Source organism: Gymnoscopelus microlampas (genome assembly GCF_963454915.1).
Source record: "Gymnoscopelus microlampas genome assembly, chromosome: 10".
Taxonomy (NCBI): Eukaryota; Metazoa; Chordata; class Actinopteri; order Myctophiformes; family Myctophidae; genus Gymnoscopelus; species Gymnoscopelus microlampas.
Window position 1 is genome coordinate 53,091,030 of NC_139947.1, and position 72,089 is coordinate 53,163,118.

The following is a 72,089-nucleotide window of genomic DNA, read 5'->3' on the forward strand; positions in this document are numbered from 1 at the left end:
CAAATGGGTTGTCAATTCCCTATGTGGGCTATGTTATGGCAGATGTGCAAGTGGGAGATATTGCACTGAAAGATTTGGGGATTGTGATATCTGAAACTGACCTAAATGACCCGTCTTCCCTGCCCATTCTAGGCATGAATATTATTGGCCCATGCTGGGATGTCCTTTTTGCGCAGCCACCCGGCCAGATCCAGACATGGCCACCTGAAGCCGATGTGGCCACTCGGCGAGTGTGGGCAGCTGCATTCGACGACTGCCAGAGAATCCGAGCTGCTTGTCCCCCACCACAAAAGGGGACTCTCCGACCCGCCTATCGCCACCCAGTGACTGTACCCAGAAACAGTGAAGTGGTGATTTGGGCAAGAACTCCACCTTCTATAAATAGGAATCAATGTGTCCTTATCGAGCCCCTCGACGCCTCAAGCACAGTCAATGCAGCACGGTCACTAGGGACTGCAAAAAGGGGAAGAATTCCTGTTAGGGTGCGCAATCTAAACCCCTTTCCTGTCACTTTACCACGCTACCAACCCATTGCCACCTTTTCCACAGAGCCTGTCCAGGTCAGAGAACCTGAGGAGTTGACGTTTGAAGAAACGAGTCCAGGGGTGATAGAGGTGGGGGTCCGTAAGGTGAGCCACGAGGTCGAGACTGAGTTCCTCACCGCAGAGACCTTAATCCACCAGAATGGCGACTTGGTCTTAGACGAACAGGAGAGACTGAAGGATCTGCTGACCAAGTGGGATGACGTTTTTGCTGCACATGAGGAGGATTTTGGCCGGACCGGGGTAATTAAACATCCCATTCCCACAGGTATGGCACCCCCTATTAGAGAGCGCTATAGACCTATTCCCCCTAATTTGTACCAAAAAGTGCGTGAGCTCTTAAATGGCATGATACAGACTGGAGTAGTCAGAGAGAGTGCAAGCCCATGGGCAGCGCCAATTGTCTTAGTCCGTAAAAAGAATGGGAAACTGAGATTTTGTGTAGACTATAGGAAGTTGAATGCAGTCACACATAAAGATGCTCACCCTCTGCCTAGGATTGAGGAAACTCTCACAACACTGACTAAGGCCAGCTACTATTCCACACTTGATCTAGCTAGTGGTTACTGGCAAGTAGAAGTGGCTGAAGATGACAGGGAGAAAACTGCATTCTGCACACCTTTTGGCCTGTACGAGTTTGAACGCATGCCTTTTGGTCTATGTAATGCTCCTGCTACTTTTCAAAGATTGATGCAGCGTTGTCTTGGAAGTCTGATAACTGAATCTGCCTTGGTGTACTTAGATGATGTCATAGTATATTCACCTGACTTTGATACTCATGTACGCCATTTAGAGGCAGTATTTGAGCGGCTAAGGAGCTATGGTCTGAAACTGCGCCCTGACAAATGTGTTCTATTCCAAAAGCAGGTCAAATTCCTGGGCCACATTGTGAGCAGTGATGGCGTGGCACCCGATCCAGACAAGATTGCCAGTGTACAGAGTTGGCCAGTTCCGCAGACCATTTCCCACGTGCGCGCCTATCTGGGTTTCACTGGATATTATAGAAGGTACATCGATGGCTACGCACGAATCGCCAGGCCACTTAATTCTTTGTTAGTTGGGGTTCCCAAAAACAAGAAACAAAATGTTGCTGTGAAATGGGATGAACACTGCCAGCAATCTTTTGATCTGCTCAAACAGAGACTGTTGGAGGCACCCATCCTAGCCTTCGCAGACTTCAAATTCCCGTTCAGGCTGTATACCGATGCCAGTAATGTAGGCCTTGGAGCAGTCCTCGCCCAGATGCAGGATGGTAAGGAACGGGTCATAGCTTATGCAAGCAGAAGTCTATCCCCAACTGAACGCAATGACATAAACTACAGCTCCTTTAAATTAGAACTGCTGGCCTTGAAATGGGCAGTCACAGAAAAATGTAAGGATTATTTGTGGGGGTCCCAGTTTACTGTCTATACTGACAATAATCCTCTAGTCTACTTGTCCACAGCTAAACTTGGAGCAGTTGAGCAACGCTGGGCAGCACAGCTGGCCAACTACAATTTTGAATTGAAGTACAGGCCTGGTAAAGACAATGTAAATGCTGATGTGCTTTCTAGGATGCCTCCCCAGGACCAACCTACTACAAGCGTGCCATCACCATACCCAACACCTGAGCAAGTTGACGTGAGAGCCATACAAGTAGGATGGGACCCCGACCATTGGCGACAGAAACAACAGGGAGATCTGACCCTACAACGGTTAGCAGAGTATGTGATCCGAGGAACCAGGCCTACCAAAGAAGAAAGGCGGCAGGAGTCAGCGGCCGTACTCCTCCTCGTGCAACAATGGCCAAGGTTGCAACACCTGGATGGTGTGCTCATAAGGAGGGTGTTGGACGCCAGCACTCACGAGGTATATAACCAAATACTTATCCCTCTGCAGGAGCGCCGGCCAACATGGGAGGCCTTCCATGAAAAGAATGGTCATCTTGGGGTTGCAAAAACCTTGTCAGTGCTCCGGCGGAGCGTGTATTGGCCCCAGATGGAAAAGGACTTGCTGGCCTGGACTGCTACATGTGAGCGATGCATCAGACGCAAAGGTCGCCTTGAAGGTAAAGCCCCTCTTGTACCTTTTAATGCTCATGCGCCACTACAAACAGTTGCTATAGACTTTTTGACCCTGAGCAGGCCAACCGATCCCTATCAGTATATTCTAGTTGCCACAGATGTCTTCACCAAGTATGCTTGGGCTATGCCCACCAAGGATCAGACAGCCACTACTACAGCTAAACAACTACTGAAGCACATCATCCAGCCTATGGGGTGCCCAGAACAGTTACACTCAGATCAAGCTGCTAATTTTGAATCTGCTCTTCTGAAGGAATTATGCCTGTATTACAGTTGTCGGAAAACTAGGACCACAGCGTACCACCCTCAAGGCAATGGCACTTGTGACTTGTTTAATCAAACTTTATTGAACATGCTGGGAACACTGCAAGAGGAGCAACAGTCGAGGTGGGTGCAGCATCTACCTGAGCTTATGCAGGCCTATAATAACTCTGTCCATGCATCCACAGGCTATACTCCGCATTTCCTAATGTTCGGGTGGAACGCCCGCCTGCCTGTGGAGGTAACCATGGGCACAACGAGGATGACAGAGACTACCACCACAGACGAATGGGTACTGAAGCACCATGAAAGGCTGTCCAGGGCTTTTCGTATGGCTGAGGAAAACATCCAGAAGTCTGGCACCAGGGCAAAGGAGAGGTACGATACTAAGGCCAAGGCTACTCCACTACTCCCAGGAGAGAGGGTATTAGTGCACACCACCCGACGACATGACCATGGCAAGCTGGCACCACACTGGGAGGACCAGATCCAGGTGGTCGTTGGCCAACCACATCCTGAAATACCGACCTACCAAATCCGCCCAGAGGGTAAGGATGGACCTATCCGAATAGTCCATCGCAATAGACTAAGGGTTTGCACTTTCCCATCTTCGGTGAGATGTTTTTCAGATGACGATCTGCCAGTGGCACGTCCTTTAGAGGACGCCCTGCCGAGGGAAAACTGTGTGACAGCTGCGCAGCAATGGCTAATGCTGTGGAGTCACACATCAAACACTCACCTGATGCCTAACCAACCTGTCCCGGAGGAGGACGACGGGGGCCCTCGAAGATCCAGCCGTGGGAACTTTGGGAAACGCCCTGAGCGATTCGCTCCGTAAAGCGCCCGGGACGGGCACCGAAAAGTGGGAGAGAGTGTCATGCCGACAGGTAAAGTGCCCGGGACGGGCACTGAAAAGTGGGAGAGAGTGTCATGCTGACAGACTATTTATTTAGCTGGCTTGTATTATTGTTGATGTTGTGTGCATGTTTTCTTGACTTTAATATGTTATTTTGAGTTGCAGTGATTTGAAAGCCAGTCTAATGCTGTAATAGCTCAGCATGCAGGACTCCTCCCCAATTGGAAAGGTGCAGGGCAGGAGCTAATCACTGTTGCAGGCTGCAATTGGTGCCAGGCTGGTCGGCTCTGCTATAAAAAGGCCACTGCTGCAGAGGAAGCCAGATTTTGTTGAGACCACGGACGTGCACAGACCCCCAGCAAGGACAGAGGAGGGAGGACAGGCCTCAGGCAGGAACCAACTGAACCCCAATGGAAAGGGAAGTACAAACCCATGTATTGCCACTTGCACTACTGTAGTTGGATATTCCTGGCACAAGACACTTTACTGCTACCATTGGATGTTACTGGCAACGGACATTTGAATGTTTGAATGGGATGTTATCCTGGAACCAGTGGCACTAATTGACTCTGTATCTTACAGTGCTTTATGGAACTAAGTGGACGACTCTGAAGACACTTCCCCCCCTTTTGAAAAGTTTGGCCATTCAACTATTTGCATTCCCCTCAAAAGTCACTGCCCTGTCTTTTTATTAGATTTTAGGTTGAATAAACAAACATTGACTTTTTGTACTCCTGCCTATTGTGTGGTTTTGTGTGGTGTTTCCCCATTTCTGGTCACTGTTTAGAACCAAAGCCTTTGGCTATTTTATTGTTCACACTACTGTGTAACAAACGCACCATTTACAGTACTGATGTTGGTCTACAAGCAGTTGTGTAGATTGACTGTATTTGCTGTGAGTTTTTGTATCAAAAGGGCCCCTGATACAGTATGAATGTATATTGCAAGCAACTTTACTGGTTAAAACAACATTTACTTCTGTGTGGAGTTTGCATGTTCTCCCCGTGTCTCCTAGGGTAGTACTAGTAATCCTGGTCACTATACTGCCTCCCTCTGGTCAGCCGGGGCGCCTGATGGAGGGGAAGGGAACTGGTTGGAATAACGTGTTCCTTCCACGCGCTACAGTACGTCCACCAGGGAAACTCCCTCCTGTCAGGTGACAAGAAGGTCAGTTGGCTCTCATGCATTGAAGGAGGCATGAGCTCGGCCCTTGCCTCCCTAGGCTGGTGGGGGGAGTGTAGTGCCCAGGATCACTTAGCAAATTGGCACCGGGTGAAAAAAAGGGTTGCAAAATCGAGGGATTAATATTGTTTAAAAAAACCAAAACATTTACTGTACCATCAGCAGAGAGAGAGAGAGAGAGAGAGAGAGAGAGAGAGAGAGAGAGAGAGAGAGAGAGAGACAGAGACAGAGACAGAGAGGGATCGAGGCCTAATAGTGGAGTTGTGTTCCTGTAGAAAAAAGCCTTTGCTCTGTAACTCACATGCCTTGTGTGTGTTGTGTGGGCAGTATGTGCATGTGTCTGTGTCTGTATCATGTTTATGAACAAGGTGTCAGTCACATTGCAATAGATTAAATGCATGTAATCAGTAAACTCATTTATGAGGTTCAACTGAAGCAGCATGACTAAAATATTCCCATAGTGCACAGACTGGAACTCATACAAGCTGCTGGAATGCAGAATTCATGTTTTGTTATTGAATGAATGTTAATAAGCATGGTCCTAATGCCAGCTCAGCATCACAAAGCTACATTATAATTCTCCCTCCTGTCAGAGGAGTCATTCATTCACACACACACACACACACGCGCACACGCACGCACGCACACACACACACACACACACACACACACACACACACACACACACACACACACACACACACACACACACACACACACACACAGTGTGTTTTTATCACACTATGCCCAATTATGGATTACTGATGTCATAGTATTGACACAATTCAGATCATAGATTTAGATAAAAATAGACATTCAGGTTGAGTAATGTCATTAACTATTCCATATAATAATGTCATCACGTAGTGATATCACAACATCATTATTACATCAGATGTAATTGTCCTTTTAAATGTTGTTATTGTATTTTCCAACACAACGCCATTCAGCAACTTCAGGATACAGATTGCCCTGCCTTCTAACAACCTCTTCTGTAAATTAGTTGCACTGATTCACAGGGTGCTGGTGTGTGAAATGTTTCACTGGACGATACATCTGAAAGGAGGACCTAAGAATTCCTGCCCATCTGCTGTGGTGGTCGGACACAAGCTGTACTCATTTGGAGGAGACGGTAACAAGAACAACAGTGATCAAAATGATGTCCACATCTTCAACACAGTGTCTCTACGCTGGAGGAAGTTGCCCCCATGGACAAATGGAAGAGGAGAACATGACCTTGAGGTTCCCTTTATGCACGGGGGCCACACAGCTGTTCTGGTAGAAGATATTGTCTACATCTGGGGGGGATATCCTTACTGTAACGTGCTTTATTCATTTGATGTTGACAACCACAGATGGTCCAAGCCCAATATTGCCGGTACTGTTCCAAAGCCGAGGTGCCACCACTCAGCCTGTGTCTTGAGGAAGGTCATGTATATTTATGGAGGAGACACTCAGCTGACTGGACGCACTAATGACATCTACAATTTGGACACCAGCACAATGGTCTGGACTTTAATTAACACCAGAGGAACTCCACCACCTGTTTCATCATGTCACTCTGCCACCATCATCGGGACAAAGATGTTTGTATTTGGGGGCTATGGGGGCCAGGGGGTCTACTACAACAACATCACAGTGTTTGACACAGAGACCAACAGCTGGCTGAGCACACCTTCTGCACAGCTTCTTCCAGAAAGAAGCTCTGGTCATTCAGCCTTTGCCTACAATGGAGAGCTGTACATATTTGGTGGCTACAACTCAAACCAGCACTTCAATGATCTGTGGAACTTCAATCCACAGACCTGCTCATGGAAGAAGGTTGAGCCCAAAGGGAAAGCCCCGTGTAAGATGTATTGCATTCGGATGAGGTGTTGCATGGTGGGAGATCGTATCATCATCTTTGGATCATACAACACACCTGATGACCTGTATATCTTAGATTTAAGTCCTAATCTGAAGATGTTATGTAAGCTAGCAGTTATTCAGTACGGTGTGGAGCAGTCTGAACTCCCACATGACATCAGGTGGGAACTGGCTGTCATGACTGCCAACAATAACTGAAAACAACATAGCCCCGGTACATTTCTTTGTTCCACTGCATTTGATACAGATTTTTTTTTGTCTTTATTTAAAAAAAAAAGGAAAATGTGACAGCAATAACAATATGGGGGGAGGGATGGGAAAAGGGAGAAAATGGAAAAATACAAATGTTTTACCTGATTTCATGTCAAAACTGTGAAACTAATAAAAATATTTGTTAAAAAAAAAAAAAACATAGCCCTATAATAAAAAGAGAAAGATAACTTTGATCCCACTATAAATAAATAAACAACTAAACACTAAACAAATACATAAATAAACTAGAAAAAGTGCTCCTCTGATTTTTTTTGTGGGCCAGCAATGTTTGGAATTCGGCAGTCAGGATGGAATATGAAAATCGGACGGATACGTCTGGATCACTTGACTATAGAGATAATGTGTACCGATTTGCGTGATGTTTGGACAAGATTTGTGGGAAAACTATAAAAGAAAATGTTTCGCAAAAATCTGCCTCCTGGTGGTGCTATGATAGGGCAATGTTAAAAGGGTGGCATTTGTTCTGCAACGTAGTGTGAATGTGCGTGCAAATCTTCATGATTTGCGCACTTTAGATGCAAATCTTAGCCAATTAGGATTGAATATGAAAAATCAAACAGATCCGTCTTGATCACATGACTATAGAGATCATGTGTACCGATTCGCGTGAAATTTTAATAAGATCTGAAGGAGTAATAATTATCCTTTATTTTTTTTTATTTTTTACATAAGTCGCCCTCCTGGTGGCGCTCTAAAAGGCAGATCTAAAAAATGCAGGGCTTTTCCTTGGCCTGGATCAGTGCACATACAAAGTTTTACAAAGATTGTGCAGTTATAGTTTAAAATACGAATCGGCCTGATAGCGCCACCGTGAGGCTGATTTGAAAAATTGCATGCTGTGTCATGATTTGAGGCCATCCTGCAAACTTTGGAAACAATTCTTAGCCAATCAGGAGGGGGGGGGGCTACGTGTATGGGCTCTGATAACACAGCAACCCTGAGCAAATGACGCCTCTGTCCACAAGACAACCGAAGGCATGGAACCCCCATATCTTCAAAGCCTGATCCAACCAACCGCTCCCATTCACTTAGATCAGCTAACATAGGGAGGCTGCCTAACCCTAACCTACAACACCCTGGACTCTGCTCTGCTCAATCATGCCCCCCCCCCTCCCCTCAGACAGAGGATCCAGAAGAAGGAAGGAAGTAGCTTGTTTTTCCACCATCATGTGGGATTACTTCCTCTCCTCGCGGTTGGGTGCTTCTCATCCAGACGTCCCAAGATGAGCCCTGAATTCTGATTGGATTTCAACCAGCATCCTCTCCTGGCCCAACTCAAAAAACACTATTTCACCACCTTTCAAACGCTCATTGACAGGGGGGGAGGGGGCCCTATTTTATACATAGGCTATTTGAAAATAGCCGATCTACAAGCTCACAACGCGTCGCGTCGCGTTGTGAGCTTGTAGATCTGCTATTTTCAAACATTTAGTACTTTTACTTTTGGTACTTTAAGTATACTTTAATGCCAACACTTTTGTACTTTTACTTAAGTAACGTTTTGAACACAGGCCTTTTACTTATAACAGATTATTTTTACATTGCAGTATTGATACTTTTACCCAAGTAGAAAATGGGTACTTTTTCCACCACTGCTCCATAATCTCCATAATAAACTTCTTTCTTTTTTTATCCATCTGAAAAATTCAGTGTAACGATAGTTCATGTAGACACGGAAGGCAGAATGTTTATATTCTTCATTCACACTCCCCGGACCCCTCCCCATTCGCTTATACAGTTGTACTCCTTTAAGTCAGTACGTTCAACCTCTTGTCATTCTCATTCGCTTCAAGCCAACTCACTCACGCCCTCATACCCACAGTGCAACACTGGCGGGTCATTTAAGCAGCTTCTGCTCTCTGTTCATTCTACATGCTTAGCTGTCATTGCAGGTTGTACAGCTGTAGGTTTTCAAATGCCACATTTGGTTCGGGTGGTCTCAGCTGTTTTCAAACTTTCATCAACTTTGTTTGCTACAACTCACCAGTAATCTCGGATTGTGCAGGTTGTCATGATTGAAAGCAGCTCCAGGAGACAGGAGTTGTCCTTATAGTCACAAGTAGCAGTCGTGTTGGTTGAAAGATCAGGTGCGGTACAAAGACACTAAACAGCGTGGTTCATCGGTTAATGTCAATGATTTCAATGTTGCTGCTTAAGTCTGTAAGGTATCCTGAAATTAATATCATCATGGTCGTCATCAAAGTGGATTGCGGCCGTCTCCGTGTGTGATAAGTATGGAGATGAAGGTTCTTGTGCATGTGATTTCTTGTCGTGTTGAACGACGTCAGCGTCTCAGCCAGGCAGGCGGAGTTGGGTTAAACTGTATGTTTGTAATAATCAAAATCTACAAGTAACTATAAGTTTAAATAATCATAGTGGTGTAGATGTTCAATATCGTCTCTGAGATGCAGTGGAGTAGAAGTAAAAGTATTTAATTGGAAAATACTCCAATAAAGTAAATGTACTTCAAAATCGTACTTAAGTTCAGTACTTGAGTAAATGTACTCATACTTTCCACCGCTACTGCGCTGCGTGGTGGTGTTGTCACGTGACTAGCAGCAGCTGCTGGCTAGGAGGCTAGCCATAGATGGAGTTAAAAATAAAGGCTAGCATAGCACTCAGGCGAGACATGCCTCATCATGGTCTAGGGTGAAATCCACTGCGCAAATGTTCACTGTTGTAATTTTATGGGGTCTGTGAGCCAGAGCTGGTCGGTCCCTAGCCCCTACGGAACCTCTCCCTCCGCTGTACGCTGTATAGCTCCGAGATGAGGTCCCTCGTTAGTTACTGCCGTCTGTTTTCGAAATGGTCGCACGTCGTCCACTTTACATGTTTCTTACCCCTTTCTGCACATCGTATCCAAAAAGTAAAGCATTTCCGCCACTCTCTCAGATGTTTGAAGTTTTAACGCGCCATAAAAGCTATCCAACGGGTTGAAGAAAGTATTTAATTTGCCTCGGTTTTCATCCGGTTCCATAATATTTTGCATTAGAAGATGCAATTCAACATTTGACCAGTAGGGTAAGCAGTAATGTTATCTCTACGGGCGCAACTCTTGCGCAATGTCTTAAAAACCATGTAACCGGATGAAAACCGAGGCAAATTAAATACTTTCTTCAACCCGTTGGATGGCTTTTATGGCGCGTTAAAACTTCAAACATCTGAGAGAGTGGCGGAAATGCTTTACTTTTTGGATACGATGTGCAGAAAGGGGTAAGAAACATGTAAAGTGGACGACGTGCGACCATTTCGAAAACAGACGGCAGTAACTAACGAGGAACCTCATCTCGGAGCTATACAGCGGAGGGAGAGGTTCCGTCGGAGCTAGTCGGTCCCGTCAAATGCTCTCACACACAGGGTTGTTGTTGTCAACGTGGAGGAACCAGGAAGTTGCTTACAGCAAGGTATCATGGGTATTGTAGTCTATGCAACTGTTTATTCTACTGTGTTAGAGTAACGTGAAGGCCAGGGGGAAGGGTGTTTGGTTGGAGTCGTACTTCCAAGGTTAGAGCAATAAGTTTAAATACTAGGAAGTAATGTTTCTGAAGAAAATGGGTGATCGCTGAGACCGTTTATAGTATTAAGTAAGTATTGATGGTTATAAGTGTTAAAGGTATTAAAGTAGTATATATATATATATATATATATATATATATATATTTTTTTAAGGTATTAAAGTATTAGTAGTGTTAAAGCCATTAAAGTATTAGTAGTGTTAAAGGTAATAGAGTTAAAGTATTAGTAGTGTTTAAGGTTCTAAAGGTTTTAAGGTTAAAGGTGTTTATGGCACTGTCATGTCTATAACTGAACCTTTATGTTTGTAGTTTGGTTTCTGTTTGTGCCCTTAGTGGACACTCTAATTGTTCTAGTAGCTTCAGTTCAATCTGTGACTACATACCATGTGGTCTCAGTGCATCTGCATTGCAGTAATCCTCCACACTTCCTTTATGTGCTTCGAAAGTATTTTTTGTGAGTACCTTGTTTGCAATCATATGATGATATGATTGTGCTTGTAGTCATGTGGTGTTGGTTATCTTGATTTCCCCATGCAGAGTTGTGTTTGGTGCTGTGCTGGGCTAATGCTAGCATCCAGGTTGTTTGCTTTATGCTAGCTAAGGCTAGTTTCCATTCCTTGTAGCTTTATGCTTCATGTCTTATTTCATTGGTTGTATGTCGTGAGCATTATTTAATTGGTGCTACCATTTTTGTATTGTTTACAAAAAATGGTTGGAATCTTGGTCGGAGAAGTAAAATCATTCAAACTTTACTATGATCGATGGTCTCTTCAAGTTATTGTTATCTGTCTGTCTATTGTGTACCTCCACACTTATTGAGGACAGAACAGGCTCTAATTGATACATTAGGTATAATTGGTTGTGTTTTATATTAATGAAGCATTGATGTTATGCTATTTGAAAGTCAAAGGTTTATCAGATAATGTAAAGTCATCGTACATTAAAAGGATTGTGGAAGTATTTGTAAGATTGGATGATGCTATGGCACATACTTTCATCCGGCGTATTCCATCATGATGATATCATTCTTATGAACGGTCTGTATCATATTTCTGTATGTTTGTGGTCTCTTGGAGGAATAGTCCAGTAGGGCCAAAATATCTAAGTGGGGGTTAAAGTAAAAGGTTTATCTGTTAATACTGCCTAGCTGCTCAAGTTAAAGGTAGCTATAATTGGTTGAATCATTCGGTCCAAAAAATGAAATGATAATAATAATAAAATTAAAATAATAATAATAATACGGATAGTTTGCAGAGGCTTAGCTTGATTATGCTCTGGTTGCCAACAAGTTTCAATTAGAGCCATATTTCAAGGTCATTGTTCTTAAATCGTGATATCTATTTGGGCTGTTGTATATCATTATGTAGCATTGACACGTACTGCTAGTCAAAAGCTTAACAGGTAATGTGAGGTAAGGATCGTAGTATTTGTAAGAAGGGTTAATGATAGTAGTTGGAAGGGGAGCAGACTATGGTAGCTATTTCTATTAATTGTGGATTGAAGCTTGTGAAATGGGGTGATTTTTAACTGTAATTATCTCTAGGGGGTGCCATTTAGAGGGCATATAAAGGTTTATCTGATTCTCTGCTGCTTCAATTCTTATCAGCATTATGGCTTAGTTGCAGGGATTGGATTCATAAGTTGCTGAGCTAACTTGCATGTTACCTTCACTTTTAGCTTAACCATGTCTTTGTAAAGGGATATTCATTCATTGTTTAAACTCATTCTGCTTCTGTGTTATGTTTCTTGAGCAACTGCCCATTATGGTGATCCAATTCTGACGATGGCATGAACTTCTGTCCATCATGGATGCTGGGAAGGTTCAGGTTGTGGGTTGCTGCCGGTCTTCATAACTACTGCAGCGATATGGTCATTGCCGAGCAGTTCTCAAGATCATCTTGGTGGTATAACTGGATCTACTTCTGCTGAAGTCATGAGAGGCAGGTCATCATTCATCAAATCTAAACTTATTCTGGTTCAAGCTTACTGAAAGCCATGTTGGTTGCTCACTGCTTGATCTGTGTAACCCACTCACATGTTCTAAAGGAAACGGCGTCTATAAAATCCAGGTGTATGTCAAATGGTATGGATTGTTTAATCATCTCAGACATTTAAGTATTCTGGGGTGGTTGCTTTATATTGAACTTATTACATGGGTGTTTAAATCACTCCATTCCATGTTGGGATTGTGATGGTGAATTTAGTGAAAAGTTAATGCATGATTTGACTCAAAAGTAGCTTTGGATCACTCGGCTCATGCGTTGATGAACGCAGCTAGCTGCGAGAAGTTATGTAATTATTAAGCGGAGGAAAGAATCTTAACTAATGTAGATATTATTTGGAAGCAGTTTCTATCAGTATCTTATGGCTTTCTTAGATGTGGGGAATACATTTCTTGCACTGAAAGCTTTAACCCCTTGCATGACCTTTCCATTCCTGTCTTCTCTTTCAGCTCACATGTTTTAATTTATTTTAAGCACTTAAAATCAGTTAATTATTCTAATGGTATATCAATTATTGTAAGAACTGATACCGCTTTTGTCCGTTCTCTTCTATGTCTTGCTACCTTCAACGGCGGTTAAATCCTGGGGGAGATGAACCTTATTCGGATGTTGGGAGGGCCACGTCAAGGCTTGGTTCGCTGCCAGGAAGCAGGATGCCTTCAGATGTGGACTTGCCCCAAGTTGTTCACTCTTTCGGATTGGTGTTGCAACTCAGCAGCATCTTTGTTCCATCATTCACACTGAAAGCCATGGGTCGTTGGTCATCTGCTGCTTATGAACGTTATATCCGTTAAATACGGATGAAATTCTTTCAGCTCAAAAGCATGAGTGTAAATGTGTAATCAATTATGGAATTAAGTCAGGAGTTGCATAATTGATGTCGTATGGTTAAGTAATTGCTCCTGCCAGAGCGCAGGTTGGGGGTTCGGTAAAACACTTAAGCATCGGCTGTTTTACGGTATCACATAGGCTTAATTTTGGTATTAGTATGGTAAACCACTAGTAGCTTGGTTGTGTTTGGTTTCATGTATTACAGTCATATTAGAATGGTAGGCATGGTAAATCAGTTAAGCATTGGTCGTGTTGGTCTGCATTGGTCGTGTTTGGTCTCACGGATGCGTAATGGTGGTTTTAGATGGTAGATATGGTAAGCATTGGTCGTGTTTGGTCTCACGGATGCATAATGGTGGTATTAGATGGTAGGCATGGTAAATCACTTAAGCGTTGGTCTGCATTGGTCGTGTTTGGTCTCACGGATGCATAATGGTGGTATTAGATGGTAGGCATGGTAAATCACTTAAGCGTTGGTCTGCATTGGTCGTGTTTGGTCTCACGGATGCGTTATGGTGGTATTGGATGGTAGGTATGGTAAACCATTAAGCTTTGGTCTCATAGATGTGAAGGGCATATATGGCTATGCATTTAAAGGAAATATGTCATGCTTGACACTCGCATAGTTAATTCATGTAGCTATTTCATTTATATTAAGTGGATTTAAATGAAATTGTGTCACGCTTGATGCTTTAAATGATAAACATTCTCATATAGTTTAAGGTGTGGCTCTGTATTGGCTCACTGCAAGTGAGCGCGTGTTGGGGGTTTTGTGATTGAAGATCTGTGACATTTTTGCACAGGGAATCTTTAATATCACAAGAGCAGAGTCACACCGCCAAACTTGAATGCAATATCATTGCATATATGGTAAATGGTTAATAAATGATAAATGGATAATTAATGGTCTGGTTATTCTGAGCTGAAGTGTCTAAATGAAATTCAGTGTAACGATAGTTCATGTAGACACGGAAGGCAGAATGTTTATATTCTTCATTCACACTCCCCGGACCCCTCCCCATTCGCTTATACAGTTGTACTCCTTTAAGTCAGTACGTTCAACCTCTTGTCATTCTCATTCGCTTCAAGCCAACTCACTCACGCCCTCATACCCACAGTGCAACACTGGCGGGTCATTTAAGCAGCTTCTGCTCTCTGTTCATTCTACATGCTTAGCTGTCATTGCAGGTTGTACAGCTGTAGGTTTTCAAATGCCCTCCACCTCCCCGGCCTCCTCCCTGTGGCATTTAGTTCATATTGTTATAGGTTGATTCTGTGTTTTGTACTGTGGTTCTCTGGATTATACTATGATTCTGTGTATTGTACTGTGGTTCTATGGATTGTACTATGATTCTGTGTTTGTACTGTGGTTCTATGGATTGTACTATGATGCGTGGTAGTTTAATTAGGCATTGAAGGTTCAATGTTTATGTAAAACTGTATTTATGCTATGCTCTGGGGGTTTTGTGATTGAAGATCTGTGACATTTTTGCACAGGGAATCTTTAATATCACAAGAGCAGAGTCACACCGCCAAACTTGAATGCAATATCATTGCATATATGGTAAATGGTTAATAAATGGTAAATGGATAATTAATGGTCTGGTTATTCTGAGCTGGAGTGTCTAAATGAAGTAACAGTTTTGGCGATATGAGGTTTCCACCCGTAAAAAGGCTTGTATTCAAAATGCCACTTAAGTAAAAGTACAAAGTACAGTATTGGTGCCAAAAGTAAAAATGTCTCGTTTCAAGATTGTTTTTTTAAATTGTCATAGATTTCCAAAAATAGCCGATCTACAAGCATCACAACGTGTTGCATCGTGGCGCGTTGTGAGCTTGAATGTTGCCTACTTTCAATGTTCAAGTTTTGTAATAATAATTTAAATCTACAAAGTATATTTTCAAATAATAGTTTTTGCCTCTGAGATGTAGTGGAGTAGAAGTATAAAACATTGAACATTTTAAACACTCAACCAAAGTAAAAGTACCTGAACTTGTACTTAAAGGTAGGGTAAGTGTTGTGATATTCTTTTAGAGTGTTTGTTCAGTAACAGCAGTCTCCATGTCTCTCCAGCTCTTTATTAAACAGAAAATACATTTTCAGGTGGGTGACAAAATTTCAGCCAATCAGGAGAAAGTACCTATTTATCAGCTTCATTTTTATATTGTTCCAGTTCCAATTTTTTCAGCTCATTTCTTTGTGTCATCACTTCCCATTTCATTGAGTTCTCTGTCTTGATAGGATAAAAATGGTATCCCGACCTGAAAATGTATTTTCTGTTTATTAAAGAGCTGGACAGGCATGGTAGAGTGCTCTATTGCTATAGAGTGTTTGGCTACTGAACATACACTCTATAGCAATGATTGCTATCACACTATAGCGCTATTTAAAGGGATATTTCACTATCAAATTAAAATAAACAATATAAATATATTACAAAATATTATTTTTTTTTAATGAAAAAAGTAATGGAAAAATCACGGCCTTCTCACACATTAGAATATCCTACTAATGCGTGCGGGGGCCGTGATTTTTCAATTACTTTTTTAATATTTGTATACATATTTGTTATGTTTATTTTATTTGAACATCACTCACCCTACCATTCAGTACTGTACTGGGGGTAAATGTATTTAATTACTTTCCACCCCTGCCTGACAGAGGGAGCGCATGCCTCATCCACATTAGCGTTCTCATGGCAGATCCCTGAACAGTGTTTGCGACGCATTTGGTGCGGATCAGAGCAACAGTACGCCTCAGAAACCATAGATATATAAACAGTAGATGACTCACCCGCGCTGCTGGCCAATGGAGTACGACGTTGCCACATGGCGGCCATCTTGCTACAGTCAGCTCGCTCATTCATAACATTATGTCTATGGTACATGTACTATTGAAATAACCATAGCGTGCTCAATTTACATCCGATTTTCAAACGGTTTGGTGTGTTGTAAACATCAAAGATGTAGTTATGATACTGCATACTTAATGGTTTTTCATATAACATCCATGATTATGATTATAAGTATGCAGTATCATAACTAAATCTTTGGTGTTTACAACACACCAAACCGTTTGAAAATCGGATGAAAATTGAGCACGCTATGGTTATTTCAATAGTACATGCACCATAGACATAATGGTAAATGGTGCATTTACTGTATATAGCACTTCTATCCAAAGCGCTGTACATTGATTGTGCCATTAACCCATTCACACACATTCATACACCGATGGCGGAGGAAACCATGCAAGGCACCAACCTGCTCATCGGGAGCAATTTGGGGTTCAGCGTCTTGCTCAAGGCCACTTCGACACTAACTCAAGGGGAGCGCCCCAGCCCGGGATCGAACTGGGAACCTTGCGGTTTTCCAGTTCACTCTACCCGGCCACTCTACCCCTGAGCCACTGCCGCCCCGTTAATGTTAATGTTATGAATGACTGTCGCAAGATGGCCGCGGTTGAGCTACGCTTGCGACGCCCCCTTGAGCCATCTAGCCTTTCTTATATCTATGTCAGAAACCCTTCATTGGCTCCTGGTTGCTGCCCACACAGAGTACACAACACTAGGGGCAGCAATGGCAGGGGGGTAGAGGGGCCGGTAGAGCGGCCGGATGGGAACTCGATCCCGGGCTCCCCCAGAGTTAAGTGTCAAAGTGTCCTTGAGCAAGACAATGAACCCCTAATAGCTCCCGATGAACAGGTTGGTGCCTTGCATGGTTTCCTCCTCCATCGGTGTGTGAATGTGTGTGTGTGAATGTGTGTGTGTGTGTGTGTGTGTGTGTGTGTGTGTGTGTGTGTGTGTGTGTGTGTGTGTGTGTGTGTGTGTGTGTGTGTGTGTGTGTGTGTGAATGTGTGTGTGTGAATGTGTGTGTGTGTGTGTGTGTGTGTGTGTGTGTGTGTGTGTGTGTGTGTGTGTGTGTGTGTGAATGTGTGTGTGTGTGAATGTGTGTGTGTGAATGTGTGTGTGAATGTGTGTGTGTGAATGGGTGAATGTAATACACAATCTATGTATAGCGCTTTGGATAAAAGCGCTATATAAATGCACCATTTACGACACTGATGTTGGTCTACAAGCAGTGGCGTAGATTGACTGTATTTGCCGTGAGTTTTTGTATCAAAAGGGCCCCTGATATGAATGTATTATGCAAGCAACTTCACTGGTTTAAACAACATTTACAGTATGTACTGTACCATCAGCTTCCAGTAGGCTACTTGCCTTGAAACAGTGCCTGGGATTGAACCCAGAACCATGTGATTCAAAGGCGAACGCTCTACTGACTTAGCTACCCGGGCACACATCTGTACAGCCATACATATAGATACATTGATAGATGAATATTAATATGGATCATCACTCAGTGGCAGGACTCAAGCTGATAACTTCACACAGAGTGAGAGAGAGAGAGAGAGAGAGAGAGAGAGAGAGAGAGAGAGAGAGAGAGAGAGAGAGAGAGAGAGAGAGAGAGAGAGAGAGGATCGAGGCCTAATAGTGGAGTTGTGTTCCTGTAGAAAAAAGCCTTTGCTCTGTAACTCACATGCCTTGTATGTGTTGTGTGCGCAGTAAGTGCGTGTGTGTGTGTGTGTGTGTGTGTGTGTGTGTGTGTGTGTGTGTGTGTGTGTGTGTGTGTGTGTGTGTGTGTGTGTGTGTGTGTGTGTGTGTGTGTGTGTCTGTATATGTTTATGAACAAAGTGTCAGTCACATTGCAATAGATTAAATGCATGTAATCAGTAAACTCATTTATGAGGTTCAACTGAAGCAGCATGACTAAAATATTAAAATTCATGTTTTGTTATTGAATGCATGTTAATAAGCATGGTCCTAATGCCAGCTCAGCATCACAAAGCTACATTATAATTCTCCCTCCTGTCAGAGGAGTCATTCATTCACACACACAGATAGTGTATTTATCACACTATGCCCAAATATGGATTACTGATGTCATAGTATTGACACAATTCAGATCATAGATTTAGATAAAATAGACATTCAGGTTGAGTAATGTCATTAACTATTCCATATAATGATGTCATCATGTAGTGATATCACAACATCATTATTACATCAGATGTAATTGTCCTTTTAAATGTCGTTATTGTAATTTCCAACACAACGCCATTCAGCAACTTCAGGAAACAGATCTCCCTACCTTCTAACAACCTGTTACGAACATTCAGGGCATACTTAGGAAACATTCAGGGCATAGTTGCCAGCAATAGCCTATATATGGAGATCCCCATAGATGGAGATAATAGACCTGCAAAGTCGTCATAGAGACCCAAACGTGCCATATGTACGGAGTCTGACCTCAGCCAACCCTTCCCCGAAACTCCATATATAGACATAGCCATCACGTCCAGGGCTGAAGTCTTGATCCCATATTTGGCCATAACTAACATCGGCAGCTCCATATATGGAGACGTCTGACACTATCTGACATCATCATAGTGATGTCAGGACCGCAAGCCAGCATTATAAGAAGAGGCTCGAAACCTCTCAGATAGGCACATTCCAGAGCGATTCCGAGAGACATCTTAACTCTCTCCCGAGTACCAGGATATTGGCTGGCCTTACAACCCAGTTAATCACAGATTGCAAATTCAGGACGACTAGCTGGCCTTACAACCCAGTTAGGCCTTCAGAGTGGCTCTTGAGTCTGGTTCTAAAGAACCAGTCGATTATCATTGGGATACAACCTCTTCTGTAAATTAGTTGCACTGATTCACAGGGTGCTGGTGTGTGAAATGTTTCACTGGACGATACATCTGAAAGGAGGACCTAAGAATTACTACCCAGCTCCTGTGGTGGTCGGACACAAGCTGTACTCATTTGGAGGATACGGTAACAATAACAACAGTGATCAGATTGATGTCTACATCTTCAACACAGTGTCTCTACGCTGGAGGAAGTTGCCCCCATGGACAAATGGAAGAGGAGAACATGACCTAGAGGTTCCCTGTGTGCGCAGGTTCGACACAGCTGTTCTGGTAGAAGATATTGTTTACATCTGGGGGGGATATCCTTACTGTAACGTGCTTTATTCATTTGATGTTGACAACCACAGATGGTCCAAGCCCAATATTGCCGGTACTGTTCCAAAGCCGAGGCAATACCACTCAGCCGGTGTCTTGAGGAAGGTCATGTATATTTATGGAGGAGACACCCAGCTGACTGGACGCACTAATGACATCTACAAGTTGGATACCACCACAATGGTCTGGGCTTTAATTAACACCAGAGGAACTCAACCACCTGTTCCATCATGTCACTCTGCCACCATCATCGGGACACAGATGTTTGTATTTGGGGGCTATGGGGGCCAGGGGGTCTACTACAACAACATCACAGTGTTTGACACAGAGACCAACAGCTGGCTGAGCACACCTTCTGCACAGCTTCTTCCAAAAAGACGCTTTGGTCAATTAGCCTTTGCCTACAATGGAGAGCTGTACATATTTGGTGGCTACAACTCAAACCAGCGCTTCAATGATCTATGGAACTTCAATCCACAGACCTGCTCATGGAAGAAGGTTGAGCCCAAAGGGAAAGCCCCATGTAAGATGTATTGCATTTGGAGGAGGTGTTGCATGGTGGGAGATCGTATCATCATCTTTGGAGGATACAACACACCTGATGACCTGTGTATCTTAGATTTAAGTCCTACTCTGAAGATGTTATGCAAGCTAGCAGTTATTCAGTACGGTGTGGAGCAGTCTGAACTCCCACATGACATCAGATGGGAACTGGCTGTCATGACTGCCAACAGTAACTGAAAACAACACAGCCCTATAATAAAAAGAGAAAAATAACTGTGATCCCACTAAAAATAACTAAACAACTAAAATACATAAATAAACTAGAAAAAGTGCTCCTCGGAGCACAGGTCTCCACCAGGTCAGGTAGGTTATTGTGGGCCAGCAATGTTTGGAATTCGCCAGTCAGGATGGAATATGAAAAATCGGACGGATACGTCTTGATCACTGTTTTTTTTTTAAATGTTATCCCTCGATTTTGCAACCCTTTTTTCACCTGGTGCCAATTTGCTAAGTGATCCTGGGCGCTACACTCCCCCCACCAGCCTAGGGAGGCCAGGGCCGAGCTGCATGCCTCCTTCAATGCATGAGAGCCAACTGACCTTCTTGTCACCTGACAGGGGGGAGTTTCCCTGGTTGGACGTAGCGCGTGGAAGGAACACGTTATTCCAACCAGTTCCCTTCCCCTCCATCATGCGCCCCGACTGACCAGGGGGAGGCAGTATAGTGACCATCACTCTTTATCCATTGACTATAGAGATAATGTGTACCGATTTGCGTGATGTTTGGACAAGATTTGTGGGAAAACCATAAAAGAAAATGTTTCGCAATAATCGGCCTCCTGGTGGTGCTATGATAGAGCAATGTTAAAAGGGTGGCATTCGTTCCGCAACGTAGTGCGAATGTGCGTTCAAATCTTTACCGCAATCGGACGCTGCCTTCATGATTTGCGGCATTTAGTTCAAAAGGAGCCACTCCTGCAAACTTTAGATGCCAATCTTAGCCAATTAGGATTGAATATGAAAAATTGAACAGATCCGTCTTGGTTACATGACTATAGAGATCATGTTCACCTTTTTGCGTGAAATTTTGATAAAATCTGAAGGAGTAATATCCCCCCCAAAAAATTGACAAGTCGCCCTCCTGGTGGCGCTCTAAAAGGCAGATGTGAAAAATGCAGGACAAAGGCTTTCCCTTGGCCTGGAGTGCACATTCAAAGTTTTACAAAGATTGTGCAGTTAGAGGTAAAAACACAAATCGGCCTGATAGCGTGTGTGTGTGCGTGCACGTGCAGTCACGCACACACTTGTATAACTATACTTATGAGGATTGTTTTATGGTAAAAAAAAATCACACCCAGTGTGAAGTGGGCGGTGTGTGGTCATCACAACATGACTCACTTTAAAAAAAAGGATAAATGACTTTTTTTAAAGTCCATACTGCTATTCATAGGGCTGCACTTGTGTCATGTGTTTCGCTAGCCAATCACAGTCCTGAATTTTTGCAAAGTCAGCCAATCACATTACAGTTAGTGGTGATGACACTAGCTGTAATGTGATTGGCTGACTTTGCAAAAGTATCGATTTGCATTAACAATGGAAGGGTTAGGGGGTATACAAATGTTTTGGTCTGTGTCCAAAACTCACTTATAGGGGGCGGCTACACCGCCCCAAAAATGCATTTAGTGTTAGGATTACTATTAGGAAAACATTGGGGTTGGGGTTAGGATTAGACATTCAGAGGTTTGGGTTAGGGGCTGGACTCTGGAGTTTAGAGTTTTCTCTATACTTGTGCTACGATGTCACACACTGAAAATAGCTGATCTACAAGCTCACAATAAGGATGCTGCATGGGGTTTTAACGTGTGGCCCTCAGGGGCCCTCTGGCCAGCAGTAAGCTGGGTTGTACATCGTGGCCCCTGGTGGTGAGCGTTCTCATGGCAGACCCCTGAACAGTGTTTGTGACACGTTTGGTGCGGATCAGAGCAACAGTACGCCTCAGAAACCCTTCATTGGCTCCTGGTTGCTGCCCACACAGAGTACACAACATTAGGGGCAGCAGTGGCAGGGGGGTAGAGGGGCCGGTAGAGCGGCCGGATGGGAACCGCAAGGTTCCCAGTTCGATCCCGCGGGCTCCCCCAGAGTTAAGTGTCAAAGTGTCCTTGAACAAGACACTGAACCCCTAATTGCTCCCGATGAGCTGGTTGGTGCCTTGCATGGTTTCCCCCGCAATCGGTGTGTGAATGTGTGTGTGAATGTGTGAATGTGTGTGTGTGTGTGTGTGAATGTATACACAATCTATGTAAAGCGCTTTGGATAAAAGCGCTATATAAATGCACCATTTACAACACTGATGTTGGTCTACAAGCAGTGCCGTAGATTGACTGTATTTGCTGTGAGTTTTTGTATCAAAAGGGTCCCTGATATGAATGTATTATGCAAGCAACTTCACTGGTTTAAACAACATTTACAGTATGTATTGTACCATCAGCTTCCAGTAGGCTACTTGCCTTGAAACAGTTCCTGGGATTGAACCCAGAACCATGTGATTCAAAGGCGAACGCTCTACTGACTTAGCTACCCGGGCACACATCTGTACAGCTATACATATAGATAGATTGATAGATGGATATTAATATGGATCATCACTCAGTGGCAGGACTCAAGCTGATAACTTCACACAGAGTGAGAGAGAGAGAGAGAGAGAGAGAGAGAGAGAGAGAGAGAGAGAGAGAGAGAGAGAGAGGGATCGAGGCGTAATAGTGGAGTTGTGTTCCTGTAGAAAAAAGCGTTTGCTCTGTAACTCACATGCTTTGTGTGTGTTGTGTGCGCAGTATGTGCGTGTGTGTGTGTGTGTGTGTGTGTGTGTGTGTGTGTGTGTGTGTGTGTGTGTGTGTGTGTGTGTGTGTGTGTGTGTGTGTGTGTGTGTGTGTGTGTGTCTGTGTGTATACGTTTATGAACAAAGTGTCAGTCACATTGCAATAGATTAAATGCATGTAATCAGTAAACTAATTTATGAGGTTCAACTGAAGCAGCATGACTAAAATATTCCCATAGTGCACAGACTGGAACTCATACAAGCTGCTGGAATCCAGAATTCATATTTTGTTATTGAATGAATGTTAATAAGCATGGTCCTAATGCCAGCTCAGCATCACAAAGCTACATTATAATTCTCCCTTCTGTCAGAGGAGTCATTCATTCACAGATAGTGTGTCTTTATCACACTATGCCCAAATATGGATTACTGATGTCGTAGTATTGACACAATTCAGATCATAGATTTAAATAAAATAGACATTCAGGTTGAGTAACGTCATTAGCTATTCCATATAATGATGTCATCATGTAGTGATATCACAACATCATTATTACATCAGATGTAATTGTCCTTTTAAATGTCGTTATTGTATTTTCCAACACAACGCCATTCAGCAACTTCGGGAAACTGCCCCTCCTTCTAACAACCTCTGTAAATTAGTTCCACTGATTCACAGTGGTGCTGGTTTGTGGAATGTTTCACTGGACGATACATCTGAAAGGAGGACCTAAGAATTCCTACCCAGCTGCTGTGGTAGTCGGACACAAGCTGTACTCATTTGGAGGATACGGTAACAAGAACAACAGTGATCAGATTGATGTCCACATCTTCAACACAGTGTCTCTACGCTGGAGGAAATTGCCCCCATGGACAAATGGAAGAGGAGAACATGACCTAGAGGTTCCCTGTGTGCGCAGGTTCGACACAGCTGTTCTGGTAGAAGATATTGTTTACATCTGGGGGGGATATCCTTACTGTAACGTGCTTTATTCATTTGACGTTGACAACCACAGATGGTCCAAGCCCAATATTGCCGGTACTGTTCCAAAGCCGAGGCAATACCACTCAGCCTGTGTCTTGAGGAAGGTCATGTATATTTATGGAGGAAACACCCTGCTGACTGGACGCACTAATGACATCTACAAGTTGGACACCACCACAATGGTCTGGACTTTAATTAACACCAGAGGAACTCTGCCACCTGCTTCAGATTGTCACTCTGCCACCATCATCGGGACAAATATGTTTGTATTTGGGGGCCATGGGGACCAGGGGGTCTACTACAACAACATCACAGTGTTTGACACAGAGACCAACAGCTGGCTGAGCACACCATCTGTACAGCTTCTTCCAGAAAGACGCTCTGGTCATTCAGCCTTTGCCTACAATGGAGAGCTGTACATATTTGGTGGCTACAACTCAAACCAGCACTTCAATGATCTGTGGAACTTCAATCCACAGACCTGCTCATGGAAGAAGGTTGAGCCCAAAGGGAAAGCCCCATGTAAGATGTATTGCTCTTGGATGAGTTGCATGGTGGGAGATCGTATCATCATCTTTGGAGGAGGATACAACACACCTGATGACCTGTATATCTTAGATTTAAGTCCTAATCTGAAGATGTTATGTAAGCTAGCAGTTATTCAGTACGGTGTGGAGCAGTCTGAACTCCGACATGACATCAGATGGGAACTGGCTGTCATGACTGCCAACAATAACTGAAAACAACACAGCCCTATAATAAAAAGAGAAAACAGCTGTGATCCCACTATAAATACATAAACAACTGAACAACTAAACAAATACATAAATAAACTAGAAAAAGTGCTCCCAGGTCAGGTAGGTTATTGTGGGCCAGCAATGTTTGGAATTCGCCAGTCAGGATGGAATATGAAAAATCGGACGGATACGTCTTGATCACTTGACTATAGACATAATATGTGTACCGATTTGCGTGATGTTTTGACAAGATTCGTGGGAAAACTATAAAAGAAAATGTTTCGCAAAAATCTGCCTCCTGGTGGTGCTATGATAGGGCAATGTTAAAAGGGTGGCATTTGTTCCGCAACATAGTGCGAATATGCGTGGAAATTGTACCGCAATCGGACGCTGCCTTCATGATTTGTGGCATTTAGTTCAAAAGGAGCCACTCCTGCAAACTTTAGATGCCAATCTTAGCCAATTGGGATTGAATATGAAAAATCAGATCCGCCTTGATCACATGACTATAGAGATCATGTGTACCGATTTGCGTGAAACTTTGATAACATCTGAAGGAGTAATATCCCCCAAAAAAATGACAAGTCGCCCTCCTGGTGGCGCTCTAAAAGGCAGATGTGAAAAATGCAGGGCAAAGGCTTTCCCTTGGCCTGGAGTGCACATTCAAAGTTTTACAAAGATTGTGCAGTTATACTGTAGGTAAAAACACAAATCGGCCTGATAGCGTGCATGTTTGCGTGTGTATGTGCGTAAACGTGTAGTCACGCACACACTTGTATAACTATAGGCTACTTGTGAGGATTGTTTTATGGTAAAAAAAATATGCGTTTAGTGTTAGGATTAGGAAAACATTGGGGTTGGGGTTAGGATTAGACATTCAGAGGTTTGGGTTAGGGGCTGGACTCTGGAGTTTAGAGTTTTCTCTATACTTGTGCTACGATGTCATACACTGAAAATAGCTGATCTACAAGCTCACAATAAGGATGCTGCATGGGGTTTTAACGTGTGGCCCTCAGGGGCCTCCTGGCCAGCAGTAAGCTGGGTTGTACATCTTGGCCCCTGGTGGTGAGTGTTCTCATGGCAGACCCCTGAACAGTGTTTGTGACACGTTTGGTGCGGATCAGAGCAACAGTACGCCTCAGAAACCCTTCATTGGCTCCTGGTTGCTGCCCACACAGAGTACACAACATTAGGGGCAGCAGTGGCAGGGGGGTAGAGGGGCCGTTAAAGCGGCCGGATGGGAACCGCAAGGTTCCCAGTTCGATCCCGCGGGCTCCCCCAGAGTTAAGTGTCAAATTTTCCTTGAGCAAGACACTGAACCCCTAATTGCTCCCGATGAGTAGGTTGGTGCCTTGCATGGTTTCCTCCTCCATCGGTGTGTTAATGTGTGTGTGAATGTGTGTGTGAATGTGTGTGAATGTGTGTGTGAATGGGTGAATGTAATACACGATATATGTAAAGTGCTTTGGATAAAAGCGCTATATAAATGCACCATTTACAACACTGATGTTGGTCTACAAGCAGTGGCGTAGATTGACTGTATTTGCCGTGAGTTTTTGTATCAAAAGGGCCCCTGATATGAATGTATTATGCAAGCAACTTCACTGGTTTAAACAACATTTACAGTATGTACTGTACCATCAGCTTCCAGTAGGCTACTTGCCTTGAAACAGTTCCTGGGATTGAACCCAGAACCATGTGATTCAAAGGCGAACGCTCTACTGACTTAGCTACCCGGGCACACATCTGTACAGCTATACATATAGATACATTGATAGATGGATATTAATATGGATCATCACTCAGTGGCACGACTCAATCTGATAACTTCACACAGAGTGAGAGAGAGAGAGAGAGAGAGAGAGAGAGAGAGACAGACGGAGGCCTAATAGTGGAGTTGTGTTCCTGTGAGTTACAGATTCTTTGCTCTGTAACTCACATGCCTTGTGTGTGTTGTGTGCGCAGTATGTGCATGTGTGTGTGTCTGTATATGTTTATGAACAAAGTGTCAGTCACATTGCAATAGATTAAATGCATGTAATCAGTAAACTCATTTATGAGGTTCAACTGAAGCAGCATGACTAAAATATTCCCATAGTGCACAGACTGGAACTCATACAAGCTGCTGGAATCCAGAATTCATATTTTGTTATTGAATGAATGTTAATAAGCATGGTCCTAATGCCAGCTCAGCATCACAAAGCTACATTATAATTCTCCCTTCTGTCAGAGGAGTCATTCATTCACAGATAGTGTGTCTTTATCACACTATGCCCAAATATGGATTACTGATGTCGTAGTATTGACACAATTCAGATCATAGATTTAGGTAAAATAGACATTCAGGTTGAGTAACGTCATTAGCTATTCCATATAATGATGTCATCATGTAGTGATATCACAACATCATTATTACATCAGATGTAATTGTCCTTTTAAATGTCGTTATTGTATTTTCCAACACAACGCCATTCAGGAACTTCGGGAAACTGCCCCTCCTTCTAACAACCTCTGTAAATTAGTTCCACTGATTCACAGTGGTGCTGGTTTGTGAAATGTTTCACTGGACGATACACCTGAAAGGAGGACCTAAGAATTCCTACCCAGCTGCTGTGGTAGTCGGACACAAGCTGTACTCATTTGGAGGATACGGTAACAAGAACAACAGTGATCAGATTGATGTCCACATCTTCAACACAGTGTCTCTACGCTGGAGGAAGTTGCCCCCATGGACAAATGGAAGAGGAGAACATGACCTAGAGGTTCCCTGTGTGCGCAGGTTCGACACAGCTGTTCTGGTAGAAGATATTGTTTACATCTGGGGGGGATATCCTTACTGTAACGTGCTTTATTCATTTGATGTTGACAACCACAGATGGTCCAAGCCCAATATTGCCGGTACTGTTCCAAAGCCGAGGCAATACCACTCAGCCTGTGTCTTGAGGAAGGTCATGTATATTTATGGAGGAAACACCCTGCTGACTGGACGCACTAATGACATCTACAAGTTGGACACCACCACAATGGTCTGGTCTTTAATTAACACCAGAGGAACTCTGCCACCTGCTTCAGATTGTCACTCTGCCACCATCATCGGGACAAAGATGTTTGTATTTGGGGGCCATGGGGACCAGGGGGTCTACTACAACAAAATCACAGTGTTTGACACAGAGACCAACAGCTGGCTGAGCACACCTTCTGTACAGCTTCTTCCAGAAAGACGCTCTGGTCATTCAGCCTTTGCCTACAATGGAGAGCTGTACATATTTGGTGGCTACAACACAAACCAGCGCTTCAATGATCTGTGGAACTTCAATCCACAGACCTGCTCATGGAAGAAGGTTGAGCCCAAAGGGAAAGCCCCATGTAAGATGTATTGCTCTTGGATGAGTTGCATGGTGGGAGATCGTATCATCATCTTTGGAGGATACAACACACCTGATGACCTGTATATCTTAGATTTAAGTCCTAATCTGAAGATGTTATGCAAGCTAGCAGTTATTCAGTACGGTGTGGAGCAGTCTGAACTCCGACATGACATCAGATGGGAACTGGCTGTCATGACTGCCAACAATAACTGAAAACAACACAGCCCTATAATAAAAAGAGAAAACATCTGTGATCCCACTATAAATACATAAACAACTAAACAAATACATAAATAAACTAGAAAAAGTGCTCCTCGGAGCACAGGTCTCCGCCAGGTCAGGTAGGTTATTGTGGGCCAGCAATGTTTGGAATTCGCCAGTCAGGATGGAATAGAAAAATCGGACGGATACGTCTTGATCACTTGACTATAGACATAATATGTGTACCGATTTGCGTGATGTTTGGACAAGATTCGTGGGAAAACTATAAAAGAAAATGTTTCGCAAAAATCTGCCTCCTGGTGGTGCTATGATAGGGCAATGTTAAAAGGGTGGCATTTGTTCCGCAACATAGTGCGAATATGCGTGCAAATTGTACCGCAATCGGACGCTGCCTTCATGATTTGCGGCATTTAGTTCAAAAGGAGCCACTCCTGCAAACTTTAGATGCCAATCTTAGCCAATTGGGATTGAATATGAAAAATCAGATCCGCCTTGATCACATGACTATAGAGATCATATGTACCGATTTGCGTGAAACTTTGATAACATCTGAAGGAGTAATATCCCCCAAAAAAATGACAAGTCTTCCTCCTGGTGGCACTCTAAAAGGCAGATGTGAAAAATGCAGGAAAAAGGCTTTCCCTTGGCCTGGAGTGCACATTCAAAGTTTTACAAAGATTGTGCAGTTATACTGTAGGTAAAAACACAAATCGGCCTGATAGCGTGCATGTTTGCGTGTGTATGTGCATAAACGTGCAGTCACGCACACACTTGTATAACTATAGGCTACTTGTGAGGATTGTTTTATGGTAAAAAAAATATGCGTTTAGTGTTAGGATTACTATTAGGAAAACATTGTGGTTGGGGTTAGAATTAGACATTCAGAGGTTTGGGTTAGGGGCTGGACTCTGGAGTTTAGAGTTTTCTCTATACTTTTGCTACGATGCCACATACTGAAAATAGCTGATCTACAAGCTCACAATAAGGATGCTGCATGGGGTTTTAACGTGTGGCCCTCAGGGGCCCCCTGGCCAGCAGTAAGCTGGGTTGTACATCGTGGCCCCTGGTGGTGAGCGTTCTCATGGCAGACCCCTGAACAGTGTCTGTGACACGTTTGGTGCGGATCAGAGCAACAGTACGCCTCAGAAACCCTTCATTGGCTCCTGGTTGCTGCCCACACAGAGTACACAACACTAGGGGCAGCAGTGGCAGGGGGGTAGAGGGGCCGTTAGAGCGGCCGGATGGGAACCGCAAGGTTCCCAGTTCGATCCCGGACTCCGCCAGAGTTAAGTGTGGAAGTGTCCTTGAACAAGACACTGATCCCCTAATTGCTCCCGATGAGCAGGTTGGTGCCTTATGGTTTCCTCCTCCATCGGTGTGTGTGTGTGTGTGTGTGTGTGTGTGTGTGTGTGTGTGTGTGTGTGTGTGTGTGTGTGTGTGTGTGTGTGTGTGTGTGTGTGTGAATGTAATGCACAATCTATGTAAAGCGCTTTGGATGAAAGCGCTATATAAATGCACCATTTACAACACTGATGTTGGTCTACAAGCAGTGGCGTAGATTGACTGTATTTGCCGTGAGTTTTTGTATCAAAACGGCCCCTGATATGAATGTATTATGCAAGCAACTTCACTGGTTTAAACAACATTTACAGTATGTACTGTACCATCAGCTTCCAGTAGGCTACTTGCCTTGAAACAGTGCCTGGGATTGAACCCAGAACCATGTGATTCAAAGGCGAACGCTCTACTGACTTAGCTACCCGGGCACACATCTGTACGGCTATACATATAGATACATTGATAGATAGATATTAATATGGATCATCACTCAGTGGCAGGACTCAAGCTGATAACTTCACACAGAGTGAGAGAGAGAGAGAGAGAGAGAGAGAGAGAGAGAGAGAGAGAGAGAGAGAAAGGGAGTAGGAGGCCTAATAGTGGAGTTGTGTTCCTGTGAGTTACAGAGCCTTTGCTCTGTAACTCAGACTCTGTGTTGTGTGCGCAGTATGTGCACGTGTGTGTGTGTGTGTGTGTGTGTGTGTGTGTGTGTGTGTGTGTGTGTGTGTGTGTGTGTGTGTGTGTGTGTGTGTGTGTGTGTGTGTGTGTGTGTGTGTGTGTGTGTATATGAACAAAGTGTCAGTCACATTGCAATAGATTAAATGCATGTAATCAGTAAACTCATTTATGAGGTTCAACTGAAGCAGCATGACTAAAATATTCCCATAGTGCACAGACTGGAACTCATACAGGCTGCTGAAATGCAGAATTCATATTTTGTTATTGAATGAATGTTAATAAGCATGGTCCTAATGCCAGCTCAGCATCACAAAGCTACATTATATTTGGTGTTCACTCTCCATTCCGACATCTCACCACTCCGACTAGTGGCTTCCGCGTGCGGTTAGGGTTAGGGTTAGGGTTAGGTATGGGGTTCGTCAACGTCGGAAAGGCGACATGTCGGAAAGGAGAAATGCACCCATTATATTTCTCCCTCCTGTCAGAGGAGTCATTCATTCACACACACACACACACACACACACACACACACACACACACACACACACACACACACACACACACACACACACACACACACACACACACACACACACACACAGTGTGTTTTTATCACACTATGCCCAAATATGGATTACTGATGTCATAGTATTGACACAATTCAGATCATAGATTTAGTAAAATAGACATTCAGGTTGAGTAACGTCATTAGCTATTCCATATAATGATGTCATCACGTAGTGATATCACAACATCATTTTTACATCAGATGTAATTGTCCTTTTAAATGTCGTTATTGTATTTTCCAACACAACGCCATTCAGGAACTTCAGGAAACAGATTGCCCTGCCTTCTAACAACCTCTTCTCTAAATTAGTTGCACTGATTCACAGTGGTGCTGGTGTGTGAAATGTTTCACTGGACGATACATCTGAAAGTAGGACCTAAGAATTCCTACCCAGCTGCTGTGGTGGTCGGACACAAGCTGTACTCATTTGGAGGATACGGTAACAATAACAACAGTGATCAGATTGATGTCCACATCTTCAACACAGTGTCTCTAAGCTGGAGGAAGTTGCCCCCATGGACAAATGGAAGAGGAGAACATGACCTAGAGGTTCCCTGTGTGCGCAGGTTCGACACAGCTGTTCTGGTAGAAGATATTGTTTACATCCGGGGGGGATATCCTTACTGTCACGTGCTTTATTCATTTGATGTTGACAACCACAGATGGTCCAAGCCCAATATTGCCGGTACTGTTCCAAAGCCGAGGCGCCACCACTCAGCCTGTGTCTTGAGGAAGGTCATGTATATTTATGGAGGAAACACCCTGCTGACTGGACGCACTAATGACATCTACAAGTTGGACACCACCACAATGGTCTGGTCTTTAATTAACACCAGAGGAACTCTGCCACCTGCTTCAGATTGTCACTCTGCCACCATCATCGGGACAAAGATGTTTGTATTTGGGGGCCATGGGGACCAGGGGGTCTACTACAACAACATCACAGTGTTTGACACAGAGACCAACAGTTGGCTGAGCACACCTTCTGCACAGCTTCTTCCAGAAAGACGCTTTTGTCATTCAGCCTTTGCCTACAATGGAGAGCTGTACATATTTGGTGGCTACAACACAAACCAGCGCTTCAATGATCTGTGGAACTTCAATCCACAGACCTGCTCATGGAAGAAGGTTGAGCCCAAAGGGAAAGCCCCGTGTAAGAAGTATCGCATTTGGAGGAGTTGTTGCATGGTGGGAGATCATATCATCATCTTTGGAGGAGGATACAACACACCTGATGACCTGTGTATCTTAGATTTAAGCCCTAATCTGAAGATGTTATGCAAGCTAGCAGTTATTCAGTACGGTGTGGAGCAGTCTGAACTCCCACATGACATCAGATGGGAACTGGCTGTCATGACTGCCAACAATAACTGAAAACAACACAGCCCTATAATAAAAAGAGAAAAATAACTGTGATCCCACTATAAATAAACAACTAAACAACTAAAATATATAAATAAACTAGAAAAAGTGCTCCTCGGAGCACAGGTATCCGCCAGGTCAGGTAGGTTATTGTGGGCCAGAAATGTTTGGAATTTGCCAGTCAGGATGGAATATGAAAAATCGGACGGATACGTCTTGATCCCTTTTTTTTTAAATGTTATCCCTCGATTTTGTAACCCTTTTTTCACCCGGTGCCAATTTGCTAAGTGATCCTGGGCACTACACTCCCCCCAACAGCCTAGGGAGGCCAGGGCCGAGCTCATGCCTCCTTCAATGCATGAGAGCCAACTGACCTTCTTGTCACCTGACAGGGGGGAGTTTCCCTGGTTGGACGTAGCGCGTGGAAGGAACACGTTATTCCAGCCAGTTCCCTTCCCCTCCATCAGGCGCCCCGGCTGACCAGGGGGAGGCAGTATAGTGACCATCACTCTTGATCACTTGACTATAGAGATAATAGTGTAGAAGCTTAACCCCATTTTTTTACATTATTGAAACGAAGCGGATAAAAGCGCCAATTTTTTTATGAGGCTTCTTTAGGACCTACTGATGGATTCTAGCCTTGGGTACCAAACTTTATTTTGAAAAGTATCCATACAATTATCCATATCAATATCCATTAAAAGACAGGCCGATTCACGTTTTGGCCTATAACTCTTGAACCGTAGGTCATAGCATCAAAAGTCTTTTTCCCTGGACTCCTTTGATCATGACGCAACTTCCCATATAGGTCCCGCCCATTTCCGATTTCAAGATTTTCAGCCATTTTGCGTTATCTTCAAAACACATATTTTGCTATTACTCCTACAAATTTGGTCCAAAACTCACACAAATCGGCACATACTCTTTGTCTTTGGTCATGTGATCAAGATTTATCAGTCAGATTTTTCATATTCCCTTCGGATTGGCTACGATTGGCTTCTGCAATTTGTGGGAGGGTCCGTTTGGCAAAAATGGCACAAATCATGAACACAGCATCTTATCTGTCCCAAATGTTGATCATTGAGGGGCCACTAATAAACGCAGAGCCAATGCGATTTCACTTCCACCCATAGGGGGCGCATAAAATTCTACAAATGTCACTGTTTTTGCACCAACTTAAGTACAAATGATCTTGTGAGTCATGAGACAATGACCGTGCAACAGGCTTTTGATATTCCATACTGTTTTCCTGTAATTGGCCTCAAAGAAAAAGCATTTGATCGTTACTGGCAGAGCTGTGTAACATTTTATTTGCCTCTTCTCATGGCCAGTGCACACTTGTAAAAGAGACACTAGTCTCAATGTGATTTTCTCTGGTTAAATAAAGGTTAAAAAAAAAAAAAGTATGCAGATGACGTTTTCATCCCTTATATCTGCTGAAGCAGCTGCAGGAAACCAAGCGGTTGGATGTTGCATGGGACTCAGATTCAGATTCAGATTCCTTTATTTGCCATTGTGTAATACACATAGGAATTTGCTTTGACAATGCATGATTGTGTTTCAATCTTTTTTCACATATATAACATAAATACCAACAACACCAACAACATTGTGCAAGAAATAGATAATATAAAGTGCCATAGTGTTCAGTAGTGCAATGTCATTGCCAATGTCAGGTTTCAGTGGCCCTTGGGGGCGGGGGAGGAGGGAAGCCAGACTCATTGAGCAGCCTGGCAGCTGAGGGGAAGAAGCTGAGTCTGTGGCGTGCTGTGGTGGCCTTCAGCAACCGCATCCTTCTTCCAGAGGGGAGCAGGGTGAGGAGGCCGTGGCCAGGGTGGGAGGGGTCAGCCATGATCTTTCTTGCCCTCCTCAGTGCCCTGGAGTCGTGCAGGGACTTGAGGGAGGGCAGGGGACGGCCGATCACCCTCTCTGCGGACCGAATCACCCGCTGCAGCTTGACGAGATCTTTTGCAGCTGCAGCGGGGAACCAGGTGATGATGGAGTGGGTGAGGATGGACTCAATGATGGCCGAGTAAAAACGGGTCATCATAGCCCTTGACAGTCTGTACTTCCTCAGTTGCCGCAGGAAGAACAGTCTCTGCTGTGCCTTTTTCAGGAGGGTCATGATGTTCAGTTCCCACTTCAGGTCCTGGGAGATGGTAATGCCCAGGAACTTAAAGGACTCCACAGAGTTCACCAGAGTGCCTCCCAGCATGATGGGAGGGGGAGGGGCTGCTTTCTTCCGGAAATCCACCACCATCTCCACTGTCTTTTGGGCATTTAGCTCCAGATTGTTGCTGCTGCACCACCTGCGCAGCCGCTCGATCTCCCTCCTGTAGGCTGACTCGTCCTCCTTGGAGATCAGGCCCACCAAGGTGGTGTCGTCGGCGAACTTGAGGAGCTTGACCGGCGGCGGGTGGAGGGAAACACAGCTGTTGGTGTACAGGGAGAACAGTAGAGGGGACAGGACACAGCCCTGCGGGGAACCGGTGCTGGTGGACCTGGAGCTGGAAATGCTCTTCCCCAGCTTCACACGCTGAGACCTGTTGGTAAGAAAGTCCGTAATCCACCTGCAGGTGGAGGCAGGCACTTGCAGCAGGGACAGCTGGTGCTCCAGGATAGATGGTTGGATAGTGTTGAAGGCCGAACTGAAGTCGACAAACAGGATCCTGGCATAGTTGCCGGCGGTGTCCAGATGGTGTAGGGCGTAATGCAGAGCCATGTTCACGGCGTCCTCCGTGGATCGATTTGCTCTATACGCGAACTGCAGCGGGTCCAGCACAGGATCGGTGATGCGCTTCAGATGAGCCAGGACAAGGCGCTCCAGTACCTTCATGACCACAGAGGTCAGGGCGACGGGTCTGTAGCCATTTAGGCCTGTGACCTTGGCCTTCTTGGGGACGGGGATGATGGTTGAGGCCTTGAAGCATGCTGGGACATGACACAGCTCCAGTGAGGCGTTGAAGATGTTGGTGAACACCGGGGCGAGCTGGTCAGCACAGTGCTTCAGGACGGAGGGGGAGACAGAATCCGGGCCGGGCGCCTTCCGGGGATTCTGGCTCTCGAGCAGCAGTTTCACCTCTCTCTCCGTGACAGAAAGAGGGGGTGGGGGGGGGGGAGGAGGGGGGCCCACTAGGGTACGGGGGTAGTGGTTGTGGCTGGGGGGGTGTAGGGAGAGGGCGGGAGGGAACCTCTCTCTCAAATCTGCAATAGAACTCATTGAGCTCGTTGGCCAGGGGGAGATTGTCGGACGCTTGTGGCGACTTTGGTTTATAGTTTGTGATGGTCTTGAGGCCTTTCCAGACCGAGGAGGAGTTCCCCTCAGAGAGCTGCTGCTGCAGCTTCTCTGAAAAGCGATGTTTCGCCTCCCTCACTGCTTTGGCAAACCTGTACTTGGCTTGCCTGAACAAAGCCACGTCACCGCTGCGCCCGGCCACCTCCTTTTCTGACCTCAGCCTCCTGAGATGGGCTGAAAACCAGGGCTTGTCGTTGTTGTAGATCTTCCTGAAGCGGAGAGGAACGCACACTTCCTCACCGAGGCTGATGAATGATGTCACAGTGTCAGTGTATTCATCCAGATTGTTTCCAGCCTCAGGCCCCGCCCACTCAACAAGGTCCTGGTCACAGCCCGCATTCTCCAACCAGGCACAGAGTCTCTCCTTTGCCTCACTGGACCACACTCTGAAACTCCTCACTACAGGTTTTGATATTTTTAATCTCTGCCTGTAGCGAGGGATCAGATGGATGAGATGGTGATCTCCTTTGCCCAGCGCAGCCCTGGGGACAGAATGGTATGCCTGCCGAATAGTGCAATAACAGTGATCAAGAATGTTCATGTCCCTGGTAGCGCATGTTACTTGCTGTCTGTATTTGGGGAGAGCCCGGCTAAGATGAGCCTGGTTAAAGTCCCCAAGCACCACAGCCAAACTGTCCGGGTATTTGCGCTCCACCTCCGACAGCTGTTCTGTCAGTGTGTCTACTGCTGTGGTGACGTCAGCATCTGGTGGAATGTAAACACACACGAGGATGAACGCATTAAACTCACGGGGGGAATAGAATGGGCGACAGAGTATGAAGAGAGACTCAATGTCAATAGAACAGTATTGTTGCAACACTGTCACGTCGGAACACCAGCGATTGTTTACAAAGAACATTAATCCACCTCCACGCGACTTCCCTACCGCCTCGAAGTCTCTGTCAGCGCGAAACGCGGAGAAACCCTCTAGCTGTACAGCCCCGTCTGGGACTATCGGCTTCAGATGCGTCTCCACAAACGCGAAAACAGCTGTGGATTGGAAGTCATTGTCCTTCGAAACTAGCAGCCGGAGTTCATCCATTTTATTTGGTAGGGAGTTCACGTTGCCAAGGAATATACCTGGTAGTGGTGGACGCGATCCTCTCCGCCGTAGGCGAACCAAACAACCTCCTCTCTTCCCCCGTTGTCTTCTGGTCCAACGCACTGCAGCGGTAAAGAACGCTGTCCCCCTCACCAGAATATCCAATATGTCCGTGGAGCGGGTGAGTAATGTCGGTAAAATGTCCAGTGGGGTAGAAGACCCAATGTGCAGCAACTCTTCTTTAGTGTAAGAAGGTTCACAGGACACGTAAACAAAACGTAACAAACTTAACAGACAGAACACAACACACGTCATTGCCATTGCAGCCCTGGGCGGCGCCATCTTGCTCAGGGCCGTGCTTTGCTGTAGCAAAGCACGGCCACACACATCCCAGATAGACGGGACACACACATCCCAGATAGTTTGAAGGAGTCCACCCACGAAAAGAGAGGACAAGGTGTTCGCATGAAAGTGTCAGGTCAGACAAAGCTACCAGGCAATTGGATGGATTTTTTCGTGACCCAGCAAATAAGAGGGAGCTGTTTGCCTTTTTGACTTCCAGAACTGAAAAGTTCAACTGGCCACCATCCAAAGCTGTGTATGTCACATCAGGGCAAGCTGTGTCATGTTTTGGTTCCAGTAGTACCATGACCTGTTGCAATCATGAAGAGGCAGACACCAGGATTCTAGTTCATGTACGGCATGCACTGGAGCAAGGAACAAAAACGATCCTAGTGCGTACTGTGGACACTGATGTCATAGTGATCCTTGCAGGCTTGTTCCATGATTTAGTTTCGATTCAATCTTTGGCTGACATCTGGGTAGCTTTTGGTATGGGCAAAAAATACAGATTTTACCACATCAACATCATGTGTAAATCTCTGGGGGAGCCAAAATCTTGTGCTCTGCCTATGTTCCATGCATTGTCAGGTTGTGACACAACATCTGCTTTCCACAGTAAGGGCAAAAAGTCAGCTTGGCATGCCTGGCAAGCCTATGGTGATGTCACAGAGATACTTGTCAGTCTGGCCAAACATCCCAAAATTCAAACCAAAACTACAAACATCTGCATTATTTCAAGTGGCGTGCTCATTACTGACAAGCAAGCGGTAGCGAACTGTTTTAACAGCTTTTTTACCACAATTGCAACCCAGTTGGTAAACAAACTTCCTCAGCATTCAGGTTTGTACGGCTCTGACCACATCCATGCTTACTATGACAAACTAGGGGCTAAAAAAGACTCATTCTCATTCAAACCAGTAAATGCTGATGATGTGCAGAAAAAACTTTTAGCCCTCCAGCCGAACAAGGCCACCGGCCTTGACAATATCCCCACCAGATTCCTCAGAGACGCAGCTACTGCTATTGCCCCCATAGTAGCCCAAATCACAAACCTATCCATCAGCCAGTGTCACGTCCCACAGGATTTCAAATTGGCAAGAGTTATCCCTCTGCATAAAAAAGGAAGCAAACTAGAACCTGGCAACTATAGGCCTGTTTCCATCCTTTGTTCCATCTCAAAGGTTGTAGAGCGAATAATTCAAGAACAAATCAACAGCTACCTCAGCGAGCATAAACTGTTGTTTGAATTCCAATCGGGCTTCAGAACCTCCCATTCCACTGACACATGTCTGCTGTATTTGACCGACTACATCAAACGTGAGGTAGACGCGGGCAAATACTGCGGCATGGTCATGTTGGACCTCCAAAAAGCGTTCGACACTGTAAACCATTCAATTTTACTTGATAAGCTGAGGGCGATTGGTTTTGACTGCACATCACTAAACTGGATAAGATCCTGCCTGGAGGGAAGAGAACAAGTGGTTGACATCAACGTCCTCTTCCCTCCCGGTGAGCTGTGGGGTTCCTCAGGGCAGCATTCTAGGGCCGTTACTGTTCCTTTTATACATTAACGACATGAATGCTGCCTGTAACTGCAAATTGTTCCTGTTCGCTGATGACTCGGCACTCCTGATCTCGGGAGAGGACAAGCTGCAAGTTGAGGAGGCGCTCAGCTCCGAACTCTCAAAAATCCGTACTTGGCTTACTGATAACAAACTGTCACTACACCTTGGGAAAACTGAATCCATTCTCTTTGGGACCAAACATTCCCTCAGACAGATGGATGTAAATGATTTCAAGGTCAAAGTCGATGGCACAATTATCTCTAGCAAAGAAGAGATTACCTATTTGGGTTGTATTCTCGACAAATACCTGTCAGGTGAAAGCATGGGGACAAAGGTGGTCAAAATAGTAAACCAGAGAACCAAATTTATGGGCAGAGTTTCCTCTTTTGTCAACCCTCAGGCCCTCAGGACCCTCTCAGGGGCCCTGATTCAACCACATTTTGACTATGCTAGCACCTCCTGGTACTCCAACACCTCAGTGTCACTGAAGACTAAACTTCAAACCTCCCAAAACAAACTGATTCGGCTACTCCTCGGATTGGGGCCCATGACCCACCTTTCTCCCACCCATTTTGCCAGCCTAGGCTGGCTCAGGGTGGAAGACAGGGTTAAACAACGAAAAATGGGACTGGCCTTCAAAATTGTAAATGAAAATTTGCCCGATATGCCCCCTATTCCCGCATATCTGAGTAAATACCTCCAAAAGGTTAGTGACACCCACAGTCACAATACCAGAGGGAGTGCAAACAACAATTTGGTACCACCCACCCATAAAACAAACATGGGCAAATTCTCCTTCTACAGCACTGCCACCCAGGTTTGGAATGGTCTAACCCCATCCCTCAAAAAAAGCAGTTCGCTGGGCTCATTTAAAAGAGCCTTAAAAAAATCACTTTTCAGGAGGCCAAAAGAGGAGGTAGTACCATTTTCCCGTTAGACAGCCGACCCCCCCCCCCCTGTTCTTGTACATATCTTTCCCCCCTTTTTTATTCCATTGGCTGTACATAGTGTTATATATATATATATATATATATATATATATATATATATATATATATGTATATATATATATATATATATATATATATATATAATTTTTTTGCTGTTTTATTTTTTATTTCTTTGTGTAATGATATTCAAACTGTGGTGCCACTATATATGTCTATGAATTGAATACCAAGGCCCTCATTGGAAACAAGTCCGCAAGGACTTTTATGAACGGACCTGTTAGACAAAGTATTTTTAAATGTAAATGTGTTGTTTTACATTCTTTTGCCTAATAAAATATTCAATCAATCAAAAAAAATCCCTTCCAGCTGCTGAATGTTGACAGTCAGCAGTTCCAGAAGCTTGAGAGACTGACAATTATCCTGTATGACAAATCCAGTCCTTTGATCTCCATCAACCAGACTAGAAAAGATCTCTTGGTAGCACTTTACAATAATGACCCGTTATAAAGCATTTATAAACGTTTATAAGCAGTTTGTAGACTATTAACAAATCATTAACAACCTGTTTGTTGACATTCGTAATTTGTTATTAAAACCTTTATAACTACAGTTACAAATCATTTATAAAGTATTAGTAAGTAGTGAACTATTCATGAACAAGCCATTTATATACATCTGTAAATGATTATTAAATCATTTGTAACGACCCATTCTAAAGCATTTATAAACGTTTATAAGCAGTTTATAAGCAGTTTGTAGACTATTAACAAATCATTAACAACCTGTTTATTGACATTTGTAAATGATTACTAAAACCTTTATAACTACGGTTACAAATAATCTATAAAGGTATTAGTAAGTAGTAAAACATGAATAAGGCATGTATAATACATCTGTAAATGATTATTAAATAATTTGTAACTTATGTTACATAATATATACAAGCTATTGGTAGCTTGTTCATGTTTAACATATGCTTTGTTAAACATTCCTAAAGTATCTATACATCCTTAGTACATGTTATTATGTGCCCTACAGTAAAGTGAAGACAGTTCATCATTTACAACTGTCTGTTAATGTGTTTGTTCATGTATAACATATGCTTTGTAAAACATTCCTAAAATATCTATACATCCTTTGTACATGTTATTATGTGCCCTACAGTAAAGTGAAGACAGTTCATCATTTATGACTGTCTGTTAATGTGGACTTTCTCCTTACCTATTGCAAACTACCTGGCTTTCATGAATGCAGACACCAAACAATTACTAGAAGTATCTTTCATGCTAAGCAAATGATGCGTATGACATTCGTAAAGAGTATGTAAACCATTTGCAGACGTTATCATGGGCCTGAGCCTAGTTGCTTCTTTTGGGCTTGTGTTCATAGACCTGTCCGCTTGTTTCTTTTGCAAAATCTGGCAACACACTGATTACCTGCATTACACCTGCAGTAGCTTACTAGGGAGGAAGTGAACAGTGATGCAGTTTCAGACTGGACAGAAATATGTCTAATTCATGTTTTATGTGTTTTAACTGTCTTCTTGCAGGTGATCGAGGTAACATAAAATGGCTAATCTTACACACATGAAGTAAAATTATGACCAGGGGGTATTTGATGGTGGCTGTTTGTATCCACAATGTTTGTTTTGATGTGTAGGCTAGTAATGTCCTCCATGCTAGCAGTTTAGCTTAGCAGCTAAAGCTAACTTGCACTGGGAGGTGGTGACTGCAGAGGCTCCAAGCTGCTACTCTGTGATTCTGTTGTGATGAATTTCTTTGTTTAAATGTCAGTGTGTGTGCTGTGGAGTTGCTACATTTTATATCTTAATAAATCGTTTTATACTTTTATACTCTGTAACGTTACTTCTGCCACTTTTTGATGTCACATGTTTTACTAATCATTGTTAAGCATGAAATAATAATGCATAGTCTTCACTTTACAACAAGGCCCATGATAACGTTTGCAAATGGTCAACATAGTCTTTACGAATGTCTTACGAATCATATATTAAACATGAAAGATAATTCTAGTAATTGTTTGGTGTCTGCATTCATGAAAGCCAGGTAGTTTGCAACAGGTAAGGAGAAAGTCACATTAACAGACAGTCGTAAATGATGAACTGTCTTCACTTTACTGTAGGGCACATAATAACATGTATAAAGGATTTATAGATACTTTAGGAATGTTTTACAAAGCATATGTTAAACATGAACAAACACATTAACAGACAGTTGTAAATGATGAACTGTCTTCACTTTACTGTAGGGCACATAATAACATGTACTAAGGATTTATAGATACTTTGGGAATGTTTAACAAAGCATATGTTAAACATGAACAAGCTACCAATAGCTTGTATATATTATGTAACATCAGTTACAAATGATTTAATAATCATTTACAGATGTATTATACATGGCTTATTCATGAATAGTTTTACTACTTACTAATACCTTTATAGATGATTTGTAACTGTAGTTATAAAGGTTTTAGTAATCATTTACAAATGTCAATAAACAGGTTGTTAATGATTTGTTAATAGTCTACAAACTGCTTATAAACGTTTATAAATGCTTTATAACGGGTCATTATTGTAAAGTGCTACCGATCTCGGTAGTCATGGGAAAAGGTCGATGGAGAAACTGCCACCCACCCAAGATGCACTACTTCAGCATGTTAAGCGGGCAGTTTATCAAGCAGGCATCTGGGCGACCAGCCTACAAACAGAACAAGTTATTCCTTCCCCACACGAATACGGATGGACCAAGGAATCGGAGGCATGGGTGCCAGTTTGGATGACAATTCCAGAAGTCTCCAGAGCATGCAGAGAGCTGATCAAATGCTCTTGTAAAGGGGACTGTTCCACTTGCAAATGTGGCAAATCAAATTTGGACTGTTCACCACTTTGCAATTGCAAATGTTTGACTCACAAGACAATTTGTACTTAATTTGGTGCAAAAACAGTGATATTTGTAGAATTTGTTGCGCCCCCTATGGGTGGAAGTGAAATAGCATTGGTTCTGTGTTTATTAGTTTATTCATCAATGATACGAATTTGGGCAGATAGGACGGCGTGTTCATGATTTGTGCAATTTTTTGCCAAACGGACCCTCCCACAAATTTTAGAAGCCAATCGTAGCCAATTTGAGGGGAATATGAGAAATCGGACTGATACATCTACATCACATGACCAAAGACACAGTGTGTGCCGATTTGTGTGAATTTTGGATTTAAATTATAAGAGTAATAGCAAAATATGTGTTTTGAAGATAACACAAAATGGCGTAAAATCTTGAAATCGGAAAAGGGGCAGGACCTACAGATGTGCCACTTCAGAACTTCACACGTTACTGTTCTTTCCCTGAAAGTGCCCTGAAAATGCATTTTTTCCCCTCCCTTTTCTGCCCTTAAAATGCACTGTTTTGCCCCTGAAAAGAAGTTGTCACTACACACCCCCGTTTTTCCCTTCAACAGACATCCATATACATGAGAAAAAAAGAATGTGTGTTGAAGAAGGTGTCAGACTCATTATGAGGCGAAAGGTGATTTGACCAGTTGCTCAAATTAATTAGCATCATAAAAGCAGTGATCATCAAAATAATTCAGCATTTTAAATGCCCTTCTTTGTCCCTCTTATTGCCCTGGGAATCCCCTGAAAATGTACTGTCTTGGCGATGGCAGGACATGTGAAGTTTTGAAGTGGCACATCTGTATATGGGAAGTTGCGTCATGATCCAAGGAGTCCAGGAAAAAAATACTTTTGATGCTATGACCTACGGTTCAAGAGTTATAGGCCAAAAAGTGAATCGGCCTGTTTTTTTAATGGATATTGATATGGATAATTGTATGGATACTTTCAAAATAAAGTTTGGTACCCAAGGCTAGAATCCATCAGTAGGCAGGAGGGGCGAGCTCCATTTGCGACCGCGACGGGTCGCCTCGACTGGTGCCTGCTCGCTTCGACGGGTGGCTGTTTTTGGCGACGTTTCACCCGTGCGCCATGACGCACGGTATGGCTCCGCGGAGTACGGGCGCTCGCCGAGACACCGTCGCGTTTATTGCGACACGTCGGGACATTTGATCTCGTCGTGGCTTTTGAAGTTCTCGTCGGGGCTATAGCTAAGTGCGACGGCAACGCAAGGCGCGACGGAAAGAAGCCGTCGTCGCCGAAATCTTACTCGGTCGCGGCGAAATAGGGCCGACGGCGACGGGTCGCTTCGACGGGTGTGACTCGTCGCGACGTAAAGAATCCATCGTCGCCGAAATATTACTCCGTCGTGCCTAAATAATCCATCATCGCCATCCACAATGTAATTGTTTGCATCTGCCTTCCCTCCTTCCTAATATGTGTGTGCTTCCCCCCCTGCTACCCGACCCCCTCCCCCCCGACCCCCACCCGACCGAGGGGGTCGGGTGGGGGTCCCTGTGGACCTTTGGGGGTCCCTTTACGCATTGGGGTTCCCTTGGGGATCCCTTTACGCATGCCTTCATGTTCCCCGTGAATTATGGCTGCATTCCCGAAGTTAACTTTCAATTTGATTGCTTCCATTATTTTAATCCAATAACCATATGTTGCATCACATTTTATCGATTGATATAACTTCAATAACCTCCGGAAATAAGGAATTTGTTTGATTCGATTTTATCGTTTAATGGTGGCCTGTTGAAAACATAAGTGTTTTTGGAGACGCTTTTTTTACGCATGAGAGAGAGGGAGAGAGAGAGAGAGAGGGGGGGGGGGAGAGAGAGAAAGAGAGAGCGGGGGGGGGGGGGGGGTCCCCGGGCGACCCCCCCCCCAACGCAATAGATAACACAGAAATCACACTATAGCCTACAATGCATTTACATTCAGCCGCTCATATACTAGCTCATATCTGCTGCTTTGCGAAAGACGTATTCTGTCTGTCTGTCTGTCTGTCTGTCTGTCTGTCTGTCTGTCAGCGCACGCAGACGCAGACATGTGCGTGTGACGCAAATTATAGTGAGACTTTTTTTTAACTTATATAACAGCCTGGCTTTCTAGTTTTATTGACAAACATTCACTTATTGTGTTTTTTATTTCTCCCTACAGACTCCCTTCATCTGTTATTCTAATTAATGTTTAAGTTTTCCATTGAACTATTCAGCACCGAAATAAATTACTCATCCATTCATTAATGCATTCATTCATTCATTCTTTCATTCAATTTACTGCTTTAAGGAAATTATGCCTCTAGGAGCCATGAATGGGATTGTTGCAATGTGTGGTTATGTTGATTATAGGGTGCGTTTGAAAATACAGCACTGAGCGCACTGGCCAATACAAACTAATAGGCGAGTGTGCTCCGGTGCGTAATATCCGAACGCACCCAATAAATATGTTTGGTCAATGAAATGAATGCGCTGTCACTGGTGCTATGGATGCTTGATTGACGGGGCCTGATTAATTCATAAACGTCACCTGTTTGGCACACCCAGTGAGAGAGGGTACACCCTAAGTACGCCATGTAATGATGTACAGTAGGCTACATGTAAGCTACAGTATGTTGTGTAAAAAAATATGCACTATCAGTTCAGTGGCCTTTGCGTGGCTCAGGTTCTTCATAACCAGCCCGCCCGCCCTGCACGGAGTCCATTCAGAGAGAGAGAGAGAGAGAGAGAGAGAGAGAGAGAGAGAGAGAGAGAGGAGATCAGGTTCAATAGTAGGCTTAATAGCCTGCTTATGAATCTACAATTGAATGATCAACGGGCTTCGCCCCATGCAGAATGAAATGACTGAGCGCACGTGTGTGTGTGTGTGTGTGTGTGTGTGTGTGTGTGTGTGTGTGTGTGTGTGTGTGTGTGTGTGTGTGTGTGTGTGTGTGTGTGTGTGTGTGTGTGTGTGTGTGTGTTTGTGCGGGCGCGCGCGTGTTCTGAATCCCAATTTTTACAATAACCAATGAGCAAATCAGCGTACAACGCATATACCGAAAAGGGTATGGACAGTAGGCTACTGTATGAACATCAAAATTGACCGTGCAGTGTGAGAGAATGGTTTGGCCTGAGTGAGTAGGCTACACACACAACCCCTGATTCCATATTACACAGTAAGGGAGGCTGGGGGTACCAGATATTGAATGGATTTATCTTTTGAAAAATAACAGATCTACAAGCTCACAAAGCATCAATGTGAAGCGATGTGAGCTTGTAGATCTGCTATTTTCAAATAGCCTATATATAAAGTAAGTGGTTAATACATTAAGTGGTTAATGTATGGTTTAATATAATAATCTATAAATGCAAAGTAACTAGTAAATAAAGTTTTCAAATAATTGTAGTGGAGTAAAAAGTATAATATTTGCCTCTGAGATGGAGTAGAAGTAAATACTGAAAATTGACCCCCCCCCCCCCCCCCCATAATAATAACTCTTAATGATGTGTGCTTGTATAACGACCCCTCAGGTGTCATAACTTATTGAAACACATCTTGAGTCTTTATTATTATTATTATTATTATTATTATTATTATTATTACCCTTATTATTATTATTATTATTATTATTATTATTATTATTATTATTATTATTATTATTATTATTTCACAAACACATTTCACATTACTTCACAAACTATTAGTATAAAAAATGATAATGGTCACAATGTTTAATAGTATTTTTTAGCCGCATGCTGAAAGCATAGCGGCTCTATATTCAGTCTGACTCTAACCCGACACATGTCCGACATGTTTGCAACACTTTTTTTGCGTGATTGGCTGTCGTTTAAGCCAATGGGCGCCCTCGTCCTCCCAAGCTATGGGACTAGACACGCCTCTCTCAGTGGATTCGTCTGAGCGCTAGCCGAATTTGGCTAATAGTTACCTTGTATGCTTGTATGATGTTACTAACTGTTTTTAGCCGCGGGTAATGTCCACTCAGAGATGCTCGTAGGCCTGCGTCCTGCGTCGCTGACGCACCATATTGCGAAAGGATGCATTCATGACACCGTCGTTGCGTCCATGGGACGCACTAGGTAATAGCTCCGATAATATATAATATTTGTCAGCCAGCTGTGATCTGCATGGACTCTCTCGGTTAGACACCGTTGGTGGAGAAATATAACTCGGTTAGACACCGTTGTACTGGAGAAGTATAACTCGGTTAAACGGCGTTGTGTGGCAGCAGCAGCAGCACAGCCCCTCGCTGTTAGTCTGGGCCCAAGGCTACTGGCAGCGGGGGGGGGAGTGAGCTGAAGTGTCTAGCTACACCTGTAGCTTTGCTTGTGAGCCAGTCTGAGACTGCATAGTATCTGTGAGGAACATGAACTTAACTCTCTATGAACACGAACATCTCAGTTGTATCTTACAATGCGCGAGGGCTGCGTGTTGGCCACAGTGAATCTGATAAATCACGCCGTATTGTTGTGGACAGACTGTTAGATGGATGTGACATTTTGTGTGTTCAGGAGACCTTCCTGGCTAAACAAGACCTGGAAGGCCTTAACTCCATCCATAAGGACTTTCACGGGGCGGGGGAATCCACCACCGACCTGTGTACTAAAGTGGTACGAGGGAGGATACCAGGGGGAGTTGCCACGCTGTGGAATAAAAAATATGACCAGTTGGTTAATGTGATTAGATTAGGCGTTGACTGGGCAATTGGAATTGAACTGTGTTGTAGTGACAAAAAGCTAATTATTTTGAATGTGTATACACCATATGAATGTTATCAGAATGAAGATGATTATCTTAGCAGAATGGCATTTATTATGTCTTTCATACAGGATAATCCTTCCACCTGCATATATGTTGTTGGTGACATGAATTCTGATGTGTCTGATGCTAACTCCTTATTTGGTAAGCATTTAATGCAATTTTGTGTAGACAGTGGTTTGATTTTGTCTAGCAAAGTACTTTTGCCTGAGAAGAGCTATACTTATATTAGCGAGGCTTGGCACACTACTTCCTGGCTTGATCATTGTCTCTGTACAATAGATGCACATGACTGTATTGATAAAATGGAGATTATCTATGATATGGCTACCTCTGACCACATACCATTTTGTGTGGTGGTAAATACAGGCAATTTACCGGTGCTGTTGCCTGTGGAGAACAGCTTAAGTGCAGGTAAAATTGACTGGGCTAAACTGACCAAGAGAGATCTTGATAAATATGTGAAAAGTTCTGATGCCTTGCTAGGTAATATTAAGGTGCCAAAAGATGCTCTATTGTGTCGCGACATGAACTGCAGGAATGTCCAACACTGTAATGAGTTATCTACCCTGTATGAGTCTATTGTGGAGTCACTCTGTATTTCTAGCAGGCCTTTCCTCAAACATAGGCCAAAAGCATGTAATGCCAAGCCAGGGTGGAATGTTCACGTCCAAGAGCTTCATGCAGAGGCAAGAATGGCTTTTAAAAGATGGGCTGAGGCTGGCAAAAGCAGACATGGCCCTCTGTTTGAGCATAAAAAAGACACTAATGCTAATTTTAAATATGCCCTTAGGTTTATTAAAAGAAATGAGAACATAATGAGGTCAGATTCACTGGCAAAGAAGCTACAAAAGCATAAAGTGAATGATTTCTGGAAGGAAATTAAAATGATAAATAATTGTAAAACATCTCTTCCATCAAATATAGATGGAGTGAGTGGTTCTGATGAAATTTCACAGCTATGGCAGAAACAATATTCTGAGCTGTTTAACTGTGTAAAAAGTAATCTTGTTGTAGTGGAAAATGTAGATTTTAATGATGAGGTGATTGTTACTCCTGCCGAAATTCATGAAGCAGTTTTGAAGCTAGGAGATAATAAGGCCTGTGGTCTGGATGAGATAACAGCTGAACATCTAAAACTAGCCAGTAAGAAACTGTGCCCTTTGGTTGCTATGTGTTTTACAGGTTTTTTTGTTCATGGGTTTTTACCTGTTTCCATGCTCTCTGTCGTATTAGTGCCGGTCATTAAAGACAAAGTGGGTAAACTAAACAGCTCTGATAACTATAGGCCAATAGCATTGGCCAGCGTTTTATCCAAAGTGCTAGAGACAATTCTACTGAGTAGACTTGAGAGGTTGATCCTGACAGCGGATAACCAATTTGGATTCAAACGAAAACACGGCACTGATTTGTGTATTTTTGCACTCAAAGAGCTTTTAGATAAATATAGTAGGCAGAATTCTACTATGTTTGTTTCTTTTATTGATGCCTCTAGGGCCTTCGACCGCATTAATCATGAAAAGTTATTCTTAAAACTGACACAGAGAGGGGTCCCTAGTTTCCTAGTCAGAATCTTGGTGTTCTGGTATGCTCACCAGACAATGAGGGTAAAATGGGGGAAGTCAATATCTGCTCCTTTTCATGTGACCAATGGTGTCCGTCAAGGAGGAATAATTTCTCCATTCCTTTTTAATGTTTATATGAATGATTTATCATTGATGTTAAATGCATGTGGGACAGGGTGTAGAGTTGGTGACTCGTTAATTAATCACCTGATGTATGCAGATGATTTGGTCATCTTTAGTCCATATAGTGCTGGGCTACAACAGCTACTGAGGATATGCTCACAGTATGGCTTTGATTTTAATATAAAATACAACGCTAAAAAGAGTAAGGTCATGATTGTCCGAAGTAGGGAAGACAGATTATCTACCTTTCCTGACTTCTACCTGGCTGGCACTGCCCTTAGTGTGTGCAGTGAGATTACTTATTTGGGACATATTATCTCCAATGACCTAACAGATGACAAAGACATCTATAGGCAGCGGCGTAAGCTGTATGCCCAAGCAAACATGCTGTGCCGCAAATTTAGCATGTGCTCAGTACCTGTGAAGATCTCACTGTTTAGATCCTTCTGTACACCACTGTATACTGCCCACCTATGGAGTCGCTTCAGGCAAGGCAGCTTCAGGCGCCTTACAGTGGCCTATAATGACTGCATGAGGCTGCTGCTGAGAGCTCCAAGAAGCTCCAGTGCAAGCCAGATGTTTGTTAGTGTTGGGGTACCCACCTGTGCTGCTGTGCTACGCAACCTTATGTATAGGTTTATGTGTAGAGCATCGGAGTCAGTAAATGACATAATCGCTGTCATAACAGACCCCACACGAAGCTCTGTCAGGTTCACCTCTAGATTGTGGAACCATAGGCGCACATGTCTGTATGTCAGAAACTGAACAATGTGAGCTATTTGCATTATTTTTATTTATTTTATTTTATTTTCTGTTTTTACTGTGTGGTGTTGTTTTCTTGTGATATGGATACTCCTGGGTCTGAAATAAAGATTGAATTGAATCTACGCTACTCACAGAGAGAGAGAGAGTCGCATGAGGAGCTGGTTGAGACCTGCTCTTAAACGTGTTAAATCGTCTTGGATAGACCACTGTCTGGAATAATAACTGATCATCATACATACAGGTCTACTACTACTAATCTTTGTTGGTGTTGTCTAAGGCTGAACGATTAATCGTTTTCAAACCAAAATCGCGATTTGAAACCACGCGATTAGCTAATCGCAAAGGCCGCGATTTTTTAATTTTTTATTTTATCATAATAAATAATTTAAATATTAATATTAATCCCAGAGCACCCGCGGGACTTGTCTCCTCCTCTCCAGAGTGGCTGCCTCTCTCTACAGGGAGCGAGAGGGCAGCGCGCCCCCCCCCCTCTCTCTCTCTCTGTCCCTCTCATAGAGTTAGGTCCCTCCGTCGGCTGCGAGTATTTAAAGTTTGTCGAACGGCCGTGTCGCGCGTAGCGGTAAAACATTATTTTCGGTGCAACACAAGTAGTGTAGTAGTAGTGTTGCTCCTATCTATGTTTGTTTCTGTAAGTGTAACTTATATTTTTCCCATCATTATTAAACTATTTCTGTTGGATGCTGTGATCTGATGTAAACAATACGATGCACAGGACTTCCTGGTCAGTGTTGCCAGGTTTTGTGAGAGAAATAAGCAACCCTGTCTATGAAAACAAGCCCAAAACAAAAGAAGCGACTATGAACTGTATCTTTGTCACTTATGTACAGTGGTGGAAAAAGTACTCAAATGTTGTACTTAATAAAAGTATCAATACTGCAATGTAGAAGTACTCTGTTACAAGTAAAAATCCCAAATTCAAAATTGACTTGAATAAAAGTAGGCCTACAAAAGTATTGGAATCAAAATTTGTACTTCCATGTACTGTTATGTACTGTCATGTACTGTTCTCATGTCTTACTAAATAAAGTACATCAATCAATCAATCAATCAAATGTAAAGTACCAAAAGTACTTGTGTTTGAAAATAGCAGATCTACAAGCTCACAACGCGTCGCATCGCGGCGAGTTGTGAGCTTGTAGATCGGCTATTTTCAAATTACCTATGTATAAAATAGGGCTAAAGTGGTTAATGTAGGTTTTATAATATTATAATTTATATCTGCAAAGTAACTAGTCACTAAAGTTCTCAAATAATTTTAGTGGAGTAAAAGTACAATATTTGCCTCTGAGATGTAGTGGAGTTGGAGTTAAAGTGTTGGAAATTAGAAATACTCAAGTGAAGTACAAATACCTCAAAATTGTACTTAAGTACAGTACTTAAGTAAATGTACTTGGTTACTTTCCACCACTGCGTTATGTATTCTGAGTTTTTCACTTCCAAGGAGTAGTAGTAATACAATGTACAGTAGGAGAGGACTTTGGCTTGTGAGACAAAAAAGTGTTACATTTTAGTTGAATGATAATCTACATAAGCTAAATACTGGATATCAGTAAATATGCTTCTGGAGCCATAAGTGAAAGACCTACTTATTTCACTGCTGTGAATTGTTTACACAAAATGGTAATGTTGTGTTGTTGACAAGATTGGAGCCAAAAAAGCCTGCCGCATGCGGCTTTATTATGACTTGTCATTCTTGTTATTTATTCTTCAAATGTTTTTTATATAGCAAATATAGGTTTATACAGCACGTTGTGCTTCACAGAAAAGGTTTGCAAATAAAGATGAAAAAATAAAACACATTTAAAGATAATAAAATAGGGAGGGAGAGAGAGAGAGAGAGAGAGAGAGAGAGAGAGAGAGAGAGAGAGAATGTTCCGTTGAAACAGTCGAAAACTACAGCCACTGCAGTGGCCTTTAAAGGAGGTGGATGAAAGGGATTTAAGTTGTTTGTTGACTTTGTATTAATGGAGGCGCATTGTCTGTTTCCCGACATGGAAAGTTAATCTAGCCATTCGCGGCCATTCATTTCATTGACCAAACATATAATCAACATAACCACACATTGCAACAATCCCATTCATGGCTACAGACATAATTTCCTTAAAGCAGTAAATTGAATGAAAGAATGAATGAATGAATGCATTAATGAATGGATGAGTAATTTATTTCGGTGCTGAATAGTTCAATGGAAAACTTAAACATTAATTAGAATAACAGATGAAGGGAGTCTGTAGGGAGAAATAAAAAACACAATAAGTGAATGTTTGTCAATAAAACTAGAAAGCCAGGCTGTTATATAAGTTAAAAAAAAGTCTCACTATAATTTGCGTCACACGCACATGTCTGCGTCTGCGTGCGCTGACAGACAGACAGACAGACAGACAGACAGACAGACAGACAGACAGAATACGTCTTTCGCAAAGCAGCAGATATGAGCTAGTATATGAGCGGCTGAATGTAAATGCATTGTAGGCTATAGTGTGATTTCTGTGTTATCTATTGCGTTGGGGGGGGGTCGCCCGGGGACCCCCCCCACCCCCCCCCCGCTCTCTCTTTCTCTCTCCCCCCCCCCCCCTCTCTCTCTCTCTCTCCCTCTCTCTCATGCGTAAAAAAAGCGTCTCCAAAAACACTTATGTTTTCAACAGGCCACCATTAAACGATAAAATCGAATCAAACAAATTCCTTATTTCCGGAGGTTATTGAAGTTATATCAATCGATAAAATGTGATGCAACATATGGTTATTGGATTAAAATAATGGAAGCAATCAAATTGAAAGTTAACTTCGGGAATGCAGCCATAATTCACGGGGAACATGAAGGCATGCGTAAAGGGATCCCCAAGGGAACCCCAATGCGTAAAGGGACCCCCAAAGGTCCACAGGGACCCCCACCCGACCCCCTCGGTCGGGTGGGGGTCGGGGGGGAGGGGGTCGGGTAGCAGGGGGGGGAAGCACACACATATTAGGAAGGAGGGAAGGCAGATGCAAACAATTACATTGTGGATGGCGATGATGGATTATTTAGGCACGACGGAGTAATATTTCGGCGACGATGGATTCTTTACGTCGCGACGAGTCACACCCGTCGAAGCGACCCGTCGCCGTCGGCCCTATTTCGCCGCGACCGAGTAAGATTTCGGCGACGACGGCTTCTTTCCGTCGCGCCTTGCGTTGCCGTCGCACTTAGCTATAGCCCCGACGAGAACTTCAAAAGCCACGACGAGATCAAATGTCCCGACGTGTCGCAATAAACGCGACGGTGTCTCGACGAGCGCCCGTACTCCGCGGAGCCATACCGTGCGTCATGGCGCACGGGTGAAACGTCGCCAAAAACAGCCACCCGTCGAAGCGAGCAGGCACCAGTCGAGGCGACCCGTCGCGGTCGCAAATGGAGCTCGCTGTCTCTCTCAGTAGGTCCTAAAGAAGCCTCATAAAAAAATGGCGCTTTTATCCGCTTCGTTTCGATTATCTTGTTAAGCTATCCCACTATAATGTGTACCGATTTGCGTGATGTTTGGACAAGATTTGTGGGAAAACTATAAAAGAAAATGTTTCGCAATAATCTGCCTCCTGGTGGTGCTATGATAGGGCAATGTTAAAAGGGTGGCATTTGTTCCGCAACGTAGTGCGAATATGCGTACACATTTTTACCGCAATCGGACGCTGCCTTCATGATTTGCGGCATTTAGTTCAAAAGGAGCCACTCCTACAAACTTTAGATGCCAATCTTAGCCAATTGGGATTGAATATGAAAAATCAAACAGATCAGTCTTGATCACATGACTATAGAGATCATGTGTACCGATTTGCGTGAAATTTTGATAAAATCTAAAGGAGTAATATCCCCCCAAAAAATTACAAGTCGCCCTCCTGGTGGCACTCTAAAAGGCAGATGTGAAAATGCAGGACAAAGGCTTTCCCTTGGCCTCGAGTGCACATTCAAAGTTTTACAAAGATCGTGCAGTTAGAGGTAAAATCACAAATCGGCTTGATAGCGTGCTTGTTTGCATGTGTATGTGCGTGCAAGTGCAGTCACACACATACTGTACTTGTATAACTATACTTGTGAGGATTGTTTTATGGTAAAAATATATATATATATTTAGTGTTAGGATTACTATTGGGAAAACATTGGGGTTGGGGTTAGGATTAGACATTCAGAGGTTTGGGTTAAGGGCTGGACTCTGGAGTTTAGAGTTTTCTCTATACTTGTGCTACGATGTCACACACTGAAAATAGCTGATCTACAAGCTCACAATAAGGATGCTGCATGGGGTTTTAACGTGTGGCCCTCTCATGGCAGACGCCTTAACAGTGTTTGTGACACGTTTGGTGCGGATCAGAGCAACAGTACGCCTCAGAAACCCTTCATTGGCTCCTGGTTGCTGCCCACACAGAGTACACAACACTAGGGGCAGCAGTGGCAGGGGGGTAGAGGAACCGGTAGAGCGGCCGGATGGGAACCACAAGGTTCCCAGTTCGATCCCGCGGGCTCCCCCAGAGTTAAGTGTCAAAGTGTCCTTGATCAAGACACTGAACCCCTAATTGCTCCCGATGAGCAGGTTGGTGCCTTGCATGGTTTCCTCCTCCATCGGTGTGTGAATGTGTGTGTGTGTGTGTGTGTGTGTGTGTGTGTGTGTGTGTGTGTGTGTGTGTGTGTGTGTGTGTGTGTGTGTGTGTGTGTGTGTGTGTGTGTGTGTGTGTGTGTGTGTGTGTGAATGTGTGAATGTAATACACAATCTATGTAAAGCGTTTTGGATAAAAGCGCTATATAAATGCACCATTTACAACACTGATGTTGGTCTACAAGCAGTGGTGTAGATTGACTGTATTTGCCGTGGGTTTTTGTATCAAAAGGGCCCCTGATAAAGTATGAACGTATATTGCAAGCAACTTTACTGGTTAAAACAACATTTACTTCTGTGTGGAGTTTGCATGTTCTCCCCGTGTCTCCTAGGGTAGTTAATACCCTCACAAAAACATGTAGTAATCCTGGTCACTATACTGCCTCCCCCTGGTCAGCCGGGGCGCCTTATGGAGGGGAAAGGAACTGGTTGGAATAACGTGTTCCTTCCACGCGCTACAGTACGTCCACCAGGGAAACTCCCTCCTGTCAGGTGACAAGAAGGTCAGTTGGCTCTCATGCATTGAAGGAGGCATGAGCTCGGCCCTGGCCTCCCTAGGCTGGTGGGGGGAGTGTAGTGCCCAGGATCACTTAGCAAATTGGCACCGGGTGAAAAAAAGGGTTGCAAAATCGAGAGATTAATATTGTTTTAAAAAAAAAAACATTTACAGTATGTACTGTACCATCAGCAGAGAGAGAGAGAGAGAGAGAGAGAGAGAGAGAGAGAGAGAGAGAGAGAGAGAGAGAGAGAGAGAAGACAGAGACAGAGAGGGATCGAGGCCTAATAGTGGAGTTGTGTTCCTGTAGAAAAAAGCCTTTGCTATGTAACTCACATGCCTTGTGTGTGTTGCGTGCGCAGTATGTGCATGTGTGTGTGTGTGTGTCTGTATATGTTTATGAACAAGGTGTCAGTCACATTGCAATAGATTAAATGCATGTAATCGGTAAACTAATTTATGAGGTTCAACTGAAGCAGCATGACTAAAATATTCCCATAGTGCACAGACTGGAACTCATACAAGCTGCAGTATTGATACTTTTACCCAAGTAGAAAATGGGTACTTTTTCATCTCCATAATCTAACTTTTTTTTTTTTTTTATCCATCTGAAAAGTAACAGTTTTGGCGATATGAGGTTTCCACCCGTAAAAAGGCTTGTATTCAAAATGCCACTTAAGTAAAAGTACAAAAGTATTGGTGCCAAAAGTAAAAATGTCTTGCTTCAAGATTGTTTTTTTAAATTGTCAAAGATTTCCGAAAATAGACGATCTACAAGCATCACAACGTGTTGCATCGTGGCGCGTTGTGAGCTTGAATGTTGCCTACTTTCAATGTTCAAGTTTTGTAATAATAATTTAAATCTACAAAGTATATTTTCAAATAATAGTTTTTGCCTCTGAGATGTAGTGGAGTAGAAGTATAAAACATTGAACATTTTAAATACTCAACCAAAGTAAAAGTACCTGAAATTGTACTTAAAGGTAGGGTAAGTGTTGTGATATTCTTTTAGAGTGTTTGTTCAGTAACAGCAGTCTCCATGTCTCTCCAGCTCTTTATTAAACAGAAAATACATTTTCAGGTGGGTGACATTATTTCAGCCAATCAGGAGAAAGTACCTATTTATCAGCTTCATTTTTATATTGTTCCAGTTCCAATTTTTTCAGCTAATTTCTTCGTGTCATCACTTCCCATTTCATTGAGTTCTCTGTCTTGATAGGATAAAAATGGTATCCCGACCTGAAAATGTATTTTCTGTTTATTAAAGAGCTGGACAGGCATGGTAGAGTGCTCTATTGCTATAGAGTGTTTGGCTACTGAACAAACACTCTATAGCAATGATTGCTATCACACTATAGCGCTATTTAAAGGGATATTTCACCATCAAATAAAATAAACAATATAAATATATTACAAAATATATATTTCTTTAAATGAAAAAAGTAATGGAAAAATCACGGCCTTCTCACACATTAGGATATCCTACTAATGCGTGCGGGGGCCGTGATTTTTCACGGCCCCCGCGTGTGTGTGCACGTGCAGAGAACAACAGTACATGGAAGTACAAATTCACAATACAAGGTCTACTAAACTGGAAGACTCATAAAGCATTGAGCTTGTTTAAGATGAGATCCCCATGCACACAAATCATGATGACATATGAGACAGATATACACACTACTATACAGAAATACAATCAGCTTACAGGTTACTGGTATGAAAAATGAAAAATATGTACAAGTGTGAGGATTGTTTTATTGTAAAAAAAAAAGCCTTTAGTGTTAGGATTACTATTAGGAAAACATTGTGGTTGGGGTTAGGATTAGACATTCAGAGGTTTGGGTTAGGGGCTGGACTCTGGAGTTTAGAGTTTTCTCTATACTTGTGCTACGATGTCACACACTGAAAATAGATGATCTACAAGCTCACAATAAGGATGCTGCATGGGGTTTTAACGTGTGGCCCTCAGGGGCCTCCTGGCCAGCAGTAAGCTGGGTTGTACATCGTGGCCCCTGGTGGTGAGCGTTCTCATGGCAGACCCCTGAACAGTGTTTGTGACACGTTTGGTGCGGATCAGAGCAACAGTACGCCTCAGAAACCCTTCATTGGCTCCTGGTTGCTGCCCACACAGAGTACACAACACTAGGGGCAGCAGTGGCAGGGGGGTAGAGGGGCCGGTAGAGCGGCCGGATGGGAACCGCAATGTTCCCAGTTCGATCCCGGGCTCCCCCAGAGTTAAGTGTCAAAGTGTCCTTGAACAAGACACTGAACCCCTAATTGCTCCCGATGAGCAGGTTGGTGCCATGCATGGTTTCCTCCTCCATCGGTGTGTTAATGTGTGTGTGAATGTGTGTGTGAATGTGTGAATGTATACACAATCTATGTAAAGCGCTTTGGATAAAAGCGCTATATAAATGCACCATTTACAACACTGATGTTGGTCTACAAGCAGTGCCGTAGATTGACTGTATTTGCTGTGAGTTTTTGTATCAAAAGGGTCCCTGATATGAATGTATTATGCAAGCAACTTCACTGCTTTAAACAACATTTACAGTATGTACTGTACCATCAGCTTCCAGTAGGCTACTTGCCTTGAAACAGTTCCTGGGATTGAACCCAGAACCATGTGATTCAAAGGCGAACGCTCTACTGACTTAGCTACCCGGGCACACATCTGTACAGCTATACATATAGATACATTGATAAATGGATATTAACATGGATCATCACTCAGTGGCAGGACTCAAGCTGATAACTTCACACAGAGTGAGAGAGAGAGAGAGAGAGAGAGAGAGAGAGAGAGAGAGAGAGAGAGAGAGAGAGAGAGAGAGAGAGAGAGGGATCGAGTCCTAATAGTGGAGCTGTGTTCCTGTAGAAAAAAGCGTTTGCTCTGTAACTCACATGCTTTGTGTGTGTGTTGTGTGCGCAGTATGTGCATGTGTGTGTGTGTGTGTGTAGATTAATAGATTAAATGCATGTAATCAGTAAACTAATTTATGAGGTTCAACTGAAGCAGCATGACTAAAATATTCCCATAGTGCACAGACTGGAACTCATACAAGCTGCTGGAATCCAGAATTCATATTTTGTCATTGAATGAATGTTAATAAGCATGGTCCTAATGCCAGCTCAGCATCACAAAGCTACATTATAATTCTCCCTTCTGTCAGAGGAGTCATTCATTCACAGATAGTGTGTCTTTATCACACTATGCCCAAATATGGATTACTGATGTCGTAGTATTGACACAATTCAGATCATAGATTTAGCTAAAATAGACATGCAGGTTGAGTAACGTCATTAGCTATTCCATATAATGATGTCATCATGTAGTGATATCACAACATCATTATTACATCAGATGTAATTGTCCTTTTAAATGTCGTTATTGTATTTTCCAACACAACGCCATTCAGGAACTTCGGGAAACTGCCCCTCCTTCTAACAACCTCTGTAAATTAGTTCCACTGATTCACAGTGGTGCTGGTGTGTGAAATGTTTCACTGGACGATACATCTGAAAGGAGGACCTAAGAATTCCTACCCAGCTGCTCTGGTAGTCGGACACAAGCTGTACTCATTTGGAGGATACGGTAACAAGAACAACAGTGATCAGATTGATGTCCACATCTTCAACACAGTGTCTCTACGCTGGAGGAAGTTGCCCCCATGGACAAATGGAAGAGGAGAACATGACCTAGAGGTTCCCTGTGTGCGCAGGTTCGACACAGCTGTTCTGGTAGAAGATATTGTTTACATCTGGGGGGGATATCCTTACTGTAACGTGCTTTATTCATTTGACGTTGACAACCACAGATGGTCCAAGCCCAATATTGCCGGTACTGTTCCAAAGCCGAGGCAATACCACTCAGCCTGTGTCTTGAGGAAGGTCATGTATATTTATGGAGGAAACACCCTGCTGACTGGACGCACTAATGACATCTACAAGTTGGACACCACCACAATGGTCTGGTCTTTAATTAACACCAGAGGAACTCTGCCACCTGCTTCAGATTGTCACTCTGCCACCATCATCGGGACAAAGATGTTTGTATTTGGGGGCCATGGGGACCAGGGGGTCTACTACAACAACATCACAGTGTTTGACACAGAGACCAACAGCTGGCTGAGCACACCATCTGTACAGCTTCTTCCAGAAAGACGCTCTGGTCATTCAGCCTTTGCCTACAATGGAGAGCTGTACATATTTGGTGGCTATAACACAAACCAGCACTTCAATGATCTGTGGAACTTCAATCCACAGACCTGGTCATGGAAGAAGGTTGAGCCCAAAGGGAAAGCCCCATGTAAGATGTATTGCTCTTGGATGAGTTGCATGGTGGGAGATCGTATCATCATCTTTGGAGGATACAACACACCTGATGACCTGTATATCTTAGATTTAAGTCCTAATCTGAAGATGTTATGCAAGCTAGCAGTTATTCAGTACGGTGTGGAGCAGTCTGAACTCCGACATGACATCAGATGGGAACTGGCTGTCATGACTGCCAACAATAACTGAAAACAACACAGCCCTATAATAAAAAGAGAAAACAGCTGTGATCCCACTATAAATACATAAACAACTGAACAACTGAACAAATACATAGATAAACTAGAAAAAGTGCTCCCAGGTCAGGTAGGCTATTGTGGGCCAGCAATGTTTGGAATTCGCCAGTCAGGATGGAATAGAAAAATCGGACGGATACGTCTTGATCACTTGACTATAGACATAATATGTGTACCGATTTGCGTGATGTTTGGACAAGATTCGTGGGAAAACTATAAAAGAAAATGTTTCGCAAAAATCTGCCTCCTGGTGGTGCTATGATAGGGCAATGTTAAAAGGGTGGCATTTGTTCCGCAACATAGTGCGAATATGCGTGCAAATTGTACCGCAATCGGACGCTGCCTTCATGATTTGCGGCATTTAGTTCAAAAGGAGCCACTCCTGCAAACTTTAGATGCCAATCTTAGCCAATTGGGATTGAATATGAAAAATCAGATCCGCCTTGATCACATGACTATAGAGATCATGTGTACCGATTTGCGTGAAACTTTGATAAAATCTGAAGGAGTAATATCCCCAAAAAAAATGACAAGTCGCCCTCCTGGTGGCGCTCTAAAAGGCAGATGTGAAAAATCCTTTCCCTTGGCCTGGAGTGCAAATTCAAAGTTTTACAAAGATTGTGCAGTTATACTGTAGGTAAAAACACAAATCGGCCTGATAGCGTGCATGTTTGCGTGTGTATGTGCGTAAACGTGTAGTCACGCACACACTTGTATAACTATAGGCTACTTGTGAGGATTGTTTTATGGTAAAAAAAATATGCGTTTAGTGTTAGGATTACTATTAGGAAAACATTGGGGTTGGGGTTAGGATTAGACATTCAGAGGTTTGGGTTAGGGGCTGGACTCTGGAGTTTAGAGTTTTCTCTATACTTGTGCTACGATGTCACACACTGAAAATAGCTGATCTACAAGCTCACAATAAGGATGCTGCATGGGGTTTTAACGTGTGGCCCTCAGGGGCCCCCTGGCCAGCAGTAAGCTGGGTTGTACATCGTGGCCCCTGGTGGTGAGCGTTCTCATGGCAGACCCCTGAACAGTGTTTGTGACACGTTTGGTGCGGATCAGAGCAACAGTACGCCTCAGAAACCCTTCATTGGCTCCTGGTTGCTGCCCACACAGAGTACACAACACTAGGGGCAGCAGTGGCAGGGGGGTAGAGGGGCCGGTAGAGCGGCCGGATGGGAACCGCAAGATTCCCAGTTCGATCCCGGACTCCGCCAGAGTTAAGTGTGGAAGTGTCCTTGAACAAGACACTGAACAAGACACTGAACCACTGAATTGCTCCCGATGAGCAGGTTGGTGCCTTGCATGGTTTCCTCCTCCATCGGTGTGTGAATGGGTGTGTGAATGTGTGTGTGAATGTTTGTGTGAATGTGTGAATGTAATGCACAATCTATGTAAAGTGCTTTGGATAAAAGCGCTATATAAATGCACCATTTACAACACTGATGTTGGTCTACAAGCAGTGGCGTAGATTGACTGTATTTGCCGTGAGTTTTTGAATCAAAAGGGCCCCTGATATGAATGTATTATGCAAGCAACTTCACTGCTTTAAACAACATTTACAGTATGTACTGTACCATCAGCTTCCAGTAGGCTACTTGTCTTGAAACAGTTCCTGGGATTGAACCCAGAACCATGTGATTCAAAGGCGAACGCTCTACTGACTTAGCTACCCGGGCACACATCTGTACAGCCATACATAGAGATACATTAATAGATGGATATTAATATGGATCATCACTCAGTGGCACGACTCAAGCTGATAACTTCACACAGAGAGAGAGAGAGAGAGAGAGAGAGAGAAAGGGAGTAGAGCCTTTGCTCTGTAACTCAGACTCTGTGTTGTGTGCGCAGTATGTGCATGAGTGTGTGTGTGTGTGTGTGTGTGTGTGTGTGTGTGTGTGTGTGTGTGTGTGTGTGTGTGTGTGTGTGTGTGTGTGTGTGTGTGTGTGTATACAGTATGTTTATGAACAAAGTGTCAGTCACATTGCAATAGATTAAATGCATGTAATCAGTAAACTCATTTATGAGGTTCAACTGAAGCAGCATGACTAAAATATTCCCATAGTGCACAGACTGGAACTCATACAGGCTGCTGGAATGCAGAATTCATATTTTGTTATTGAATGAATGTTAATACGCATGGTCCTAATGCCAGCTCAGCATCACAAAGCTACATTATATTTCTCCCTCCTGTCAGAGGAGTCATTCATTCATTCACACACACACACACACACACACACACACACACACACACACACACACACACACACACACACACACACACACACACACACACACACACACACACAGTGTGTTTTTATCACACTATGCCCAATTATGGATTACTGATGTCATAGTATTGACACAATTCAGATCATAGATTTAGATAAAATAGACATTCAGGTTGAGTAATGCCATTAGCTATTCCATATGATTATGTCATCACACAATGATATCACAACATCATTATTACATCAGATGTAATTGTCCTTTTAAATGTTGTTATTGTATTTTCCAACACAACGCCATTCAGCAACTCCAGTATACAGATTGCCCTGCCTTCTAACAACCTCTTCTGTAAATTAGTTGCACTGATTCAGAGTGGTGCTGGTGTGTGAAATGTTTCACTGGACGATACATCTGAAAGGAAGACCTAAGAATTCCTACCCATCTGCTGTGGTAGTCGGACACAAGCTGTACTCATTTGGAGGATACGGTAACAATAACAACAGTGATCAGATTGATGTCCACATCTTCAACACAGTGTCTCTACGCTGGAGGAAGTTGCCCCCATGGACAAATGGAAGAGGAGAACATCACCTTGAGGTTCCCTGTGTGCGAAGGGGCCACACAGCTGTTCTGGTAGAAGATATTGTCTACATCTGGGGGGGATATCCTTACTGTAACGTGCTTTATTCATTTGATGTTGACAACCACAGATGGTCCAAGCCCAATATTGCCGGTACTGTTCCAAAGCCGAGGTGCCACCACTCAGCCTGTGTCTTGAGGAAGGTCATGTATATTTATGGAGGAAACACCCAGCTGACTGGACACACTAATGACATCTACAAGTTGGACACCACCACAATGGTCTGGGCTTTAATCAACACCAGAGGAACTCCACCACCTGTTTCATCATATTACTCTGCCACCATCATCGGGACAAAGATGTTTGTATTTGGGGGCCATGGGGTGCAGGGGGTCTTTTACAACAACATCACAGTGTTTGACACAGAGACCAACAGCTGGCTGAGCACACCCTCTGCACAGCTTCTTCCAGAAGGACGCTCTGGTCATTCAGCCTTTGCCTACAATGGAGAGCTGTACATATTTGGTGGCTACAACTCAAACCAGCGCTTCAATGATCTGTGGAACTTCAATCCACAGACCTGCTCATGGAAGAAGGTTGAGGCCAAAGGGAAAGCCCCGTGTAAGATGTATTGCTCTTGGATGAGTTGTTGCATGGTGGGAGATCGTATCATCACCTTTGGAGCATACAACACACCTGATGACCTGTGTATCTTAGATTTAAGTCCTAATCTGAAGATGTTAGGCAAGCTAGCAGTTATTCAGTACGGTGTGGAGCAGTCTGAACTCCCACATGACATCAGATGGGAACTGGCTGTCATGACTGCCAACAATAACTGAAAACAACACAGCCCTATGATAAAAAGAGAAAACAGCTGTGATCCCACTATAAATACATAAACAACTGAACAACTAAACAAATACATAAATAAACTAGAAAAAGTGCTCCTCGGAGCACAGGTCTCCGCCAGGTCAGGTAGGTTATTGTGGGCCAGCAATGTTTGGAATTCGCCAGTCAGGATGGAATAGAAAAATCGGACGGATACGTCTTGATCACTTGACTATAGACATAATATGTGTACCGATTTGCGTGATGTTTGGACAAGATTCGTGGGAAAACTATAAAAGAAAATGTTTCGCAAAAATCTGCCTCCTGGTGGTGCTATGATAGGGCAATGTTAAAAGGGTGGCATTTTTTCCGCAACATAGTGCGAATATGCGTGCAAATTGTACCGCAATCGGACGCTGCCTTCATGATTTGCGGCATTTAGTTCAAAAGGAGCCACTCCTGCAAACTTTAGATAACAATCTTAGCCAATTAGGATTGAATATGAAAAATCAGATCCGCCTTGATCACATGACTATAGAGATCATGTGTACCGATTTGCGTGAAACTTTGATAACATCTGAAGGAGTAATATCCCCCAAAAAAATGACAAGTCGCCCTCCTGGTGGCGCTCTAAAAGGCAGATGTGAAAAATGCAGGGCAAAGGCTTTCCCTTGGCCTGGAGTGCACATTCAAAGTTTTACAAAGATTGTGCAGTTATACTGTAGGTAAAAACACAAATCGGCCTGTTAGCGTGCATGTTTGCGTGTGTATGTGCGTAAACGTGTAGTCACGCACACACTTGTATAACTATACTTGTGAGGATTGTTTTATGGTAAAAAAAAAAGCCTTTAGTGTTAGGATTACTATTAGGAAAACATTGTGGTTGGGGTTAGGATTAGACATTCAGAGGTTTGGGTTAGGGGCTGGACTCTGGAGTTTAGAGTTTTCTCTATACTTGTGCTACGATGTCACACACTGAAAATAGCTGATCTACAAGCTCACAATAAGGATGCTGCATGGGGTTTTAACGTGTGGCCCTCAGGGGCCCCCTGGCCAGCAGTAAGCTGGGTTGTACATCGTGGCCCCTGGTGGTGAGCGTTCTCATGGCAGACCCCTGAACAGTGTTTGTGACACGTTTGGTGCAGATCAGAGCAACAGTACGCCTCAGAAACCCTTCATTGGCTCCTGGTTGCTGCCCACACAGAGTACACAACACTAGGGGCAGCAGTGGCAGGGGGGTAGAGGGGCCGGTAGAGCGGCCGGATGGGAACCACAAGGTTCCCAGTTCGATCCCGCGGGCTCCCCCAGAGTTATGTGTCAAATTTTCCTTGAACAAGACACTGAACCCCTAATTGCTCCCGATGAGCAGGTTGGTGCCTTGCATGGTTTCCTCCTCCATCGGTGTGTTAATGTGTGTGTGAATGTGTGTGTGAATGTGTGTGAATGTGTGTGTGAATGGGTGAATGTAATACACGATATATGTAAAGTGCTTTGGATAAAAGCGCTATATAAATGCACCATTTACAACACTGATGTTGGTCTACAAGCAGTGGCGTAGATTGACTGTATTTGCCGTGAGTTTTTGTGTCAAAAGGGCCCCTGATATGAATGTATTATGCAAGCAACTTCACTGGTTTAAACAACATTTACAGTATGTACTGTACCATCAGCTTCCAGTAGGCTACTTGCCTTGAAACAGTTCCTGGGATTGAACCCAGAACCATGTGATTCAAAGGCGAACGCTCTACTGACTTAGCTACCCGGGCACACATCTGTACAGCCATACATATAGATACATTGATAGATGGATATTAATATGGATCATCACTCAGTGGCAGGACTCAAGCTGATAACTTCACACAGAGTGAGAGAGAGAGAGAGAGAGAGAGAGAGAGAGAGAGAGAGAGAGAGAGAGAGAGAGAGAGAGAGAGAGAGAGAGAGAGAGAGAGAGAGGGATCAAGGCCTACTAGTGGAGTTGTGTTCCTGTAGAAAAACAGCCAAAAGAGAAAAGTGTGTGTCGTGTGGGCAGTGTGTGTGTGTGTGTGTGTGTGTGTGTGTGTGTGTGTGTGTGTGTGTGTGTGTGTGTGTGTGTGTGTGTGTGTGTGTGTGTGTGTGTGTGTGTGTGTGTGTGTGTGTGTGTGTGTGTCTGTATATGTTTATGAACAAAGTGTCAGTCACATTGCAATAGATTAAATGCATGTAATCAGTAAACTCATTTATGAGGTTCAACTGAAGCAGCATGACTAAAATATTCCCATAGTGCACAGACTGGAACTCATACAGGCTGCTGGAATGCAGAATTCATATTTTGTTATTGAATGAATGTTAATAAGCATGGTCCTAATGCCAGCTCAGCATCACAAAGCTACATTATAATTCTCCCTCCTGTCAGAGGAGTCATTCATTCACACACACAGATAGTGTATTTATCACACTATGCCCAAATATGGATTACTGATGTCATAGTATTGACACAATTCAGATCATAGATTTAGATAAAATAGACATTCAGGTTGAGTAATGTCATTAACTATTCCATATAATGATGTCATCATGTAGTGATATCACAACATCATTATTACATCAGATGTAATTGTCCTTTTAAATGTCGTTATTGTAATTTCCAACACAACGCCATTCAGCAACTTCAGGAAACAGATCTCCCTACCTTCTAACAACCTGTTACGAACATTCAGGGCATACTTAGGAAACATTCAGGGCATAGTTGCCAGCAATAGCCTATATATGGAGATCCCCATAGATGGAGATAATAGACCTGCAAAGTCGTCATAGAGACCCAAACGTGCCATATGTACGGAGTCTGACCTCAGCCAACCCTTCCCCGAAACTCCATATATAGACATAGCCATCACGTCCAGGGCTGAAGTCTTGATCCCATATTTGGCCATAACTAACATCGGCAGCTCCATATATGGAGACGTCTGACACTATCTGACATCATCATAGTGATGTCAGGACCGCAAGCCAGCATTATAAGAAGAGGCTCGAAACCTCTCAGATAGGCACATTCCAGAGCGATTCCGAGAGACATCTTAACTCTCTCCCGAGTACCAGGATATTGGCTGGCCTTACAACCCAGTTAATCACAGATTGCAAATTCAGGACGACTAGCTGGCCTTACAACCCAGTTAGGCCTTCAGAGTGGCTCTTGAGTCTGGTTCTAAAGAACCAGTCGATTATCATTGGGATACAACCTCTTCTGTAAATTAGTTGCACTGATTCACAGGGTGCTGGTGTGTGAAATGTTTCACTGGACGATACATCTGAAAGGAGGACCTAAGAATTACTACCCAGCTCCTGTGGTGGTCGGACACAAGCTGTACTCATTTGGAGGATACGGTAACAATAACAACAGTGATCAGATTGATGTCTACATCTTCAACACAGTGTCTCTACGCTGGAGGAAGTTGCCCCCATGGACAAATGGAAGAGGAGAACATGACCTAGAGGTTCCCTGTGTGCGCAGGTTCGACACAGCTGTTCTGGTAGAAGATATTGTTTACATCTGGGGGGGATATCCTTACTGTAACGTGCTTTATTCATTTGATGTTGACAACCACAGATGGTCCAAGCCCAATATTGCCGGTACTGTTCCAAAGCCGAGGCAATACCACTCAGCCTGTGTCTTGAGGAAGGTCATGTATATTTATGGAGGAGACACCCAGCTGACTGGACGCACTAATGACATCTACAAGTTGGATACCACCACAATGGTCTGGGCTTTAATTAACACCAGAGGAACTCAACCACCTGTTCCATCATGTCACTCTGCCACCATCATCGGGACACAGATGTTTGTATTTGGGGGCTATGGGGGCCAGGGGGTCTACTACAACAACATCACAGTGTTTGACACAGAGACCAACAGCTGGCTGAGCACACCTTCTGCACAGCTTCTTCCAAAAAGACGCTTTGGTCAATTAGCCTTTGCCTACAATGGAGAGCTGTACATATTTGGTGGCTACAACTCAAACCAGCGCTTCAATGATCTATGGAACTTCAATCCACAGACCTGCTCATGGAAGAAGGTTGAGCCCAAAGGGAAAGCCCCATGTAAGATGTATTGCATTTGGAGGAGGTGTTGCATGGTGGGAGATCGTATCATCATCTTTGGAGGATACAACACACCTGATGACCTGTGTATCTTAGATTTAAGTCCTACTCTGAAGATGTTATGCAAGCTAGCAGTTATTCAGTACGGTGTGGAGCAGTCTGAACTCCCACATGACATCAGATGGGAACTGGCTGTCATGACTGCCAACAGTAACTGAAAACAACACAGCCCTATAATAAAAAGAGAAAAATAACTGTGATCCCACTAAAAATAACTAAACAACTAAAATACATAAATAAACTAGAAAAAGTGCTCCTCGGAGCACAGGTCTCCACCAGGTCAGGTAGGTTATTGTGGGCCAGCAATGTTTGGAATTCGCCAGTCAGGATGGAATATGAAAAATCGGACGGATACGTCTTGATCACTGTTTTTTTTTTAAATGTTATCCCTCGATTTTGCAACCCTTTTTTCACCTGGTGCCAATTTGCTAAGTGATCCTGGGCGCTACACTCCCCCCACCAGCCTAGGGAGGCCAGGGCCGAGCTGCATGCCTCCTTCAATGCATGAGAGCCAACTGACCTTCTTGTCACCTGACAGGGGGGAGTTTCCCTGGTTGGACGTAGCGCGTGGAAGGAACACGTTATTCCAACCAGTTCCCTTCCCCTCCATCATGCGCCCCGACTGACCAGGGGGAGGCAGTATAGTGACCATCACTCTTTATCCATTGACTATAGAGATAATGTGTACCGATTTGCGTGATGTTTGGACAAGATTTGTGGGAAAACCATAAAAGAAAATGTTTCGCAATAATCGGCCTCCTGGTGGTGCTATGATAGAGCAATGTTAAAAGGGTGGCATTCGTTCCGCAACGTAGTGCGAATGTGCGTTCAAATCTTTACCGCAATCGGACGCTGCCTTCATGATTTGCGGCATTTAGTTCAAAAGGAGCCACTCCTGCAAACTTTAGATGCCAATCTTAGCCAATTAGGATTGAATATGAAAAATTGAACAGATCCGTCTTGGTTACATGACTATAGAGATCATGTTCACCAATTTGCGTGAAATTTTGATAAAATCTGAAGGAGTAATATCCCCCCCAAAAAATTGACAAGTCGCCCTCCTGGTGGCGCTCTAAAAGGCAGATGTGAAAAATGCAGGACAAAGGCTTTCCCTTGGCCTGGAGTGCACATTCAAAGTTTTACAAAGATTGTGCAGTTAGAGGTAAAAACACAAATCGGCCTGATAGCGTGTGTGTGTGCGTGCACGTGCAGTCACGCACACACTTGTATAACTATACTTATGAGGATTGTTTTATGGTAAAAAAAAATCACACCCAGTGTGAAGTGGGCGGTGTGTGGTCATCACAACATGACTCACTTTAAAAAAAAGGATAAATGACTTTTTTTAAAGTCCATACTGCTATTCATAGGGCTGCACTTGTGTCATGTGTTTCGCTAGCCAATCACAGTCCTGAATTTGCAAAGTCAGCCAATCACATTACAGTTAGTGGTGATGACACTAGCTGTAATGTGATTGGCTGACTTTGCAAAAGTATCGATTTGCATTAACAATGGAAGGGTTAGGGGGTATACAAATGTTTTGGTCTGTGTCCAAAACTCACTTATAGGGGGCGGCTACACCGCCCCAAAAATGCATTTAGTGTTAGGATTACTATTAGGAAAACATTGTGGTTGGGGTTAGGATTAGACATTCAGAGGTTTGGGTTAGGGGCTGGACTCTGGAGTTTAGAGTTTTCTCTATACTTGTGCTACGATGTCACACACTGAAAATAGCTGATCTACAAGCTCACAATAAGGATGCTGCATGGGGTTTTAACGTGTGGCCCTCAGGGGCCCTCTGGCCAGCAGTAAGCTGGGTTGTACATCGTGGCCCCTGGTGGTGAGCGTTCTCATGGCAGACCCCTGAACAGTGTTTGTGACACGTTTGGTGCGGATCAGAGCAACAGTACGCCTCAGAAACCCTTCATTGGCTCCTGGTTGCTGCCCCCACAGAGTACACAACACTAGGGGCAGCAGTGGCAGGGGGGTAGAGGGGCCGGTAGAGCGGCCGGATGGGAACCGCAAGGTTCCCAGTTCGATCCCGCGGGCTCCCCCAGAGTTAAGTGTCAAAGTGTCCTTGAACAAGACACTGAACCCCTAATTGCTCCCGATGAGCAGGTTGGTGCCTTGCATGGTTTCCCCCGCAATCGGTGTTTGAATGTGTGTGAATGTGTGTGTGTGTGTGTGAATGTGTGTGTGTGTGTGAATGTGTGAATGTATACACAATCTATGTAAAGCGCTTTGGATAAAAGCGCTATATAAATGCACCATTTACAACACTGATGTTGGTCTACAAGCAGTGCCGTAGATTGACTGTATTTGCTGTGAGTTTTTGTATCAAAAGGGTCCCTGATATGAATGTATTATGCAAGCAACTTCACTGGTTTAAACAACATTTACAGTATGTATTGTACCATCAGCTTCCAGTAGGCTACTTGCCTTGAAACAGTTCCTGGGATTGAACCCAGAACCATGTGATTCAAAGGCGAACGCTCTACTGACTTAGCTACCCGGGCACACATCTGTACAGCTATACATATAGATAGATTGATAGATGGATATTAATATGGATCATCACTCAGTGGCAGGACTCAAGCTGATAACTTCACACAGAGTGAGAGAGAGAGAGAGAGAGAGAGAGAGAGAGAGAGAGGGATCGAGGCCTAATAGTGGAGTTGTGTTCCTGTAGAAAAAAGCGTTTGCTCTGTAACTCACATGCTTTGTGTGTGTTGTGTGCGCAGTATGTGCGTGTGTGTGTGTGTGTGTGTGTGTGTGTGTGTGTGTGTGTGTGTGTGTGTGTGTGTGTGTGTGTGTGTGTGTGTGTGTGTGTGTGTGTGTGTGTGTGTGTGTGTGTGTGTGTCTGTGTGTATACGTTTATGAACAAAGTGTCAGTCACATTGCAATAGATTAAATGCATGTAATCAGTAAACTAATTTATGAGGTTCAACTGAAGCAGCATGACTAAAATATTCCCATAGTGCACAGACTGGAACTCATACAAGCTGCTGGAATCCAGAATTCATATTTTGTTATTGAATGAATGTTAATAAGCATGGTCCTAATGCCAGCTCAGCATCACAAAGCTACATTATAATTCTCCCTTCTGTCAGAGGAGTCATTCATTCACAGATAGTGTGTCTTTATCACACTATGCCCAAATATGGATTACTGATGTCGTAGTATTGACACAATTCAGATCATAGATTTAGATAAAATAGACATTCAGGTTGAGTAACGTCATTAGCTATTCCATATAATGATGTCATCATGTAGTGATATCACAACATCATTATTACATCAGATGTAATTGTCCTTTTAAATGTCGTTATTGTATTTTCCAACACAACGCCATTCAGGAACTTCGGGAAACTGCCCCTCCTTCTAACAACCTCTGTAAATTAGTTCCACTGATTCACAGTGGTGCTGGTTTGTGGAATGTTTCACTGGACGATACATCTGAAAGGAGGACCTAAGAATTCCTACCCAGCTGCTGTGGTAGTCGGACACAAGCTGTACTCATTTGGAGGATACGGTAACAAGAACAACAGTGATCAGATTGATGTCCACATCTTCAACACAGTGTCTCTACGCTGGAGGAAGTTGCCCCCATGGACAAATGGAAGAGGAGAACATGACCTAGAGGTTCCCTGTGTGCGCAGGTTCGACACAGCTGTTCTGGTAGAAGATATTGTTTACATCTGGGGGGGATATCCTTACTGTAACGTGCTTTATTCATTTGACGTTGACAACCACAGATGGTCCAAGCCCAATATTGCCGGTACTGTTCCAAAGCCGAGGCAATACCACTCAGCCTGTGTCTTGAGGAAGGTCATGTATATTTATGGAGGAAACACCCTGCTGACTGGACGCACTAATGACATCTACAAGTTGGACACCACCACAATGGTCTGGTCTTTAATTAACACCAGAGGAACTCTGCCACCTGCTTCAGATTGTCACTCTGCCACCATCATCGGGACAAATATGTTTGTATTTGGGGGCTATGGGGACCAGGGGGTCTGCTACAACAACATCACAGTGTTTGACACAGAGACCAACAGCTGGCTGAGCACACCATCTGTACAGCTTCTTCCAGAAAGACGCTCTGGTCATTCAGCCTTTGCCTACAATGGAGAGCTGTACATATTTGGTGGCTACAACACAAACCAGCGCTTCAATGATCTGTGGAACTTCAATCCACAGACCTGCTCATGGAAGAAGGTTGAGCCCAAAGGGAAAGCCCCATGTAAGATGTATTGCTCTTGGATGAGTTGCATGGTGGGAGATCGTATCATCATCTTTGGAGGATACAACACACCTGATGACCTGTATATCTTAGATTTAAGTCCTAATCTGAAGATGTTATGCAAGCTAGCAGTTATTCAGTACGGTGTGGAGCAGTCTGAACTCCGACATGACATCAGATGGGAACTGGCTGTCATGACTGCCAACAATAACTGAAAACAACACAGCCCTATAATAAAAAGAGAAAACAGCTGTGATCCCACTATAAATACATAAACAACTGAACAACTAAACAAATACATAAATAAACTAGAAAAAGTGCTCCTCGGAGCACAGGTCTCCGCCAGGTCAGGTAGGTTATTGTGGGCCAGCAATGTTTGGAATTCGCCAGTCAGGATGGAATAGAAAAATCGGACGGATACGTCTTGATCACTTGACTATAGAGATAATGTGTACCGATTTGCGTGATGTTTGGACAAGATTCGTGGGAAAACTATAAAAGAAAATGTTTCGCAAAAATCTGCCTCCTGGTGGTGCTATGATAGGGCAATGTTAAAAGGGTGGCATTTGTTCCGCAACATAGTGCGAATATGCGTGCAAATTGTACCGCAATCGGACGCTGCCTTCATGATTTGCGGCATTTAGTTCAAAAGGAGCCACTCCTGCAAACTTTAGATGCCAATCTCAGCCAATTGGGATTGAATATGAAAAATCAAACAGATCCGCCTTGATCACATAACTATAGAGATCATGTGTACCGATTTGCGTGACATTTTGATAAAATCTGAATATCCCCCAAAAAAATGACAAGTCGCCCTCCTGGTGGCGCTCTAAAAGGCAGATGTGAAAAATGCAGGGCAAAGGCTTTCCCTTGGCCTGGAGTGCACATTCAAAGTTTTACAAAGATTGTGCAGTTATAGGTAAAAACACAAATCGGCCTGATAGCGTGCATGTTTGCGTGTGTATGTGCTGTGGGGCGTCGCTAGGCAACAGCCTGCCAGGTAAGCACCTCAGCAGGGAGAGTCAGTGGGACAGA